The sequence below is a fragment of the Cavia porcellus genome, unplaced genomic scaffold (assembly GCF_034190915.1).
Source record: "Cavia porcellus strain 051 isolate PalLab524CR breed Dunkin Hartley unplaced genomic scaffold, mCavPor4.1 scaffold_20, whole genome shotgun sequence".
NCBI lineage: Eukaryota > Metazoa > Chordata > Mammalia > Rodentia > Caviidae > Cavia > Cavia porcellus.
The window spans coordinates 41,157,339-41,229,427 of record NW_026947503.1 but is presented as its reverse complement, the minus strand read 5'-3'; positions in this window follow the sequence as shown (position 1 = coordinate 41,229,427).

Here is a 72,089-nt window from a genome sequence, read left to right as displayed (position 1 = left end):
TATTTTCCTTCTGTATTTACAGATTAATTTTCTATCTCTTTAATAAATTTTCATTTAAATATGATCTTATCAAAACATTTTACCCTAATGTTAAAGTGAAAATCTAATAAATAATCTAAATTTCTTACTCTGTTGGCATAATAGTTGGTTTTAATTTACATTATTCTTCTTTTAGATTGTTTGTTATGCATCCTTTTGATAGTATTAATTTTCTATCCCTAGTTAAATCAACTCCAACTAACCACATACCTATTGTTTTCACTCTACTATTTTGAAAGTGCAGATCAAATTCTATATTACAGTCAATTCTATTTTGTTTTAGAAAATAAATATGCAATTTAATCTATGCTTTCAATGATCAATTTATTTTACTGATATTGATTGATATGTTTTATTTTAATATGCATGCAGCACATGAGATTTACCAAAAAATATTTCATGAAAGAATTAGGAAGGAAAGCCTCCTTCCTGTAATATTCAGTGATACTAAAAAGTGAAAGAACCTGAAAAATAGTGACCTGTTACAGATTATATATTTAAGCAGTGGGAAAGAGGAATAAATTTTTAAAAATAGCCTTAGGAATTCAAGAAAACAGTAGATTAAAAAGGCTAATATTTCAACTAGAAGGAGAAATGATAGATTATACAATAAATGATTTAGAAGATAATTATACATTTGGAGACAATAAAGTTAAGTCTAAACTCTGTTCCAAAAACATTATATTCTTTTTTATTTCTTTTATTTTAAAGAGAATAGACAAAACAAAACAAAATAGAACAGAACAAAGCAGATCAGAACAACACAGGATTTCAAAACAAGAGAACAGGAAATCAACAACAGCTACCATAATGCCTCTTGTTTCTTTCAAATAGTTGTCTGTATCTTCATGCACAATGAATTTAAACAAGACAAAATAGGATAAAACTAATGAAAATAAAAGAATGAAAACATTATAAGCCTTCAAGACCAGATAATAGGAAAATCAAAAATGGCTACCACAGTGTCTCTTATTCTCCTCAAAATGGCTGTCCATACTTTTACAGATATTGAAACTGAATAATACAAAACAGACTAAAACCAATCAAAACAAAGAATAAAAGCATTACTGGAATTCACAACAAGAGATAGGAAATCAGCAATAGCTACTATAATATCTCGTTTTCTTTAAAGTAGCTGTTCATACCATCACATGCAATAAAATCTATTCTTATAAATTCTTTAGGACAAGTTCTAGACATGTATAAGCCTACACATATACATGTATCCTTGCTGCATTAGAAGGGACCAAAACCAAAACAAATTACAAGAAAAACAAGAAACAAAGAGACAATAACAATGACAAAGGAACCAAAATAATGGCAATATAGGCCCTCAAAACAAGATTGTTTTGCATAACTAAGATTGTTATTTTGCATAGTTATCTTCAAAAGAGTTACTCAGATTGCCAGATATAAACATGCAAAATTGATCCAATAATATTATATTCTAGTGGCAAAGAAAAGCTGTTATTACTAAGGAAACAGAAGAAACCGAAAGAGGTAGAGCAGAGACTAGGATGTTGTGGTAGAAAATTTCATTATAATTTTGTCAAAATATTTTGAGAAGAAATATTGAAGAATTAGGATATTTAACAGAAGTCAACCTTAAAAAATTTAGGAAAATTCTCTCTCTCCGAGGATTCATTTCTATAAAGGCCCTGGGGTAGAAATGAGCGTGTCTGATGTGCACAAAAGCCAGTATTGCTGTAGCTCAGGAAAAATCTTGATGACAAGAAGTTGACATCAAATTAAAACAAGAAGCATTATTTTAGAATCATCAGCAAAATTCATTCAATGGCTCCTACACAGTTTGGGGACTGTGTAGCGAAACAACTGTCATAGATTCTTAACATTTTCATTACGGGGTTGGTAAAATTCTTTGGGAGAGCAACTGGTTGTGGCCATCAAAATGTGAAAATATGCGTCTCTTATCCAAGTATCCTTATTTTCACATTTTTCTACAGAAAAACTCACACAAATAAGCAACAACAACAGCAACATACCTAATATGTGCTATGCAAATACTAATTTGTATAGCAAAAGGGGGCAAACACGCTATGATATAGATTGTACAACGAAATTCAAATAATCAGAGAGATGTATATATGCATATTAGCCTAGAATTCTTACAATATACTTTGTTTCAAATCCTTTAAAATGATTTTTACAGTGTATTTTAAGTTGAAGAACATTACAAGAGGGTCAATTGTTATTAAAATATAGTTTATTTTGTGTTCTCTGGAGTGTTATATATTTAGTATGAATTTGTGGAACAAGGCAAATCTGGGAATTCAACACCAACATGTGCTATGATAGCGTACAACTTTTCTAATTTTCTTCTCAGATGCTAAAGTAGGTGACCAATTGCTGTGTATTTCCACTGTCAGTTTACTTCCTAACAACTGGGAATGTGTAGGAAGGATACATCCAGTTAGAGAAAGTCTCCATTGTACCCAGATTTTTTATTTAAATTTTTGTAACTGAATTTCATTATAATATTTGTCTAATTATAGTATTAGTATCAAAAAATAATACTTTAGCGAGAATGTAAACATCACCCCACCCCCAATCTCAGAAATGGGTTTCTCCATTCCTCTTTCTAGTAAATGAAAACTATTTTAAAAATTTTAGAAAAGTGGATCATTTATCTGTGTTTAAGAGTGCTTGTGCTTTAGTGATAAGAAAATCAGTGTTATTTTATGTGCTTTGAATTAACTTTTGGACCCTAGAATGTCATTTCTTTTAGTGGGTATTGGCAGTGAACATTCCGAATGGTAAGTAACTAGAGCACGGGAAACAAAACATTTTATTTAGAACATGAACTTTCAACTTCTCCGAATGTACAACTCTCATCCTTATTCTTGGATCATTTTCCTCAATTCAACAAATCGAAGTGTGGTGTGATCACATTATTCATATCAGATGATCTTCACTTCCTACCTTGCAACTGGTTTTACTGACCCATGCTAAAAGGGACAAAATTGGTAGCAATCTGTCCTTTGACACAATGTTAGCTTTAGCAAACAGAAGATGTCGCACCCTGGTACCAGACCCTGGTATCAACAGTTCAAATCTCAAATTTGCTGCTATTTCATTTTGAAAAGTCAAAGATACTTTCTTTTATATATTTATAAAACATTGACTTTTTGTAACATATTTTCCTCTGCTTCTTAGTATATCTATTGCAGGTTGTCAAATTTGTCTTCCAGTAATACTTTTTTCACACATTGTCATTCCCATATTTTTGTCCATAAATTTATAATCACTAAAATTTTCATCTTTTTCTCCTCTACTTAAATGAATCCTTCCTGTCTTTCAAGGTCCTTTTCCATGTCTCTTGTTAGAGGTAGCTGAGCTAGTTAGAAATATGATAGGCAGTCAGATGGCTAGGCCCTCAGAGAAGCTGGCACACAGGATAAGAAATCTGGTGACCTTGGAGGAGACACACTTTTCTTGCTGTGGGCCATATCTCTGGACAGAAGGCAAAACAAATGCAACCACACCCTTAAATATAATCCTTAGGGATTAAATCTGGATCACTTTGAGAAGCCTGGAGTCTTCATCTCAGTCCCCTATAGGAAGAGTCACTGATCTCTAAGAATGCCCATTTTCTACATGATTTGCCACCTTATTTGTTCTCAATTTAATCAGTTTTATCTGAGCTATTAATCTTATTGGTTGGCCATAGCTCCGTCCCACCTCATGCCCATCTGCTTTGTGAGTTCCTAGTTTTCCCCAGTTTTAGAGCCACCTTACCTCATAATTTTACTCTATAAAAATCCCAAGAAAATACAGAATCTTTGGCAACCCACTTGGGACCCCCTTCTGTCTCTCTCTCAGACGGAAGCTTGCTTTCTCTCAATGAATAGCTCTGCTCTTATCCTTCATTTTTCCTAAAACTCATTCTTTGATTTTAGAGAACACGAACTCATCCTGGACATATAGTAGGTTGGAGTGTCATTCCCCTATATCAAACTGATTACTTAGTTGATTACAGGAAATGGTGACTCCTCAAGTATGGATTTTCAATACTTGAGGAATATTTTCAAAATTGGTTTATGGATTCTGTAGATCCAATTTAGATATTTCTATTTGTTTATGTCTTTATTCCTTTTTGTTTATTAGTTCACCTTGCACCTACCTTGGAATAATTCTATAGGAGACATCTATTTATATTTGTGTCTTGTAACTTCTCATGAGTGAAAAACATAGTTCTTTTCTGCCCATCTCCGCCTATCAAGTGTGCTCACCAGGTAATTTCAATCATGCCATCCCTTACTTGACCACACTGTTACTATCATATTCCCTTGTGCTTGAAATATGCCTAGAAGCAGAATAGCTGGATCAAATGGGACCTTCAATCCCAGCTTTTTGAGAAATCGCCAGACTGACCTCCACAATGGTTACACCAGTCTACACTCCCACCAACAGTGCAGGAGAGTTTCTTTTTCCCCACAGCCTCTCCAGCATTTGTTGTTGGTAGTTTTCTTCATCCTGGTCATTCTTTCTGGATATCCCCTTGTTCTTAACCACACTTTGGCTGCACAGGTTAAGGACACATGTGAACCAGAAAGAATGGTGTTAGTTAAGAATCTGATTATATTATAAATCAAATAAAATTCTCTAATGTTACTTTTCATAAAAGACATGTCTCTCTAACTTACCTACTCATGATTAATTATACTCCTTCATTTTAATCTTATCTCCCCATCATTTCAACTGCATAAATTCTGGGTTTATATTTTTAGGTTAATTATTTTTATTCCAATGAGCCTTCTTTTCAATAATTATCTAATTAATGTAGACAGAGGTCATCTACAACTCACCTAGACAATTCTATCCAGATTACATTGCTTGAAAATCCTACCAACAACTTTATACTCTATATATATATATTTAAATTATTTTTCAGGTAAATATCAATCATTCATTCTTGGGCAATATTCATAGTTACTGAAATTTTCAGTATTTTCTGTTATAAGCAGGAACAATGCCAGGTGCAGTAGCACACGTCTGTAATTCCAGCAGTCAGGAGGTTGAGGCAGGAGGATCATTGTTCAAGACCAACCTGAGCTACAAAGTGAGCTCAAGGCCAGCCTGAACTGCATAGTGAGACCCTGTCTCAAAAAGACAAAAACAAAATATATAAATAATCAGGAACAAAAAGAATTACACTTTTGCCCTAGGAAGCTCAGAAATATTGCTTCAATTATCTCCTAAAGGTTCTTTATCCTTCAATAGAATCATCTAGATTTCTACCTATTTTCTGAAAGGAAAAGATGATGTAAATTTTTCTTTTATTATGATCAACTTATTTTATTCCTCATTATTAAATTGTACTCTAAATCTTGTAGGAGAAGCAAAAACTGATTATAAAGTCAAACTTGCTCTATAAACTAATTTGACTTTAGCTAACCAGCTATTTATCCACAATGTTAATTTTGAAATTCCATTAACTTAATATGACTCCAAGGGATTACTATCAAGGCAATATATGTTGATAGTAAAAACTGTAAGAGCTCATTTCAATAAATAAAATTTGTGGTATGATATTACATTACCATCAGCCTCAGATACATAATGGGAGAAAGGGTATAGAGAAGAAAGAGAAAGTAAAATTACAATTTTAAAAACCCCAACAAATTAACAGCAAGACATGTTGAAAAGTTTGTGTTATTAGGTATATACCGAAGCTATCACAAACACCGCAAACGTACTATGGAGACAATGTACTGTGAACAAGAGAGGTGAACTTTTTAGTTGCCATGGAGCAACTGACAAAAAAAAATTCTAAGAGAGGCAGGTAACAGAAAAGACTTTGTCATTAGGTACTTGGGCACCAGCTTGAAAAGTAGGTAGAACTAGCCAAATGCAGAGGAAGGCTTAAAATCCAAGGAAAAGGAAAATTAATTTCCTAAAAAGAGCTGTAGCCACTGTGACTAAAGGTAATAAGGAGAAATGTGATACTGAATCCAGCAGCAATGACTCAGATGTAATCAACTGAAAGGTGAAAGCAGCTCCTGCGTGGCTTTGATGGCCTGAAGAGTGGACTTTGCATTTGAGCTTGGGGACCCTTCTTTAGGAGTGGCACTAAAATACAAAATCTTTCGGAGGTAAAGAGAGTATAGGAAAAAAGGAAGGGGGTGGAGACTTAACAAAGGGTGGAGATTATGACTTAATAATCTTGAATTTTCTGAGAATGAAGTAGACAGAACAGGGAGCATCAGGTTTCTACTTTTGAATGAGAGAACTAGGGATTTTGCTTTACTGATTTCTTTCAGTCAGACTGTTTATCTTGACATTTTACAAACAGTGTTATTGTTTTCAGTGAGAATTAGAGGTTAAGATCTACTGCTAAGGAAGGCTTTCTTTTTTTTTTTCTTTCTTAATGTGTCTTTCAATCTATATATATGAAGGTAATTTTAAAGTTGCAAATAATTCTTTGAAATTTTAAGACAGAGTTAAGTCAATAATAACATGGAACCTAACATCTACGATGTTTACTGTGTATCAGCTAATATCATAAGCTCTTTTCTGGTAAATTCTTATGAAATTAACAAAAAAGTCTCTATGAAGCTTTTCAATATTCCAACTATGCAGAGTAAATTTGTATAAGATCTCTGAGGTAGGAAATGGCAGAATGAGGAAGGCAGTTTCATCTGGCGGCCTTAAAACCATGTAACTGTAAGGAAATGTGGCTATAAAGTAATAGTAAAGGAAATCTAAGACAAACAAACCTTAGCACACATGCACTCTACCAATCAGGGTCAATGACATAATAATTAGAATGCTATAGTCCTCAAAGATTGTTTGGACCACTGTATTGTTGGATGGAGTTATCATCACTTCATAAGAGAAACTGAGGCACAGTGAGACCATATGATAGAATATTCTAGACACACAGGGCTTAAACTTGAACTTTTTTCAGAATTTCAATATTTTTCCACTTTATTTAACATACACACAATTATCAGTGAGTAACATAAAAAATGTAAAATAGCCCCAAAGAGAAAATAGTCACCAGCAATCAAAACCCAGAGAAATGTCAAAATTAACAAATAGCACCTGCAGAACATGAATAAATTAGGTACTTATGATGCTTTATTATTTTAAATGATGGCACCACTAGCTGAGCTGGGAAGACTTCTTTTTTTTGTTCCTGGTTATTGTGTCTTTAAAAATATGAATTCCATCTTGACTGCCTCTTTAAAAAAGATTAATTCATAGCATTTCCCATTTAATTGCTTTATCTGTTTTGGTCCATTAGATTCTATTGGAGAATATAGCTTTTATGATAAATTAAATTCTAAGGTTTTATTTTGACATCTAAGTTAATTTTTAATTCTGGAAAAAAGTTCTGCCCTGCAGAATTTAGTTCTTTCAGAAGTGCAGAAGCAAATGCATTTTAAAGCGTTGTCTGTTTTCTGCAAAACAGGTACTGCACAGCCACCCCAAGTGAATGTATTCTTGTTTTGTTTTTTGTTTTTTATTTTCTGAAGCCTGAGCCACACTCATGAAAGACCTCTTCAAGGCTATCTGTGTATCAGCTTTGCCTACAATTTACAAAGACAAGTTTCATCAGAGAAAGATGCTCTGTTGGTGCACATCTGCCTACCAGGATGGAATTGAATTGCAATTCTGTCTTGAATAAAGCAAAGCATTTGAAATTTCCATATGGGGCAATCTTTATGAATTATTCTGGGTGTGACCAGTAAATTCTGAGTTCTCTTATGGCTTGTATCTGTGTGTTCTCTAAATTCCTCATGTGGTCATAGGTGGGGAGTTTCAAAATAAACTGGATTAGGGTGTGTGTGGATGTGGTGTGATGCCAGGATCAAAGGTGCTCGACCCTAGGTGTGGGTGGCCCTAGTCAAAAAGTTTACAGCCTGATGGAGTATAATTCCAGAGAGGAAAGGCAGGCCTGCTACTGTTTCTGCTGCTACTTGCTGCTTGCTGCCTTCTACCTGCCACACCATGAACTATTTCTCTTGTGTGATGCCCCTCTGCATGCTGCTTCCATTACTTTGGAATCATCTGACTAGACTGAAACCTCTATAAACTGAACCGAAATAAATCTCTCCTTTAACTTTGGGTGTCGGGTATTTTGTCTCACTAAAGAAAAGTAACTAATACAGTCTCTAAGAATTACGATAAAAATGGTAAAATAGGATTTAGAGTTTAGACAAATATAAATGGAGCAGGGATAGTGAAGACTGGAATGCTTCTAGATACAAGGTTAAGAAATAGTCCCTGATGCCTTTGCCCTCAAGCAATGGGGTGGTTGGCTAAAAAAAAATTGATTCAGTTCTTAAATTTATGTAATGGTACCACAGCTGTCCCATTTTATCATATGAGAGCTCAAAGATGAGTCAGAGAAGTCATCCCATCTGGCTCCCAGGACCTGCACCAGTACTGACCTTCCTCTCTCAACCTCTAAATTTGGAGCAGTGCTGAGGGGTGATCCTGAGAAACAGAATTTGTGGCTTTTCTTCACGAGAGACATTAGAAGTTTCAGGTGCGGGTGCCCAGAAGATGACAATCTAGTCTCTTTCTACCAGAGAAACAACAAAATAAGTCTTTATGTTATGGATTGATAACTCTTCCAAGACAGTTTAGGGAATCTTGTTACACTGAAAATGAACCTAACTTGTAAGAGTTACTTTTGAGACTTGTGCTAGATAGCTACTAACGTAGCAGTAACTATGAATAAGGTAATCTTTAGTCAGTCGTAAAATCAAACCACAGTCTGTTATAAAGTTGAACATTTTGAATTTGGCATAATTTTAGAAGAAATGCAAAGTAGTGTTTTTTTGGGATTATGTAACTTAAAGGTGACTCCAAGTCTTTTAAAATCTTTTTACTGGCAAGGGATTTAGCTCAGCGGCTCAAGCACCTGCCGGACATACTCGAGGTCATGCTGGATCTGATTTCTAAAGTTCAAATTGTGCTACTAGGGACATCACAGAGTGTAAAGATATTCTATGGTGGTTATTAGAAAAAGGAGTATGAATTGTCAGTATATGGTATAACAGGCATGCAAAACTTCAGCAAGTGTAAATGTTTACTAATGACATATTATCTGTGTTACAATTTCATGGAGTTTTGGGAGCTGGTCTTTTGTTATCTTTTTAAAATCTCTTTCACTACCTTCTCTGTTTCAGCACTATAAATACAACAGCCTTCTCAATGGTCCTAGAGGTTGCAAGGTACTTTTCTACTTCAAGATATATGCCGTGTCCTCTGCTAAGAGAGTTCATCTTCAAAACAAAACAGGCTGACACACATGTGTTCTTTCTCTCCTTTGTCCCTCTTACCACCTCGATTCAGTCTCAAATTGTGACATGATGCACACAGCATTTTATTTTTAAAGGATTTTCTGACTCATAAAACAAGCTTTATAAATATTTGATTAGTGAATTAATATTGGTTTTCAATTAACATAATGTTCAGGCAGAAAAAAATTTTTCATATGCTGCTGATAAAATTCTTACTCCTGGCCATACATGGTTGCATAGTGCTAAAAACCAGCGACAAATGAATAGTTAGATAGGGACTTCAACTACTCTGTCTCATGAACAATGCCCAAGAAATTCCAAGTCAATAATCTAACTTTACAACATAAGAAGAGAAGAACAAATAAAACCAAGCAAACCAGGAAACAGAGAACTTTAAAAGACTATATCATACACATGAAAAAGAGAACAAAAGACAATAGTTTAAATCACAAAACCAAAAGTAATTCACTGAAAACATCAATTTAGTTGACAAAATTTTAACTAAATGAACTAAGTACCAATGGAAAGAAGACATATTACTAATATCAAAATAAAGGATGCAAATCTTATGCAAATACAAAGGCTTATGAGAGTACTATAAACAATTAGAAGCCAAAAAAATGGATCATTTAAAAGAAATCAACAAATTCCTAGAAATGTAAGACACATATTAATTCTAAATCATGAAGACATAGAAAATGTGAATAGACCAATAACATGCAACGTGATTGAGTCATTAGTCAAAAAAATCTTAACTAAGAAAAGTCCAGGAACTAATGGTTTTATTGGTGATTTCTACTAAGCATTTTAAAAAGTAACCACCAACATAAACACTTCTCTTTTTTTTTACAAACTGAAAAGGAAATATTTCCTAAGTAATTCTACAAGACCAACAGTGTTATCATTTCAGTCACATAAAGTATAAGAAAACTGCAAAAAAATATTTATTATGAAAAGTGATACAAAAGTTTTGTTTAATAAAATTCTAGCAAGTTAACTGAGCAGAATATTAAAAGAATTAGACATCATTATCAAATGAGATTGATTCCTGGAATTCAAGGATAATTCAAAATTCAAAACCCTTTCTCTACTCACAGATGAAATTTTTAATATATAAAACCTCTGTAGATTGCACACACACACACATATATACATTAAAAGCTAGTATATTAATTCAGTCAAGTAATAAAAAGAAAGTCAACACACGAGCAACAGTTGTATTTTCATACAGCAACAATGAACAATGTGAAAAAATTAAAACAATTTCATCTTTACTTATATCTTAAAATTAAAATATTTAGGAATTAATCAATTAAGTAAAAGACTTACACAATCAAAACTATGAAACATTACCCAAAGAAACTGTATGAGACCTAAATAGGTGGAGACATAGCCCATATATATCAGTGACATTATTTAATATTGTTAAGAAGTCAGTAGTATCCAATGTGACCTACCCATTTGTTGTAAACCCTGATAGAATCTCAATGACACTTCCCGGAAATGGAAAAACTGATTCTAAAATTCACATAGACTATTAAGAGATTCCAAATAGCCAACACATTCTTTAAAAAAAAAGAATAAACCAGGAGGACTAACACTTCTTAACTCCAAAAACTATAAAGCTGAAACAATCAAAACCAAGGTTTTAACAAAAAGATAGGAGTAGAACAGGTAGCCTAGAGAAACATTCATATATATTCAAACAATTTTTGACAGAAAAGCCAAACATATTAAATAAATAAAGTACAGTCTTTGAAATACATGATACTGGGAAGATTAGATAACTACATACTTAGAACATTAACTCATACTACATATACAAAGGCCAAAAGATAAGACTCTATAAAATTTCTACAAGAAAAACACAGGCAAAACCTCAGTGATGCTACATTTGACAATGATGACAGCTATGACACAGAAGACACAAACAGCAGAAGAAAAAAGTAAAAAAATTAGACTGTGAAAACATTTAAAATTCATCAACAAAGAAACAATCTAATTCAACACTAGGAAAATTACTTAAATAGACATTACTTAAACAGACGTTATACCAAGCACAATATACAAGCAGCCAATATAGATATAAAAGATACTCAACATCATTAATCATTAGGAAAATAGAAATTAAAACTATAATGAAATATAACTGCACATGTATCAAAAAGGATACTATTAGAAAATCAATAAAGCAAATAGAAAATAACACTTGTTGCCAAAGTGTTAAAAGTATTAAGAGCCTTTATGCTTTACTGTTTGAAATGCAAAATGTCACAACCACTATAGAAAATAATATGACAGTTCCCCAGAAAACATACAGAATTATCATATGATTCAGAAATTCCACTTCTGCATATTTACTTAAAGGAATTAAAAGAAAAGTTTTCAAGGAGTTATTTATAAATGCATGGATATAGCAGCATTACTCACAATATGGGAAAGGTAGAGATAATTATACATCTACAGATGAAAGGATAAATATGATGTTCTATATTATATTTAGTAAAAATTTGTTGCCTTTAAAAAGGAAAGAAATTCTGACACATGCTACAACATAGATGAACCTTAAAATAAACCACTTACCCAAAGGCAAATAATTCATCAAATCACTTGCATGACTATATATTCTAGTCAAAATTATAAACACAGAGAGCAGAATGCTAGTTGCCAGGACTGAGGTGAAAGGGAAAAAGCAAGATTATTTTTTAATGGGTACTGATTTTCAATTTTACAAGATGTAAAGAGTTAGACAGATGTTGATTAAACTTATAAACCCTGTAAATGCATTTGATATTGAAGTATACACTTAAAATTGATAAAGATGGCAAATTTTATGTTATGTATAATGTCCCATAATTTATAAAAAGGACAACAAGAAAAGGAAAAGTAGAAATTTCCTATTACACTTGTAAAATCATCAAGGTTTTAGCTGCCTACCTGTGATTTCATTTGTACCTCGGTTCACGAATTTAATTCTTTCCATGTTTCTGACCACAAACCAAACTGGATGAGAACTGAATCAATTTCCCCATAAGGTCAATATTGAACCCACTGAATTTGATTTGGTTCCCATCCAATTCAGTTTCTGACTAAAATGTGTAAAGGATTAAGCTCATGACCCAAGGTACCATTGTAATGAAATTGCAATATTTTAGAAAAATTTGCATGATAATCATGAGGCTCAGTGAAAGAGAACAAGGATGCAGAAACAATTTCAAGAACCAGTCAATTGTCTGTTTTTTGACAAAGGGGCAGAAGCATATCTGATAGTATCCCATAATGTGTTGGTTACTCCTACAGAGGCAAAAATCACATTCTTCAAAATTCTAGCGGCATTCGTGATTGGAAAAAGACAGGGTTTTCGTGGAAATTAGATATTTACAAGAAACTATAATTCACCCTAAAGATGAAGCACATTATCCTCTAGGCAACGGGGACCATGAAATACATTTAAGTATTGGGGAGACTTCATCAGCTTTACATTTTAGAAAAGAAACACAGAACTATTTAGGCCAGAAGAAGAAACAAGTAGGACATATAGTAGGTAGCGTGGTATTGCTTAACTAAGAAGTTTTACTTTCTTTTTCTTCTCAAAGTGCTCAATCCAGAACACTGTAAGCAATAAAATCATTGAAAGTAATGAAAATTCAGGAAATACGAAACCATGCACAGAGTGGCATGACAGTCTTCAAGCAAGGAGCATTCTTAGGTGACGGAGCATGTAGATTGGTTTGTTGTAAGCAGAGCTACCCTTAGAACAGGGATGTGACTAGTTTAAACCATTTAGCTGTGATTAGAGTGGTGACATAAGGAAATTGTTTTCTTTCAGATACTCAGAAGAAGGGGGGCTATGAACACCGAAGCTATGCACCATGGATAACTAATACACAAAATGATGGTGGAAGAGTGTTGGAGGTAACATGTAAGAATTTAAAAACTTAATTTTCCTAAATCTCTTTTAAATTTTGCAATACATGGCCGAGAATAAGTAAAGCAAAATTTCATTCAAAACCTGCCTACTGTACCGTGCTAAATATAATAATTTTTGGTGTTAATTTTGCCAAAGAAATATCTAAATTTACTTATCAGTGGATTCATTGCCAAAAAGTATAGTGAGATATCTTTTTAACCAATAACGTATTAAATATTATTATATTATTTTCTGATAAATTAGAATAGTAAAGATGTTTATACAGTAGATGGAAAGACAAAAGTTAAACATATGGAAAAACAACTCGTATAAATAAACTGGAGATGTCTGATAAAGTGTGGAGTACAATGCAGAGGCACCGACATGACTGCTGAGAACTGTGAAGCTGTCATGGAAGAGAGGGGCTGCAAAAACAGAGGAATGGGGCAAAAGAATAATCAAAATAATTAAAATACATAACTGGGGTGAAAACAGGTGAATCAGATATGGTCCCAATTCCCAATTTACTGCTCTGCAGAGAAACTTTTAATCTCAGATTCTGGATCTTTTATATGTGACTAACAATGCTTATCTTATAGGACTAATATGAGTTCCTGAAATTGGGTTCACTATTTATTCAGATTTTTCCAACTACTCATCCACTTATCATTGAAATGAAATTTTAAAGTATTCATCACAAGGAATATCAAAATTATGAGATGTGTATTTTAAGTCATTTTAAGGTGAATTCAGATCATTTCAGCTTCCTAAAGGCACTGGGCTGTCTTCTCACCCTATCGGATTGCATGCTGCCTTATCAGGAAACATATTTCATTCAGTAATATGTCCACCTCTTGCACACAAATTGGAAGGACAGAAACCTACTCTCACTACTCCAAAAACAATACCATTACCTAGCGTTCTGGTCAAGAGTAAGTCCCATTCATTCCTCTCCACCTACTTTTCCTTCTAATAATTCTTGAGTGTGTTCTTGAGAAATCCACAGAGGTTAATGCCATGAAAGCTGAAATGATTGAAATAGGTATGGTACTGAATCTTCTGTTATAAATCATGAGTATTTAACTCAGTGAAAATTATTGACACATCATTGGCATGTCTACTGCTAATGCGTTTTCTTCTTCCATTTGAATAGTTCATTTTCTATATTTAAATTTTTATAAACATTTCCAACGATGGTTGTCTTATTTTTCAAAAAGTCTCTTCTATATGAGTTCCTGAATTAGGAAAAAAGCATTCATTTTTTATCTGTCTTTTGCACACTACTTCGTTCACTTACTAATTCATTCATTTTCTCTTTCTTTGCTACTTCAATCGCAGCCCTCCAGCCCTCATGCTGTATGCCCTACTTCTGTCCCTTTTGCTGATGTTGGTGTTGTTTCATTTTCTGTGGCAGTTTGATCTCTCTCTGGTCGTTCCCAGTCATTGTAGGAAGGATGACAGCTGAGCTGGGATTGAATCAAATTCTAGTGACAAGCCCTGTTCTCAGTTAGAAAAACTGCAAGTAGAGGCAGACAGATGCAGGAAGCAAGCAATGCCATCAGCTCTCTCATTAGCAAGGTGGCAGCCATTGCTGCACTCACAGCTAATTCTTTTAAATGGAAGTCAGGTTTTAAGATTCATTTAGCTTGATTTATTCAGAAGTGTTTAAGGTAGAGCTGAGTTTATTACTCAGATGTGTTGGAGGTCCTTACAGCATTGCATAATGTTCTATCAGTTGCAATGCCAAGTACACCCAGGTGACATGGGTATCTGGTGACAGAAGTAGGAGGTCCTTTTGGCAATGCAGAGATGAGGAGTGAAGGTTTGCTGTAGAAATTTGCTTCCGTAATACTCAGAGGGGGTTAAAGTTTATGAGGATTTTAAATCTTTCTTTTTGGCTTGAATTATCTATTTTTTTCTTTCATTTTGCCCATCCCTGTCTCCAAAGAAAGCAATAAGCCTGTCAAAGGAGGAATTAATTAAGCAAATCAATCAGTCAGTTTTATTAAGGAATTACAAAACCCAAGTGGAACATTAATTATTCAGATAATGGGACATCTCTGAGCCTTTCTTTTCAATTATTGATAAGCTGCTATCTATCATTCAGACTGCTTTCGTACTGATTTAGTTGTGAATGAAGCCAGGTCATTCAGCCAGAGCATATGCTGGTTATGAGCACTGTCAGGAGGCTGGTGTGAAGGAGGAGATTCTGCATCCACCTACTGTGAGTCAAGCAGTAAGCATCACAACAAAGACGGGGCCGCACATCCGACAGCTTGTCTCTCTGCATCTGACTAAAAAGGGACAGTGAAAGAATGGAGCTGGACACTTCTTTCCTGCTATCACATTTAGATGTCTTGTTGACCACATAACACTGACCATTAAAATGTACGTGATGGTGTACTCAGAAGGCTGAGGCTGGAGGATCCTGGGTTTTAGGCCAAACTACCCTACATAGCAAGACTTGCTCTGAAAATAATGAGGGAAACAGGCAAACAAACTATGAAACAACATGGCAATTGTAACAAAGTCATGCCCAAGTGCTCTTAAGTACACATATGGATACCTTAGTTTTTTTCTCCCTAATATCAGGGAGAAAAGCATTCTTCACCCTCACAATTGTATGTAGCATCATTGGTTTTAGTATTTCTTGGCATATTGATATGAATAGGTCTATACAGAAGAAGAATTTGAAGTTCTTTTCAACTTTCTTTTGATTTTGTCAGAAGTTCAATTATTATTCATTCATTCATCAAAGATTTATTGAGTAGCTGTGAGACACTAAATCCTGACCCAGAAAAGACTGCAACTTTAAGATAAATGTAATACTGTAATAAAGGCATAAATATTATATTTCATATATAGTATATATGGAGACACATACTATACATGCACACAATATCAATCAGAAGGAAGTTAAAGAGAACCAAATGTTTCAGTATGACACAGAAGAACATAGCAATAAGTGTAATAAACAGGTCATTTTTCCCTCATAAGTCACAGAGAAAAATGTGTAAGACCCACAAGGTCCATCAAAACCTCAAAGAAACACCTGTGGAATAAAGTGGATATGTGGCTGTCACCTGGGGAAAGGGATGTGGTGCTGAGTTTAGATGTTAGAAGGTTTGAGAATATTAGTGACTCTTTATGACACTAATGGTTTGGTTTAGGGCTCACTGGCCACAGAAAGATACATTTTTTAAACTTTATGTGCTCAAGCCAAGTCCTGAGACATTAACAATATATCTCAATACTTAGAAAATTCAGGAGTCAGCAGGAGTTTATTGGAGACTGTTAAACAACTTTGCAAAACTATATACTTTTAAGTTATATCTCCTTCCCTTGAATCTTACAGCACTTTATATTATTTATATACCACTTAGCATGTCCTGTGATATTCAAAGGTTTTAAGCATGATGTCATATTAAAAACTTCACAAGCCAACACCCAAAATATGAGCCATTAGAGAAGATGTTGACAAATTTAACTTCATAAATTAAAAATTATTTGCTTATTAAAATGAAAGGAACAATAAAAGGAAAATGTTGATAGAAAGTATTTTCAACCTGCGCATCAATATGAGTTGCATCTAAAGTATATGAGCAAGAGCTTTGAAGAAACACTTCACCAAAGAAGACATATAAATGACAAATAAGCATATGAAAAGAGGCTCAGTATTATTAATCATTAGGAAAATGCAAGTGAGAATCATAATGAGATACTATATATCTATTAAAATGGATACCATTTTATATCTAAAAAATGTGAAGATCATCCATAATTCCCATTCATCACTACTGGAAATGTAAAAAGCACAATTTCAGAAAACAACTTGAAAAGTTTCTTATAAACTGAAATCCACCCATACTTCCCTATATCCCAGCAATTTTACTCATAGGTTTTATTTATGTAGAAATTTTAACATAAATAGCCATAGGAGCTTTAATTATGGTTGACCAAAACTGAAAACAATCCAAATGTCCTTTGACAAATAAATAAATAAGACAATATGGTACATCCATTCAGTTGAATACTGCTAATTAATAAGGAGGATTGAGCTACTGACACACACAGTGAGATAGATGAAACTCAGGTGCTCATAAACATGAATGGCAAAAAATAATGGGATGTATACATATAATCAAATATCATTCACTTCTAAAAACAATGAATTATGTCAACTGCAGGAGAATGAATGGCACTTGAGGCCATAGTGCTAATCAAAATGAGCTGGACACATATAGTTCAATAATGCGTGGTTTCTCTTATTTGAGAAAATTGAAATATAAATAAGTGACTGGATTGAAGAAGGAGAAAGCATATAAAATAAGAAAGTAGACTTTTGAAGATGAGAAAGATGGTCAGAGTGATGGGGGAAGTAAGGACAGTTAATAACAGGTATCCAAACTCACCTGGGTATGTTATATGCATGTACCAACAGCCCAAAGCAAATATCACTATTCTCTATGGCAGATATATGACAATGAAAGAAAAGAATTTGCCCAGGCAGAATAATTTTGAAAGAATAAGGCCACACCATGGGAGACAAAGGAAAAAACAATCCAAAGAAAAGTGAGAAATGAAAGGGTTCTGATTTCTAGTTTGAGCACTTAGGCAGAGAATAAAGATAAATGGTTTTGGTTGCCATTGTCACTGTCACCATAGTGCCTCCAAGTAATTTTGTATTATCTGCCTATTAGCTTTGGAATTTTAATAATTGTCTCTAGACTTTTAAGTTAACTTTGCTGTTAAATATTGTTGTTGTAACAAAATAACTAAGGAATAAAACATAGGAGGAAAGGTTAATTTGACTCCTGATTTCAGAGGTTTCAGTATGATTCCATTGCTTTTAGTCCTGTGAGGAGGCAAAAGGATCACGGATGAAAGAGCATGGAAGAGGTAAGATGTTCAACTCATGACAGCCAAAGAGGAGAGAGAGAGAGAGAGAGAGAGAGAGAGAGAGAGAGAGAGAGAGAGAGACAGAGAGAGACAGAGAGAGACAGAGAGAGACAGAGACAGAGAGACAGAGACAGAGAGAGACAGAGATATCAGGATCACATTTCATGACTCATGCCCTTCAACTAGACTTTACCTCCAAAGTTCCCTTCACCTACCAATAATGTTATTAATCTATGAATCAATCAATGAATCAATCCACTTATTAAGTTAAAGTCCTTATGATTTAATCACCTTTAAAAAAAAGGTCCACATCTAAACAATGCTATATTGAGAACTGTTATGGTTTATATCTGAATATCCCCCCAAAGCCTCATGCAGTCATGGGGGTGGTCCACTGCTGGAATTATGAGTGTGAGTGATACACCAACCCTAGGCTGAACAGCCTGTATACAATATCAGGGACAGACAGACTCTTTTTCTCCGCATTGCTGCCTTTTTTGCTCTTGTTTTTGCTGTTTTCTACTGCCATGAACTAATCTGCTATGTGCCACTCTACAGTGAAGCTAGTTGATTATGGACTGAAACTTTCACAAACTGTGAGCTAAATAAACTCTTCCTTCCTTAAGTTGGGGCATCAGGTGTTTTGTCTCAGCAACAAGGGAAAAGTAACCAAAACATGAATCAGGACTTCAAAAACATGACCTTGGAGGACACATCACACCCAGACTTTACACTTATTACATTTAATGAGATTGATAATGTGGAAATTCAACAAGTTTGAGTTCAAACACAGGCTCTGCTGTTTCCTAGCACCGTGTCTTTCTTCATGATACTCAGTCTCTCCTTGTCTCAGTTTTCGTATCTATAACTGGTTGTTTTATTCTGTTCCTGAACTCGTGAAAAATTTTTGCAGAATTGGCTAATTTAAAAACCACAGAAATATACTGCTTATATTTTGGAGATTAGAAAGTCCAATATCAAGGTGCCAGCATGTTTGCCTATATATATATATATATATATAGATAGATAGATAGATAGATAGATATAGCTTCATTGTGACTTTTTGTGATGCTTTGATCTTTGTGTAAGTTTTGATTCCCGACAATTATTTTCCTAAATGTTTGATTCACTTTGCCCACCATGATTTTGTTGCATATTGAAGATATGGACAATTTTATATTCATATGTACCATATCGTTTAGCCTAGTATATGTAGTTAAAAGCATTTTAAATTGGAAAGGACATGGAAATTCAAGTTGGGATTCTTGTTTTAATCCTTGACTCACCTACCAGCTCTTTCTATGATCTTAGGCTCCAATAGCCACACAGAAGTTTGACACAGGCCTTTAGCTTTCAAGCAGTTCCTGTGGAGTACCTGGACTCATATCCAAGTAATTTTACCAACAATTTCATGGTATTTCCTGATTTATTTTCATAGAACTTTTAGGCCTTCTCATCATAGTTTGAAAACTGCCAAGAAACCATGGAATTGACTTAACAAAATTAATTTATTTTCCTATCATTTCATTTATTCTACAAATACTTTCAAAGACTAAGTGCCAAGCTTGGTAAGAAAGTTACCTGAAATGATAGTAGAGGTAGAAGACAGTAGTTTCCTTGCCGTAAGAAATGTCATAATTTCCAAGTTCTTCAAATGAAAACAAAGACTCTCCCCTACTGCTAAACACACACATGTATGTACACACACACATGTGCACATGTATGTGTACTCCACCATAACTGGCAGGCTTCAAACCATCTTCCATCTCTGCACTGCTTGATCATTAAAAGGGTGCCACTGCAGCATCACCAACGCCAGACCTCAGCTGCTCAGTCAGTCTCAATTTGTTTCAGCTGTATTATTTCTCCTACCAACCATTTCAGACCACATCTAAGCCGTCCCTCTGTTGTTACTCCATCTCATTTATTTTTTAGTATGTTCTCAACATTTTCTCCAGATTCTCATTAAGCACTGGGCTAATTAACCTCCTGTTTCTGAACAGGAAGGCTGTGCAGAGCTGCCTGGCCCTGCAGGAGGGCTCCCATTCAGTGGCAGGAGATCCGCACAATTTCATTCTGCTCACACACCTGCAGCAGCTCACAACTGGACCAGCACCTACTTAGAAAGGTTGTTTTTGGGGTTTTCTTGTAAAGTTGCTGCTCTTTGTACAAATGAGGATACATCATGGCACCAGCCTTTCTCACTCACTGACAATACTAGAAATTGAAATCTCTCAATCCATGGAAACCAAAGCTCTCTGATAACTCTGCAGACATATTTTCCATGCTGCAGACTCAGTAGGCACTTAGCAGCTTCTCTACAAGATGCTCTGGTTCATGACTAAGAGCAGCTGATGCAGCCAGCACCACAGACAGCTGTGCACAGAATCAAGAGCAAGGGATCAGAGCTGTCCTAGAAATCAGAAGTATCCAAATGGCACCTTATCTCCATGGCTTTTTCCTCCTTGTTTTCATATCAAAGTCAAAGCAGTTCAATCTCTTCTCCTAGTTTCTTAGCAGAACAATTATTTTGGATCACAGTTATTGAAACAAGTGCTCAGTTATGCTTCCTTTTATAGGAAGAAATGTAGTAAAATATTTCCATGTAGCTAAGGCAGGAATCTAATATCTGTCAACCTCTGTCTGAGTCTGTCATTAAGGTCATCAATGGGCCACTCTTTCATCTCTGTCTCCTGTAGGCAAACATTGTACAGCAATAGAATTATTCATTATTAGATGCTCTCTTAAGTTTCTGCCTTTGATTTAAATGACATCTATAAGTCACTTTATCGTTAACAAAACTCTTTCAAGCCCACCCTTGTATTTATTTCTAAACCAGATAAAAGTGTCACCGTCATCTGAAATTTAAAAGACTTTCCCAAAACCACCTTAGTGAAAAACAAGAAAACCCAAGGGGAAAATATGAGAGCAACTTCACCACCTAGGAGTGCCCAAGAAAGACTCCTAAGGTGCTGGGGTTAGCGATGCTGTTTACTCCCTCTCTGTGCAGTCCTCTCTTGCTCACCATCTCTCCTCTGTGTCCCTGTGCCCTATACATTGTCTCCCATCTGTGTGCCACTGCTCTTCCTGAGAGCGTGACACAGAAATGTTCAATCCGTTTCTGCATCTAGAAATTTTCTTAGTCTCCTCAGTTGGATAAACATCAAAACTATTTTTCAACTGGCTCCTGACAAATGGAGAGAAGGTAAACCTTGATTTTCATTTGGTTGAATTGACACTTGAAAGTGGTATGCATTGAAATTAATTTTATTTCTGTTTTACAAATTTTGCTCTTATTGTAAGTACAAAAATAAAGTTGTTATGATGATCAGAAGTATTTTTTGCTTGCTTTTCTAGTTTTTGTATTTCTCTTTTTTCTTTTCATTTTAAACAGAAAAAATAAAGCAAAATTTCAAAACATGATGATAGGAGAGTAACAATGCTTAACACATTGCATATTATTATCTTTAAGTTAATTTCACAGAGTACAAAATATAGGCATTTAATTGTCCAAACAATATTAGTACAAACTGTTCAGTGAACTAAGGGAAATTAGTAGTATAACTATCTTAACTATTATATATGTATACATATATTTTTAATGTATTTCAATATTATACATATTTTAATATATATAATATTTATATATGTATAATATGTATTTTAATATTATACATATTACATACGTATACACATTTACATATTACATATTATACATATTTACATATTTATATATGTATAATATGTATTTTAATATTATACATATTATAATGTATACATATATTTTTTTTTATTATCCCTTCCTTCTTTTCGTCTTTCCCTCATTCTACTTTCTCTATGTTTTGTTTCTTCTTCTTCTTTTTTTTGTGTGTGTGTTGGGAATCAAACTCAGGATTTTGTGCTTGCCATTTTGAGTCTTATTTACTCTTTCAGTTTCTCACACTAGGGAGACAATACAATGTCTGCACTTGTGTGTCTGTTTGATCTCACCTGTGAGTATAGTCTCAGATTGCTACCATTTACTTATGAAAGTCTTCAGTTTATGGCATTGGAGACTAAGAAAACAGTACAAAGAATCAATGAATCAAAGAGTTGGTTCTTTGTAGTCAAACTTGTAATGAAGAAAAGCAAGCACAAATCTCATTTCTCAAGTGGTCAGCCTCTTTTAAGAGTGCCAGGAGCAGAAAAAAGGAAATAAAGTTACATACCATGAAGCAGTGGAGTGGAGACTCAAGGTCAGTTTTCTGATTCTCTATCCCTCCTGTACGACTCTGTGGAGGTCACTAAATCAAACCTGACCTCACTCATCTTATGAGTCAATTGAGAAGAAGAGCTAACATGATTTCAGAATGTCCTTCCAGGAATGAAATTACAGTTTTACTTCATAAGGTAGAGAAAGACAGAAGAGAAAGTTATTTTTCCTATTTAACCAAAGTTCCCTCACTTTGTACTTTTTGATACTAACTAGACAGCTCCCCTCACCCTTTTCTTATACAACAGTATCTCACATAGTTGCAGCAACATCCCCTTTCCCTGAAGTTTCCTCCTGGCCAATTAATTTTTTCATCTGCGTACATGACTGTCCATTAAAATGTACCATGATGTTTTTAGTTGGATACTCTTTAGAGAAAGCATAATTATAATCTATGGACTGCTTTACTTCCTTTGTAACATTAATTTCCATTCAGGAGATTAGATTATTTTCCCCCCAGTGACATTAGGAGCACAGGTAAGTATCATCCATCTCTCTGGGCTGTGCAGTCTTTGACCTTCTGGGGTCCCAAAACCCTTTTACCCTGGATACTTTCTGCAGACCTTTGAGCAGGACTACAGGAGACAACAACTCTACTTATGTGTCAGTGTTGATATGATTTGCTTCTTAGGTATTTAGTTGCTAAAACAATGTGAATTTTTTTAATCTAATTACAGATGAATAATTAGAGTCCCACCTTGTCCAACCTTCCTGGATGACTAATGAGGAAGATATCATTTAACCTTATACCCAAATCCAGGCCTAGGCTCCAATCACTATACTACAGAGAGGAATGAGGTCATGATGAAACATTGAAACAAATTCAAAGACAGAGCAATAATCTCTGACTTTTTGTTAAGCTAAACAATCAAAAAGTTCCCAATGTTAGTCCAATTCTGTTTAAAAAGGGTTAATCAGACGATGTTTAGTAAAAAGGCAAACCAAAAGTGTTTTCAGGAATAAGATCAAAAGGAAGAAGCTCCAAAAAGCTTTGAGAAGATCAACCCTGTAGGCCTGAGCTCCCATCTGAACAGGGCGGAACACAGATATGGAGCAACCATATTGAACCATACTCTGGGCTTCATCCAGCCCTTCTGGCTCCTCCTTCTCAAGCCCATTTTACATTTCCTGACTTCTAACTGCTCAAGTGGCAAGTTCTAAGTACTCAAGTTGAAGCTCTCTTGTATTCATGGTCCCTCGCAACATATTGTGCATCCTGAGCAGAAATCAGTCTGATCTAGAATGAGACAAAACTTAGGAGTCTTATACCCCAGGCCAAGATAGCAGTAACCAATACCTCATGTTTTATTTTTTTGCTACTGAAAGACCAACTAAATTTTTGTCTTTTATTAAAATAAAACTATGTGTGAGAAAGTAAAATTAACTAAATTTTCAGTTATCAATATGCTGGTATGAATTTATTTGCCTGAACTCTCCTTGAAATAAGTGAGTGTGGTAGTAGAAAACTCAGCCCAGATACAATGTGATCTCAGATGCTCATCTCTCAGTGAGCTGCCCTCAGAAAACCAAAGTTCAGGATGAGGGGAAAATGACTGGAAGAAAAATAGATTGTGGGGCCAGCAAAGGCACTGCAATGTTAACTCTCTCAAGGATCTCTGAGCAGACACTCGGCTAATCACTGTCAGGATCCTGTCTCACTTGATCTTCACAAATACCCTGATGGTATTTTACTGTCCTCATCTCTATGTAACATGTGTTGGTAGAAACGTTCTCAGAATAGTTCATCAATTGGATGTCAAGTTGGTAAAGCAATAAATGATACAAAACTTTAAAATTTTCTCCAAAACTCTAGTTTTTTTATACCTATCAACTTGACTCTCTAAAATGAGCCCTGCAGGCATCTCAGAATGATATTTCAATAGGCTGCAAGCTACCAGAAGGTATTAGGTTCTACTAAGCAACCTATAAACATCTGCTGCAACAATACTCATGGCAGAAGGACCAGGAGTGTGTCATGAAGACAGAATAGCTGTTGATAAGGGTTGCGTCCTTTTCATTCCTCTTTATTCTAAGTGCACACTATCTCTCCACCCCAGCTATTCTCCAAAGTTTTTATAGCATCTCAAATATTTAGTCTCAAGTTTTTATGCTACTCTTCTTCCTTACTTCTTTCTTTTCCATATGTAATTTTTAAAGATTGTGTGCGTGTGTGTGTGTGTGTGTGTCTGTGTGTGTGTGTGTGTATTGTTCTGGGGACTGAACCCAGGTCCTTCCTTCTGAGCTACATCCCAGACCATTTTTACCTTTTATTTTGAGAAAGTGCCTTGTTAAGTTGCTAAACTTCCCAGGTTCGGTTGAAATTTGCAAGCCTCCTGCCTCAGGCTCCCAGAATAGTGAATTTATAGGTAAGCACCACCATGCCTGGCTTGCTTTCTTACTTCTAAATCCATGCAGAAGACCCATATCCATAACTGAGTGAACTTTTATTTTGTTTCTTTTGTTTTCTTTCTTTCTTTCAAATGTTTGTATTTTTGTTTGTTTTTGCTTTTTCTTTCAGAGCAGCTAGCCACTATTAGAATCATCTTGAAACTACATCTGGAGCTTTGGTCTGTCTCTAAGGGAGGGAGCACCTTATAATATCCAGACTGACTTCAAAGATTGAGCTTGAATATGATATTTAAACTTTTTTCAGTACAGTTACTTCAGTTCTAAAATAAAGGCAAAAGTAACATAATTTCTATAAAGAGACCAAAATATATACTGGAGGAAAGATGACCTCTTGACAAATAGTACAAGGAAAACTGGTTATCCACATGCAGAATGTTGAATCTAAATCTCTCACCAAGTGCAAAGTTAAAATCAAAATGGATAAGAAACAACCTGCTAGAAGATAGAGTAGGTAGAACTCTTGAAGTTATGTGTATAGGCAAGGGGTTTTCTGAACAAAACTTCAATTAGACTAGAAATGACATCAAGAATCAACAAATGGGCTTTTAAATTAAAAGATTACTGCAGAGCAAAGGAAAAAATAAACAATGATAAGACAACCTCCAGAATGGAAAAAAAATTGTCAGTTATTCCTCAGAGAATTATATCTACAATATGTGCAGAACACACAAAAATTAGATTCCTTAAAATAAAAGACCAAATAAAAATGGAATATGTATTTCTCAGAATGAGAAGTAAAAATGGTCAATAAATACATGAAAATGTTCATTTATCAGAAAAATGCAAATTAAAACAATACTGTGATTTCATCTTACTTTAGAAAGAATGGCGATCAAAGAAATTAAACAATGAATTCTGGCAAGGCTGTAGGGGAAAATGATTGCTGGGGATGTAAACTAGCACAACCATTATGAAAACAGTATGGAAATTCCTAAATTTCTAAAACTAAAAATTCCACTTGATTCAACTATTCTCCTTATAGATTTCTTTCAAAAAGTTATTGACATGTTACAGTGAGCCATTTACAACCTTGTTTAAAGCAACACAATTCATAATAGCTGAATTGAAAGTAACGTGTATGTCCATTAACACATGAGAGGATAAAGAAAATGTGATATTTGTACAGAACTGAGTACTCTTTTGCTACAGAAAAAGGATGATCTCGAATCATATATAAGAAAATAAAAGTTTCTTGACTCCATAAGTGAAATAAACACATACAATCCTAAATATTGTGTTTTCTTTTATACAAGAAACCCAAAATATAAATAAATCAAGAAGAAAATAAAATACAGATAGTAGAAGATAGGAAGATAGATCTTTTTTAAGTAGGAAAGGAACAAAGACATGAAGGACAGGGAGGATGAAGGAAGAAGGAACTTAAAAAGTGGATGCTTCATGCATATTTATCTACTGCCCACACTAAATGTATTTATTATATACAATAACATGTAGAAATAAAAATATGTGCAATAATATCAAATTCATAAAGTTGAGGATTAGACATAAAAATGCTTCATAGAGAGATTTCTATAGCATATAGAGATTTCTATGCTCAATTAACATCGGTGAGTAATATCATTCACACCTTCTCAACTTTCTTTCTTGTCATATGATTCTCTGTCTCTTAGAAAGAAGGAAAGACTTCTATTTTTAGAGTTTCATAAAGATATTCACAAGTCCCTTGTCCCAGTCTGTAATAATGTAAAATCAAATGAATAGATAAATAAAACCTGAAAGTCATATGAGCTGCCTGCCTGACATTTGTGGGAAGAAAAATCTCACCAATAATTCATAACGTCTTCAGCATTATGAAGAAAGGCAGAATTCTCCTCTCAGCTACAGGCCAAACTGAAGGGAGTCATAGTTACCAAATAGATAGACCAATTCAAAAAATAAGTCAAAGGAAACAATTCTGGACTCCATAAAGGCGTTTACTGAAATGATGTTAACTCAATCTGAAACATTAGATTACATTTAAACCTTGAGACACTAATCTCGATCAACTCAGCTAAGCTGTATTGACTAAGATATGAGTGAAACCATTAAATACACACTACTTTACACATTCACTATGCATACAATCAGGAAAGGAGAGTTTCAGTACAATTTCAGTGAAGATATTAATCTAGACAGTTACTTCCAATGTTATATATGTTATCTGACACATGTGTCCCTTGGGAATGAAGGCAATCTGATAATATCATTCCAGTAGGGTGTTAAGGGCATCATGCGTTAGTGCTACCAGAAGAAATTGCCTTTTAAATGAAAAGCCTGGACAGGTCAGTGGTTAATCAAAAGCAGTGAAGATTGATCAACTCTCAGGTATCGGTAGGTGAGTTATTTGAAGGTAAGTAAGTAGTTGACATCCATCAAATCACATCAGTCTAATGACTACTTGGATATGCATGAAAGTGTGTTAGAAGTCACTTGTTCACTTATGAAAATATTCTTTGGTGAGAACTTACCATTTGCCAGTTAAAAGTGATATAGCAATAAACAAGGCAAGATGGATAAAAATTCATCAATAAAAAATTATTGTCAGTACCAAGTGTAAGGCCAGTGTACAGTCAGGACCGGAAGGAACTTGAGGACTTAAAGAAAGTTTCCTGAAAGGTTTTCTACTAACTTTTAGTAGAAATTGTGGACAAAAGGTGTTTGTCAGGACAGGAAAAATCACTTTGAGAAAACAGACTAACACAGGAAAAGGCCCTAAGATAAGTCAAGTGTGCCATGCATAAAACATTAAGAGGAGGTCAGTATGAATAGGACACAGAGGGTTTGCTTTTGAGGTAGGACACACAGACAAAGCCTTTGAGTTCAATTGAAAGTATGGCCAGTGGCAGCCACAAGAATATTTAAACCAAAGGCTGTTTCTGATTATACACGTTCCTTTAGAAAGAGACCTCTAGCTTCAGTGAGATGAGTAGCATGTGAAGGAAGAGGAGAGTAAGTGAGGAGCCACCTGCAAGCTGTAACAGGGGGCAATAGTTCAGAGCAGAACCGGACAGGAAGATTTTATTTTATTTTTATTTTTTATTTTAAAGAGGGTAAGGCTAAACATAACAAAACAGATCATAAGGAAACAATTTTAGGAAGCAAGGATTTCAAAGCAAGTCCACTGGAGATCTTCACTATGTATCATATTGTCTCTAGTTTTCTTCCAAATAGTTGTCCCCATCTTCACACACAGTGAATTCATACTGAACATTATAGTACTAATCTAATCAGAACAGGATGATGGAGGCTTTTTAGGTCTTCAGACCTGACATTAGGGAAGTCAACAATGGCTGCCATAATGTCTCTCATTCTCTTTGAGGTAGCTGGACAGGAGGATTTTAGAGATAACTCCAATGCAAGAATTCTTCATATGCTGCATTAAAGAGAAAAAGAAAGAAAAAAGAACACATTGTATTTGATTCTGTGCAGAATAAAAAGGTGAAGATGTTAGGAATAGCCTTGGTTCTCTGACTTACTCAAAAGACACGATAGCAAGGGGAAAAAACTCCATTTTACTAATGAATTTAGATGCAAAGATCCTAAACAAAATATTACCCATGTGCATGTGTGTGTGTGTGTGTGTGTGTGTGTGTACAAGATGGTAGACGATGTAAGACAATACACCCACATTCGTTTCCCTCAAATTTAAGCAACTTGACTTTGTTTTGGAGAACATAACTCATGAAATCAAAGCAAAGGGACTTATGGAATAGAAAAGAATATTCAAACTCTCATTAATGCAAATTATATGAGATTGTATACAAAAATTTAGAAAAACTCTGAATACATTTTAGAATCATGGTATAGTTTAGAAAGTAGACAAGATAAACCAAAATAAAAAGCAGTTGAATTTCATACTCTAGAACATGTACCTATAAAAAAAGATAAGATCTTAAATAAACATCATGTAACTAGGAAAGTAATAACAAAGGCAAGTACAACTTATATTGAAGAAGTTATAACAGTATATTTATTTATAGTCATTAAACTTGACCCATCCCTATGGAGATATACTGTGTTCAAACAAGGAAAAACTAATACTGTAAAAATAAATTTTATCTTATTTATCTATAAATTGAGTAAACAGAAGCTTAAAATATATATGGAGGGGCCACAAGTTACAAAGATTCTCTTGAGCACGAATGAGAGGACCCTGGTCTTCTTGCTTGGCAAATCGTATTACACAGATTTCTAAATCAAGTCCAAAATGTACTGGCATGGGCAGAAACCAATTTTAAAAACAAATGGAACACCAATCTCCAAACTAATTCATGCACATATGAAAAAAGTGGCTGGGCATATCAGTGGACAGGTGTCGTAATATTTGTCAAATGAAATCATAAAAATTTGCAAACATGTGCAAAAAATTGAATATGTATTCCCCACATGATATTACACACAAAAAATCAGTTTCTGATTAATGTATGTTTGAAAGTATACTCAGATATATAAGGGTATAGTTCAGTGCCAGAAAACTTGTCTAACAAATATAAGGGCAAGATTATTTGATTCTGCAACAACTTCACACAAACACATATGTGCACACACACATGCATGCACAAACACACACAAATAATACAAGCACATTCTGAAGAAACTTATGCATTATAGGATAAACTGTTGCAATGGAAATTATAAAAGGTTTACTACAGAATGATAAAACATGATGAAACCAAGTTTGGGAGCTACAGGTAACATAAGCTGATGCTAAGTTTAGTATTATAGAAAATAATTTGGAGAAAAGAAAAAAAGATTGAAAATAATTTCAGTGTTCAAATAAGTAGCCATAGGAAAAAAATCTCTATATGTTAAAAGATAAAGGTAGGTAAATAATAAAATAAAACAAAAATAGTAGGCAAAAATTAATGAAACTGAAGGTAATTTCAAAAGAAATCTTTAGCAAGTCTTATAAAAAGAAAAAAATAAGAAAGAAAATGTGAATGGGGACATATGAGTAAAATATTAAATTAAGAAGAGAATAAAATACAGATATAACAAATACTTAAAGAATAAAAATTAAATACATTACACAATTATATACTATCTAATTAAGATAAAATATATGATGTCTTAAAATATTATTTAAATTATCAAAGCATCTTTAAAAAAGTATTAATAGGTACATCATAAATTTCTTCTCTTTCAAAAGAAAACTAGTCACAGATAAATCTATAGTCAAGTTTTCCAGACTCTTGAATTCACAAATAATTCCGATATTCAACTGAATTTTATTAGACTAGGAAATGTGTAAGTCTGAAAGGTCATGTTTTTATAGTAGACCTCAGTTCTTAAACTAGTAAGAGAAAATATTTTTAAAAATTCAAGCCAAATGTATTGATGAACATATTGCCTGAATTTCCTGAAACCAGTTGGCAAACCAATTTCAGGATCATGTTCATGCACTCCTTTCCCCAGGAATGCAATGGTTATTTAAATGAGAAAACTTACTAACATAATCCTAATGTATTTCAGCATACTGACAATTTAAAAAGATATGAAAAATATGAATTTTATAAAAGCATACACTTTTCCTATCGGTAAAGTGTATGCTGTGTAGTTCTCTATTGCAGCAGTATGACATAGATCTCATTGGGATGAATCAAGTTGTGAGCGAGGATGTATTCCTTTTGGAAGATTCAGGGGGAGTCTAATTCCTTAGATTTTTTTCTTTGTAGAGGGTGCTCTCATTCCTTGATTTCTTCTTCTAGCCTCAAAGCTAAGCTTGGCTGATCACTCTACATCCTCCTCACACTCAATCACTTCTTTGTTTCTCCCTTAATCTGCTGAGGACCTTTGTGATTTCATTGGCCCCCATCTTGATAATCCAATATAATGTTCCTCTTTTAGGGTCAATTTAAGGTTAGCCATCTTAATTTCACTTGTAACATTAATTATCTTTTGCCATGAATAGTACAATACTCACAGGAATTGGATATTAGGCTGGGAACATCTTTGACTGTTTTTATTCTGTCTACCACAGTACATATGACCGAACTAGCTCAAACATCTCATTTAGGTAGAATAGCACAGTGTTTACCTTTCTGTGACTACCTTACTTCATTTACTATAATGTCTTCAAAGTTCACCCTCTTGCGTTTGTATTAGATGTGCATGAGAGTCAGTTTTTGTCCCAACTGTGAATAAACAACGTACCATCAAAAAGGTTGTAAATAAAAGTTTTTGATGATATCAGAAGTATAAGAAACAGTGGTCAAGAATGGTATGGAAACACAAGAATAACATCAGCGTCCTAAATTCGTCTACTTTTCTGCCCCACAATCCTTGCAAAATTGACTGATCCTCCTATGAGCATCGTGTCTTCATTCCAGGGAGGAAGAAACAAGTGGAAGAGGGTAGGGCTATACCACTATCAGGAGGAAAAAGGTTTTCCCAGAGATGTGTAGTTTGTAATATCATTATCCAGAACTTGTTTTTAGCTTCAATGAGGTTTTAGAAAAGAAACTTTAAAAAAATCATCTGGACACATTGCTGCCCTGTACAAAGTCTGAGGCTGATTTGAAGAGAGGTAGTAAATACAGTGTAGATAACCAGCAATACCAGTAACAGGATAGTATCATTATACTTAATGGTGATACCATAGAAATTCAAAATTTTAAAAAAGAGCTGTTCATCATCATGGCTTTTATGTACTTTATTGGCGTTTCCAATCTGTTCAACAATAACAAAAGAACAGTAGGTATAGAAAAAGAAAATAAGAGAAAACCACAGAAGATGAAATTATTGGGAGTGGTACACTACAACTTCAATTTTCCAAAGGTTTTGAAGTACATATAAAATAACCAGTCATAAGCATTCCTTAAGCAATTGAATGTGTGGTCATACATTTCAGAGGGTAAGAATGGAGATTTGAATTTTAGAAAAGAAATGAAAACTCTTCATGGCTGAATATAATTGCCAAGTGATGGAGCACAAAGTTGAGAAAGTGGAGGAGGACTTTAAATTGACCACTGAAGAATTATAATTATGTATGAAACTAAAAAAGAATGTCTACAGAAATAGAAGAAAATGAAAAATGTTGATGTTGGCAAAAGAGGATTTTAAAGAAAGAAGCTGAAAGCATTTGATTCACTGAGAAGTCAGGAAAAAGAATGAAAAATGCTATGCTATGACGGAGTTAGTGACCAGGGTATACAGTGTTTCAAATCATGGGACTTCTGATACAAGCATGAGCAGAGGGACCTCGGGAACTTGAGGAATCACCATAGCCAAGATCTGGAAATAATCTAAATGTCTGTAGACAGATAAATAGTTTTAAAAGACTCAATCCATACAATTAAATGCTATTCAGATTTGTTAAAGGAAGAAATCCTGCTCACACACGAACTTTCAGAACCTTGTCCTATTTGAAATAAGCCAGGTACAGAAAGATGAAACTGCACTGTCCCATATACATGAGTATCTAAAGTAGTTAAATGTACAGAGTCAAAGAATGGAGTGGTAGGTGCCAGCACCTGGGTGATAGGAAAATGGAAAGTTACTACTAAATAACAGACATACAATTTCAGTCAACCAAGATGAATATACTCTATTGATCTTCTGTACAATATTGTACCAATAGTCAACAAACATATAACACTTAAAATTGTGCTGAGTACAGGTCTCATGAAGTGTTCTTACTAAAATAAAATAATATTAATTAGAAATAAATAAGATCAAGTAACATGAATTTTCTTTAAATTTTTGAAGATATAGAGATAAAGAGGATAGGATAGAGTATGGATGCAAAGAGTTGAGACTCTTAATTCTATCTATGAAAGATCAGTGCTTATGAACTGATAACTGGAAATATCCTGTAAAAAGATCTGACCCAATTGTATGGTGATTTGAGGAACTCTGGAAGATCATTATATAAAATAACAACCCTGGTTATGCTCATACCACCTTTTTTTGAAGGCCTTTATTGTCAATGTTCTGGGCTCTTTGCTATTGTTGTTTATATGTCTTTTTCATTTCGTGTTTTTCTAGGAATTTGTTTTGTTTTGTCTTGTTTTGATTTGTTTTTCCCTCTAATACAGAAAGGATAGGTATATATGTAGAGACTCATGCATGCATAGAACTTCTAAACAGTTTATGAGAATCGATTATATAATGCACAATGAAATGAACAGCTACTTTGAAGAAAAAGACACTAAGATGGCTGAGGATTTTCCTCAGTGGCATAAGTGCCTGCCTTGCAAATGCAAAGTCATGAGTTCAATCCCTGGTACCAAAAAAAAAAAAAAAAAAAAAAAAAGAGAGAGAGACACTAAGATATCCAGTGCTGATTCGTAGTGTCATGATGTGAAATCCAGCAATACTATTATTCTTTGTTCAGAGTGATTTTAATCTGTTTTGTTTTAAGTTCAACATATGTGAAAGTATGGGCAGCTATGTTGAAGAGAATGAGAGACATTATGGCAGCCATAGCTGACTTCCCTATTGTCTGGTCTTGAAGACCTAAAATGCCTTCATCATCCTGTTCTGATCATCTTTATTTTGTTTTGTATAAATTCATTGTATGAGAAGATATGGACAACTATTTGGAAGAAAACAAGAGACAATGTGATAGACAGTGAAGATCTCTGGTTGTCTTGCTTTGAAATCTGTGTCTCTCTTACATTGTTTTCTTATCATCTGTTTTTTTTTCTGTTTAATTTTACCCTCTTTAAAATAAAATTAAAAAATAAAAATAATGCTCTATTGTCAAATTGATATACATGCTTTCTAGACTTTTTCTTAGCTAATATTTTTATAATTTTCAATTATACGAAGTCTATTGTAATTTTTTTAAGACATTCACTCAGACATAGACTATAAAAGTTTAAAATGTTTAGAATTACCAACAATGTTGAGTTTCAATTAAATGGAGTAAAGTTAAATAAAGTAAAAGTAGTTTTAATGAATTTAAATAAATCTGATCCAAGATCCAACAAAGGGAAATATGGTCAAACATGAAGTGCCCAAAGTATCTAGAAGGAAATGAGCATCACAAGACAAAGAATGATTTTCATTTTTTAAGGAATCATGAAGAGAAAAAGAAAGAATATAGGGAGAAAGAAAAACAAATGAGTTTCCATGTGATAGCCTAAATTTTCTCTGTGAAACAAAGGAGGAAATCATATGCTAAGATTTGGAAGGGAAGACAGGGAGAGCTTGAAGATGTGAAAATGAAATAAGTCTAAAACAGTCATTGAAAAAGTTGACAAGAATTTGACCACATAAACAAAGAATTATCAGATACTAACATTATCAAGATTTGACTGAGGTTGGCAATAATATATTTAGGGTGGAATCATAGTGTTACGTGATTTTTTCAGGGAAATATGCTATTTCCAAGAAATAGTTTCATAGAAGTTTTGAGTTTGTCCCAGTTAAAAGAAATTATGGCCAACGGGGTAAAAACAACATTTGTGTAAGGTTTAACTATAATAATAGATCAAGCTAAGCTGAATACAAAAGTGGATACAAGCAAAATAAAAGCTCATGGACACTAATATAAATAGATGACAAATAGTAGACCTGATTATTTTTATGTAGTTCTTTCAACAAAATAAATAAATAAACTTGAATATAGGAATATGAGGCTAAAGAGTAGTAAATTTGGTGATTTTTTAAAGTAAAGTTATTTCATGTTCAAGACAAGCAGCTAGAAATAATATTTATTACAGAGCTGGAAACTATGAAATAAAACTGATTATAAACACTGTGGCAGAAAAAAGACTGAAAGGTGAAAGCAAGACCGTGAAAAGAGTAAGGACAACAGGGTATAGTTTTCAGTGGATATTAGAGCAAGGTCATCTTATTCTTTGCATATTGACCAATGGCAAGACTGAGCATTAAGGTAATGCCCAAATCCAGAGCCCCTGCTGCAGCACAGCATAGGACATTCTACTATATTCACAGTGTTCCACAAATCACCAAATAACATTCCCGCTTGGATGACTTGATGCATCTCAATGAAATCAGCAGCGTTCACAGAAAAAGTCAGAGAACACCAACAATGTTAAATGAGAATAGAACCACATAACAAAAGGCTCTAAATTTGGCTCCAAAGCTTGTCTTTGTCATTTGAGGAGTCTGGGCACAGTGGTTTCCTTCTTTCTCCCTACCTCCAGACGTGGAAACACTTGACTTGGTTACTTGGATTAGGCTCTGTAGACCTTCCTTTTCTCACCTTCCACAAGCCTAGAAGACCTCAGTGTTCCATACTCTACCATCTGCTGCGCTCAGAGACAACAAATGATGACAAGCCATTGGATTCTCATTCTGCTTGGGTCTTGCTGGTGCCTGGTGACTAATCAGTCAAAACAATGTATGCACAGGCACATGTGGTTAGAGGTAAGACAGAGCACTGTCACGTCCTGGAAACCAAGTCTTAACTCAGGTTATCAGACTTTAGTCTAAAGAAACGATTCGTGGTATGAATTTCAAGTGTTCTGTGTGGTAGTGTTGAGAAACCTATTTCAGAAAGACTATTAAATATCTTAAGTTCATTCTTTCATTTACCTGACATCTGAGTCAATTATATTCCAGACACTTCCCTACATTTTGGCCATAAGAATGGCTAAACCAGTGCCCCACACTTCAAATAATTTATACTCTGAAAATAAAGTGTTTACATGTTTATTTAAACAAAAATATAAGGTAATAGATACCATGACAGAAATCTGTGAATACACAAAAGAGGCATAAAAAAGAAAGTAGTAATCCCAATTCCTTTATTTCTTCTGGGAATTTGTTCCAATAATGACCTCTTCTATTTCTTTTATGTTCCTTCTCTACTGGTCCTTTCTACTCATCCTATAATGCATTTTGCTTATACTGAAAAACTGAGAGGGGGCCTGGGATTTAGCTCAGCGGCATAAGCACCTGCCTTGTAAGCAGGAGGTCATGAGTTCGATCCCCAGTACCGATAAAAAAAAATTTTTTTTAAATAAAAAAAGAAAAACTGAAGCAAAATAAATCCTATCATTAACATAAACATTCTTCCATTTCTCTATTTTTCTTTTGGTATTCCTGACTGACATCTTCTTACATAAAGTTGCATATTGCAGTCACTTCAGGCGGCTTTAAAAAATAAAGATGCCTGGTCCCTAATCCTCATGAAGATTCTGATTTAATTGATTTGGAAGTGAACATGAGGATTTGTTATTTATTAGTACATGTTTTCAGTACATAATGATTACAAGCATCATAGGGAGTTTGTAACTGAGGTACAACATTAATTCTTTTTTTCTCTCCTTCTACTCTCTGTGCCCTCCAACTCTCCTTCCCTCCGCGCTTTCCAAACCTCTATTTTCATTTTTTCTCAACTTTTAAAAAAATCTATTTTCCTTTCCTTCCCTCATCCTTCCCAACCCCTTGTTCTTCTCATTTGAAAAATATCTCCTTGCTTCCTAATATCTAACCTGCCTGTCTATCTACCTAATATCTATCCTCATTTGTACCCTTGAGTTTCTCATATAAAGAAACTGCAATATTTAATTTATCCATCTAATTTATTTCACTTGATGTTATAGTCTTGAGTTGCATTTACTTACCTAAAAATGTCACAAGTTTACTCTTTCTGGATTTTTTGAGTCATCTCAAGTGTATTCAATTTTTAACCAATAATGAAATGCTCTGTTTCAAAGGATAGCAAGACAGTGTATTCTGTATACAGAATGACATATTAAGCACTCAATAAGTGGTAGCTATTATTTTATTAATCAATGACCATCAGTGTGCTTTTTGTGCTTAGATATCACAATACATTTAACAAAAGCCTGGGTAGACAGATTTCCCTGGCTGAATCGAAAATGGCTTAGTAATTACTGGCTGCTCCAAATCTGTTTCATACTCAAAATGTTGACAGCTAAAAAGACAAGACTTCTGGCATTCAGTTCCTCCATCTATAAAATGGGGGAAATCAATTTTTCTGAAATCACTGGATTGGTGAGGGGAGTAATTAATTCACCTTTGTAACATGCTCTGCAGAGGGGGAAAGAACTACAAAAGTTAAGGACCATAACCTCCTGGAAGCAGAGAAGTTTATAACCAGATTAGTCAGTGAAACCTGCAGTTTGAAATCTAGCCCTTGCTTCCAACCTGTAGATATAGACTGTTACTAAACTCACGGACTTACATTAAGTCCCTGGTAAAATCACTACAGAGTAGTTACTGTTGAAAACGTCCATGACATTTGCTCTTTATCATCCAAGTTTTGCATATTCCCAGAATGATACTTTTCATATTTTCTCCAAGGAAAGTGAGTAGTGAATTGAGAAGTAGGAAAAAGGGAGCCCCACCCCCTGAAGCTATTAGTTGGATGATGTTTCTTAATAGTTAGATTGGGTCTTTACCTATTTTCCCAGAGTACTCCCTAGTGGCTGCTTTCTAACCCCCACATTAGTAATATTTAATGTTTCCTAATTTTGCATTGATCTCTAAAGTCTTCATAAGGACAGTGAAATACAAAGGATGGCACCTGGCATTTGCACAGAGTGAAGCAAGAGAACATTAGAAACGAGAAAGCCGAGCAGGAGTCTGCTTCCTTTCTTTTGGCAAAAAACCTGCTATAGAAACTAATGTAGATGAGGGGGCACTGAGCCATATATAAGTGAGTAATTATCTACTGTTACAGGCCTGATTATCTCTCCAAATGTTTGCTAAAATTCTGTTGGGCAACCATCTGGACCTAGAGATTTACCCGTGGATAAAGATTGGATCGTTGTTTTATCTTGAGATAGGAAAATTTCTTTCTCTAATTCTTTTCTGTCATCTTCTGTTAAATAATTTAACTGAACATCTCTTAGATAGCTCTCTGTGAGTCCTCAGAGTAAGTGGATTCTGTGTGATATACTCATATAAAATATTCTTTGAAAGTTTTTTTTTTCCTTTCTCCCCCAGCAGAGAATCCAAGGACAGTTTGCCATCTGTTGTAAGAATTTCATTAATGCACCTATTTTCTCTACTTCTTTGCAAGAGCGGTCAGTCCAAGTAATTTGTAGCCTTCTCCTATTATGGGCAGGATTTGCTGCCCAGAAACCTCACCCTGTCACCACTAAGTCCCTGCTCACTCATTATGGCTTTCTCTCAGGTGGCTTTGTTATCTCGGAACAACAAAGCCTGTGTCCCAAAGCCTGGCTGGGTATCAATAATTTAACAACATGTCATAGGCAACAGTGAACCATGCTGGTAGGGTTGAAATATTCCTAGGGCTCACCATCTATTATGCTTGGCTTTCTTAGTGTGTAGTGAATGGAGTACAGGTGGGCCCAGCATTTTCCCAATTCAGAAACTTACACGATAAGATAATGGCACAGGGGAAAGGTGATTTGCATTACAAAAGGGTTCCATGCTATTCCAGAGCGTTGTTTGGGATGTTCTTTAAATTAAGAGCTCTTCTACAGTATTTAAAGGTTTATAAGTTTAATTCATTTAGTCCCTCCAGGAAAACACTCCCAAAGAAGAACTGCCTTATTCAGACATTGTGACCCTCTTTCAGACTTGACTAGTCAAAATTCTGTTCAAAATATTTGAAACATAACAGCAAAGAAACAGAATTTTTCCTTCATATTTTCTCCCAGTTCAGACTTCATCTCAAGCAGGTGCACTCAATATGAAGCTCCGAGTCAAATCTATCTGATCTGACCCGACTGACCCCAAGAACTGACTTTCTCATGTAATAACATGAACTGATTCGTCTCCACAGAGGAAACCTGTCCAGAAAAATGTCCAGAAACCCAAAGTGTTAGTAGATAGTGTAAAATATCCTGTTCCACTGATTGCATTTGGGAGATGGGGAATGGTTTTACAGTAAAGACCCACAGCACACAACTAGATAGGTACAGGTCCTCCCTGGCTGCCCTCCCCAACATGGTGCCCCGTTTCCACCTCCAGTCTCCTTCCTACTGAAACTGCCCTCATGTCGTTCTACTAAATTATAGAAAGAATTCTGTCCTGCTTAATCCAGCTTCTACCTCCCTCCCGCTTGATCATCTCTCTGCTCTAAGAAGAAAGAGCCCTCCAATTATCAGAAACCTCTTTTTTATACCACATACCTTTTCTTTCTTTTTAAACAAATAGATTTTCTAAAATCTGATTTAGACTGCACTGGCTTTGTTAGGGAAATTTACTCCCTTTGAAACTGGGATGATCTGAAATATCAAATAGAAATGCCCTAAGTTTGAAACATGACATAGAGTTAATCAATATAAAAATGCAGAACAGTTTGAACAGGGAACAAATAGGATATGTCCATAAAAATTATAGGATCATTGCAAAGAATTATTTCTTACATTTTTCTGAATCAGCAGTGCCATTTGGCTTAAAACAAGGGAGAGTAAATGCGGGCTCCAATTCCCGTCTCACAATGGATGAGTGTTGGCTCTCTGATCATAAGGGTTATCACCCCTAAAGCAGTGTCATTCGCTGATGGATTGTTTTTAAAAGGGTTTGGAACTTAACTGAACCATGTGAGGGGTCAAGGCCCAGATGTCAGGTTTAAAAGAACCTGTGCTAGAGTTGTAGCTCAGTGTTAGAGATCTTGCCTAGCACAAGACCCTGGACTCAATCTCCAGCATTCAAAACAAAACAAAACAAAACAAGACAAGACAAATCAAAACAACTGCTTTTGTTCCTTGGATTTATCTGGAACTTCCCTCGGTCACTATCATTTTGGTCCAGGGCCACCTTGCTGTCAGGTAGAACAGTTTTCTTACTGTCCTCTTTTTCCTTTTCCCTTCTTAGGTCTCTTGGATGCTCTCGCCCCAGAAATCTGCTGAAGATATTTCATCCTTCTCATTAATATTTCTGCTCAAAAAGACCCATGGTTCCTTGTTTTACAGAATCAGTTAAAATAAGAGAGATGCCATATGTATTATCCAAATCAGGACATAACTGAGTACACAAAAAGGCACTTTGAATATTTAGGTCAAGACCATATACATAAATGGAGAATGGAGAATGCCTCAGGTAAACAGAAGTAAATGGTCCCCTTAGATAAAAGCTCTTTATTTTTTTTTCTGTAATTTTATGCACACAATTACATCCAATTCTACATATCAATCTAACCTTATTCTAAATTTTGGAATACTACTGTTGCTACAAAAAATAACAGTAATGAGAAATACAGCGCTAGCAATTACTCATTTTTTTTCCATATAGCAAGCCCTGTATCTCACTAACACTGTTTTTGTTTTACTGTTCACAATTTTCTTGTGCAATCAGCACATCATTATTGTCATTTTAGAAATGTGGAAGCTGCCACAAAGCAAGACATTTAAATACTTGGCCAAAGTTGCTCAACTAAAAAGCACAGAACTAAAATTTAATCGCAGGATTGTTTGATTCAGGCCTTACTATGGATTTGGCCAAAATCATCACATTTCATTTCTGAGATACATGAAAAATATTCAGAATTCTGAGTGATGGAATATGATCCTATTGTGAGTATTGCCTCAGCTGTATTGCTGAGTAGCATCTGCGAAAGCCATTATTAATATTACCCTGCTTCTTCCAAATTCTGCCTCTTTGCTTATGATGTTATCTCTAAATTTATCAACTTCCTAGTTCTCCATGTCTATCCATAGCAGATCCATCTGGCAAAGCCCAGCTCAATTTCACAGCTTCTGTGAAACCCCAGCTCGATATTCAATTGACATCAATCCCTCTGATCTGTATCTCTCTAGCCTAATTATCCAAAGTGTACTATACCAATTAGCACTAGATTGTAAGTTTTCTTTTCAGTTCACTCGTTGTTTCCTGTTTATTCTACCCTGTCAACCTTGGCACAAACCCATCAAAGACAGACAACTCTTAAACATAATGTAACTTGATATTTGTTCTCATTAATATGATCTGAGTTTTTGCTTGAGTAAATGTAGAAAACAAGAGATTAATTCATCCACAATTCCATATCCAAAATTATTCCTTAGAATAATTCAAAATTTTAATATTGTTTTATGATTTAAAAATAGGAAGGAAGAGGAAGTAATCTACATTGTATACAGGTACAAGTTCCCTATGATGAATGTGATCGTTAAGTATATCTAAATCATAGCATTAAACTCAATAAAAATTAAAGCAAATAATAATAGGAAGAAAGCCTAAAGATGGAGGGGAAGAAAAGAGAATATGTTATGTAGCTGTCCCAACACCCTAGGAGGAATGCAGTCATAATGGGCTGTACACATGGATTAGCACAAATTCAAAAAATCAGAAATGAGACATTTTTGTAGCATTATCAAGTGATTCTTAAATCAAGACTTATTTTAAATGAAGGGGGACAGAGTGGAACGGTGGTGTTCAGGTAGATACTATTGTCTTATAAGTAAATATTTCCAGCTGGTAAAGTGGTCTCAACCTGTGGAGGGGAAAAGTAACCTTTCATACATCGCTCGCACCATGATAGGAAACACACATTATCCTGCCACCTGGACAAGAAAAGGCAGGAGCAGTGGCAGCTGCTTCATTGTTTCATGCTCAGGAAAAGCTGGTTTGAGGAGACTAAGGAGAAAGCCAGCCCCAGAAAGTGGTTTTGATTGTACTGCCCTAGCTGTGAGGCGTTGAAATTCTCTAGGCAGCTAAAGGATGTGCTTGCCATCAACTTTGCTCTGGTTCCACTGTTTTTTTTAACTATTAAATGTTTGTGACTTCTCTTGAGAGGGCATAGTTTAATAGGTACTGGATCCACTACTTCCTAAACATCTTCAGAAGGTCATGAGGGGAAATGACCAGAGAAATGTAATTGGAGACACTCAAGAATACCACCAATGCAGGATATTATGGTGACTAACAGACAAAAAGATTCCTACATTGGTAAAAATCTTGCGATCTATTTGATAAGCACTTCTCTGAGTTACTCTTTAGGGCCAACTCAGTGAGAAACTTAAAAATATAGCCAAGTTAATTTTTCCATTCCCCTTGCCTTAAAATCTTGGGACATTTACAATATCTAAGTTTTTATGTTCTTTGTGAGTCTTTCTCTAGCTCTCTGTCACTTTTCATAATAATCAAGTGGTAAAAAACACATAGATATACAATAAACACTTTTATTGGTTACTACTTTGATCCTCAGAAATTGTACCTTGAGTTTATTGTTTTTTTTTATTTTTATTAGTACACAATTGCAGTACATAATGATTATGCTCTTTGGTACATGTACATAACACATTTCAATTCTTTTATTCCTCTTCCTTTCATCCCCTTTTATTTTTTCAGAATCCAATTTATTTCCCTATCTTATAAGATTTTATAAAGTTAATTATCACATATGCAGATTAAAAATTAAAGAACATATGAACCATGAAGGACAATTCTAATAAGTCAAGGTATACTTTGAGTTATATTGCACTGGATTATAATACCTTTTTTCTCTCTTTTTTCCTACTATCTTTTATGCTACTTTCATCATGACTTTAGAGAGTCAAAGGAACCATCCTGAAGTTGTTGACAAATTTTCCCAGAGACACACTGTTAGATCAATAACAGAACTGGTGTATAAAGCCAGCCTGGTTCACCTGAGTCATGTGTCGCTGCAGCCACATCACAAAGTATGCCCATTCGTTCATGCGGTTATCTTGATAGGAAGATTTTTAGAAATTAGTTGACTCTGAAATTACTACAAGCATAACTGAGCCCTCTCCCAAGATTGTTTACATTAACAATCACTGAAGAAACTCAGAATAAAACACCACGTTTGTCTAGTGGAATATTATTTCTGTGGTAGGTGCGACTTTTTCTGTTTGTGAGAAGCCAAGTTTCTTAATTAGCCTGAGAATTATTCTAGAACAATTTTAACCTCTGTTTTTCACAGAAGTAAAGTGGTAGGAACTCTCTATAGCTGCTCAAAAACTCAAGAGATTGAATTTACTCTATCTCTGTATTTGCATTCAAATCCTGATTTTATGAGTTCATTGTATGGCTTTATTTCACACAGACACCAACCACTCCTTTAATTTGATAAGTAAAAGAGTACGGCCCAAGACACACGCTTCTCTTCATATAATCTCTGACTAATTCTAACCCAGTTAGCCATCCTCTTTTTAAATTTACTACAGTGAAGTAACTCATAGATCCTAGCTAAGTCTTACATGTTCTTATTATATGTTTGTGCATTATTTTATCTCAAAATATGAAATAGGAAATTCTTTAAGGTGATAATATATAAATCCCCATCTGTGAGTGACTGGCATATACAATATGTTTAAATACAGAGACACACATGCCCACACAATATTTACATCTTATTTAACCTTAAAAATACTTTTGCTTTCGAAAAACCTGAGTTTTTTGTTAGTTCAGTTAAAGTGTATATGCTTAGTACAATTAAAATATTAACTAGACAATCCTGTTTGTAATGAGAAACAGCAGATGTTGGAGGGAGTGTCTCAGGTGTATCCTCTTCCATAAAACAAGCTGTCTATGTAAGCAGAGAAGTTCCTTGGGGGTGGGGGGCTAATTCTGTCAGCAAATTACTCAGAGTTACTCAACAGATTTAAGGACTGTAGACCAAGGAAAGTGACTGTCCTCCCATGGGCCACCATCACCTGTGAGACCAGCGGAGCTTGTCTCATTAGCATTGCACGTGTCATTCTACTCAGAAGGCATCCGTCGGAATGGTGCAACTGAGTATCCTGATGGCTAGACTGGTTCTTTAGGTTATAATGGGTTCTTCCAGCTAAAATTGATTCATTTAGGCAAACAGAAAAATGATTATTTAAACTTTATATGGGTACAATATTTCAATTCTTATAAATTTACTGCCTATTTTTTGATATAAAATGATACTGAAGATCATTTTATGCCAGTTACAAGTTCTTGTTCATATAGGAATGTGTTCATTTGTGATCTAGGGTAACACAGCCATTAGTAATCTCTGGAAAACTGAGCTACTACACCTGCTAACTTTACCTGTTTTCATATCTATTTATGAACCCAAGTATGATATTCTGGATTTCTTTCATCACTAGAAAGCACTTAAAGAAGAGGAAAGGTTTATAACTAGACTTTTAAGGCAAGTTTTACAGTAAAAATAGATGAAAGAAAGAGAGGTGTAATTTTGCCCTGTTAGTATGAAAATTCTCATCTAAGAACTATCAATAACATAACTAAATGTGTCGGCATTTTAAAATTTATGAAAAAAATAAAATATGCAACTCGGTACCTTTCTTTATGCTTCCTGAAGTATTTCCAACCATTATTGTTTTGCATATATATATATATATGTATATGTGTATATATATATATATATATATATATATATATATATAATTTTAAATTCAGGGAAGAAATAAGCATATCTTCCTACATACTGAATGATTATTTTATAATATTTCAGTGATGGTGGATCTTCCAAAATAATCATCTCTCCTATCCATGTGTTCTGCATCCTAGGTTTGAACAAACTGTGAATAGAAATTCCTAGCCAAATAATTGTGTCTGTATACACAAAAGTATTTCCTTCTCATAATTTCCTAAACAATACAATATGTGAGATATGTACAATATATGAGCTAACCTATATAAGTTAGCACTGATGCAAAGCCTTTGGGGAGATCTTCATAGGTTATATTAAATAATTTTTTATAAAGGATTTGAGAATCTATGAGTTTTGGTATCTACAAATAGCCTGGGAGCCTAAGCTCCACTGGAACTATGGGATGACTAAAATCTGCTGTGTATTCACTTATGGCAAAAAGTAAAAAACCAGATACTTTCTAATTATTAAAAATGGTATTGGACCAGCAAATCCTTATGGGGAGAAAAGCATTTATATAGAATATACAGAGTCTGCCCAGTAATGTGCACAGACTTCAGGGAAAGAAAAATAATATGAAGTTTTTTCAATGGATGGTATTACCCTCCTACGGGGTACCTTGAGGATGTGGTATAGCACAGAGAACCCACTACACTGTTGGCCTTTAGAGAAGAAATTGAAAGTGTATGTGCAACGATCTCAATAATCAAGGTTACTCAAACATAGGTGTGCAGTACTAGCAAATATCTGAAAGCCAGTGGTCACCACTTTGAGCACCTGTTGTAATTGCAGAGGCCAAAGGTAACTTGAATTACTCTCACGATGTCACAATAAATTTAGCATTACAGTTTTTCTTTTCCTGAAGTATATATACATTTTTGGGTGAACTCTGTGTTTTATGGAGCTTCTATTTCTTTCTAACCTCAAACACTTTATTATTTTTTGCAAGTGATTGGAAAAAGAAATGACTATTCTTTTTATGCCAGTGTTTCTTTCCTCTCACTCCCTACTCTGCCACTGACCTTATATTTAATGTCAGAGAGAAAAAAGAGAAACAAGGAAGAACAGCAATTCTCACTTCCGTCCTTCAAAACTCACCGTGTCCCTGCATTCCCATCTTAAAATGATTTTCTTCTGTTTTAGTGAATGAATCTGTCCTACTTACATTGAAAACTAAGCATTTTTCTTCCAGAATGTACCCTAAAATCTCTAAGATACTCAAAAATCTCTGTCGCTACAGTGTTACTTTTCTCTTGCTGCCACTTCTCAGTCATTCTGCGCCACTTGTCATCCCCAGTCCGTATAATGGATGAAACATCACTGGAGTTGACATGTTCTACCTTCCCCATTGTCTTCATACAAGCCTCTATTGCCTGTTGTAGGAAAACTCCTAAGAAGAGTAAACATTTCAATCACACTTTTCTATTTCCCGATTCCAGTTCAGTTTGGAAGACATTCCAAGCAAGCTTTACCCCACCACTTCACTCTCCTAAGGCACTGCTCTGGTAAAGTCCCCCAGACCTCCAAATCGCTGAACCTATCATTCAGTTCTCAGTTCTAATCTTTCTAATCTCTGGAACCGTCTTTTGTAGAGCTAATCACTCCCTCCTCTGACACACCTTCTTCACTTGATCTTAGGGAAACCTTGTCTTCAGGTTTACCTCCGGCCCCACTCACTGCCTGCTCTCCCAGTTCCACTGGCTGGTTTGTTCATCATCTTCCCAATCTAGGATTAGGTCCTTTTCCTCCTTGTCCTCTCCTTTTCTTCCTCTCTCTTCTTTTCCCTTTTGTTCTCTACAATCACTGTCTGCCTTGCACTGTCCATCTAGTTCTTGGCTTTAAGCACCAATTCTTCATGAAAACGTTCACACTCACATGTCCAGTGCAGGCCTTTTCCTTCCATTCTGGATCTAAGTGGTTAAAAAATATCAAGCTAAACATAGTAGAATACAAAACCCCTGAGTCCTGCTTTTGCTGTTTTACACTGTCTAAATCTGTCGTAAGCAGCCCCAGAATCCATGACGGTCATTCTTGATTGACACCCTTATGTCGCATCACAGTTCCTAAATATATTTTGTAATTATTTGTTGCTTTTCTTCTTTCTAGCCCATCGCCCTAATTAGATCATGATGTTTCTTCTAGTTCATTCACCACTGTATCCCTGAAGAAGAAATAATACCTGTCACCCGAGAGTACATACTAGCTTTTTAAAAATGAATTAGTTAATGCAGTTCCTTCTCATCTCTGAACAGTTTTATTTCACCAATTGTAATTTAACATCATTCTGCTTATAATTTCTTAGGAATATTCACTTTCAGTGTACAACACTTCCGAAGTCAAATCTTTTCTGGAATCCTCAGGCAAAGATTTTTATACAGGATCCTACACATGGTACTTATGACTGAGAAGTTTGTTTATTTGTCTGTTAGATTTTTGCTTTGGAGGATTTTCTACTAAACTGAATTTCTAAAAGGAACTATAATGAGAAAAAATATAAAAAGGGAGAATTTTCCTTCTTTCTTGTTACTTATATACTAATTTATTTAATAGTCATAATAGCATGATACTGTCATTACAGTCTTCAGTTTATAAAGTAGGGAAACCAATTCTTGAAAAACAAGTAAAGAGTTTTTCAAATAAAATATTAACAAAGAAAACTTTCACATCTTAATTTGTCTCTAATTCTTTCCATGGTTCCATTGTTTATTTCAACATGTATTCAATAAATAAGTGGATAATGAGTAAGTGAACTTTTTTAGGCTACAATTAGGGTTCTTTTGTTTTTGTTTTTTGCTGTTTATTTCTTCTCTTCAATATTAAAAATGGGAAATGTACTGATAACAGAAAAAAGTTTTATTTTGCTTGCACTTTTAGCAAGAATTCCTAATTCACATCTGTGGAAATTCCTTCATCTGTTGATCAATTTCTTTTTCTTCAGATGATGAGACACATTGCTAATTTTCAAAGTGAATCAGGGTGATAACTCCATCTGTATGGAATATAGCAGAGTTCTTTTTTAAAAATTATTATGTTCTTTAACATACCTTGGAGCCGACAAAGTAACTTCCTAAGTTTGAGATATTTAAAGAGTAATTCCCAATGGCATGAATCTTTTCCTTCAAAAAGCATATTTTGAACCAATTTATTGGAAATAGGAGATTATATTTCTTCTTCACAAGAGTTAAAAGCATATTAGTGATAAAATCATGTGTGTATGCCACAACTTATTGGAAAAAAATAGAACTGCTTTGAAAGTGAAAAAAGTCAGATACATGATGTGTAAAATTTATAAAAAGAGCTGGGCAGGGTGGTGTATGCCTATAATCCCAGCACTTGGGAGGCTGAGGTAGGAGGATCACCGTGAGTCCGAGGCCAGCCTGGGTTCCATAGTGAGTCTAAGGCCAGCCTGAACTGTATAGTGCAACCTTATCTTAAATGAAAGACAAAAAAATTATAAAAGGTAAACTGCCCATTTAAAGCATGTAAGGAGAGCATACATAATTGACATACCATCCTAATATTCTGCTACATAAATATTTTCAATCAAATTTTCATCACTCGTGTTTTATGAAAATGTCTGGCCACTCTGTCTCTCCATATTTCTATTGGATTTTCCTTGGTCCATCCAGTTATTCTTAAATTTTCTTGGTGATCCATTCTAATTCTAATTCTTTTCATTTACAATCATCATGTGAAGGTCATGTACACAGAGCAACTCCCCATGAACAATGCCATCATTATGTACTACAAATAAGTACTAATAAAAAGTTTTTAAAAATCATTTGTGTTATCCTAACAAATTTGGACTTTCTGCAATAGAAAGATTGAAATTATTTGGGAACAGATGTTACTTGCTAGTGAAAGTACATCACAGTTCTCTCTTCTGTAAGTTTTGAATCATTTTGGGAAAAAGATACAGGGATCAAGAAGATGAACCAATGTGTACTTTATACATGATAAAAATTGGGCCAGAAAATGTGGCTCTGATGGATGAACATAATCAGGTTTTTTAGTATTTTCCTTTCTACTCAAGACGGCCCACGCTAGGAAGAATTTGTGTCTTCAGGATTCCACTACTTGCTATTACTGACCCTCACAATGTCTTATTTATTCATTCACCTATACACCATGTATTTATTGAGCACCTACTCTGTGCGAGATTCCAGGTGGTACAGTGAAGCAAATAATATAATTCCACTTCATGTTTCTCCCTGCAAGATAGCAGAAGCTGCTGAGATGATTCCAAACATCAGTTTGATCTTAAAAATGACAAAGAAGAAGGTCTGAGGCAAAGGGACTTTTGCAAGTTTCATCAATCATCAAATCATCGCCTTCCTCTTCAAGGCGAACGTGAACAGGAGGATGTGGAAGAAACAGCTGGCAAGTTCTTAACATGCTACTCATTTCAGGGAGTCTGTCTTGTCTTCACGAGGGTGGAAGAGTAGGTAAGCTTTGTGATTTGGGCAGAGCGTTCCTCTGGCAGAATGAAGGAAAATATAGGGAAGAATGTTTTGATAGATGTTTAAAAAATCTTCTAAAATGTATTTGGGCACATCGTCTTTATTCTGGGTGAACAATGACTACAACATGAAGTAACTTCTGTCTAAAATTTAGTGTCATGATAAAGATTCATAAAAACAGCATCTGTCCCCAATTTCCTTTGCATGATTGCCGCTGTGATAGAGTAGAAATTTTTCTAGGATTGTTAGAGAATGAGAATATATTATTATATTAACAGGCCACATCTTTACATTGCAATCACTTAAAAATATGACAGGGACAGTGAACAGAATTTACAGTGAGATTGTTAGCAGTGCTTAATTCCTTCCACGCTTTACGATTTTTTATTGAAAATTAGTGTAACTGCCAGAGACCCTGCAATTTTACTTATTCACAATAGATGCAGTTGTTTTTTTATGGCATCGCTCTTGTGTATCTTAAATTATAAAAGTATTTTTAGTAACTTTCTAAATCACTACTACAGCTTGGTATCATGTTTATAAAACATAAAAAAAAATTTACTATATATAAATACTTTTTATTTTGGGTAAAGTTTTTAAAATAATTGACTGAACTATTTAAAATTCACAGTAAAATAGCAGAAAATACTATCAAGTCCCCACCACTTCTTTTAATTCTCAAATTATTTATTAATATAAATTTAATTTAATTTAATTGATAAATCAATATTGGTAAACTGTTACTTAGTCCATAGATAACATAAAAGTCTACTCTTTTACACTGCACATTCAGTGGGTTTTGACCAATGTATAATGTAATGTATCCACCATATTAATAGCATAAATACCTTTTAACTACCTTTAATGGTCCCTTTGCTCCATGTTTGTCTTTTTTCCCTCTAAAAACTGGCAACGACGGATCTGTTTTCTGTGTCTGTAGTTTTGCCTTTTCCTCAGTGTCATAAAGTCATCATTCTGTGGTATGTAGCATTTTCATTGATTTCTTTCAATTAGCAATGTGCATTTGTTTCTTCTATGTCTTCTCATGGGTTTGGTAGGTCATTTCTTTTCAATATTTCATAGTACAAATATCTACAGGTTTTAGTTCATTTACCTATGGATATACACCAGAGTTGCTTCCCAGTTTCAAAAATTATAAATTATGTATCAGTGTGCAAGTTTTGTCTAGATTTCTTTCAACTTTTTCAAGAAAATGCATGTACTTTTCAAATTCACAATTCTCATCTTACAAGTAAAGAAACTGAGGCACAAGGAGTTTCAATCCCACATGAGTTGTTATGAAAACACAAGGCGGTAGAGCCCTGTTTTCTGGACGCTGAGCCCTGTGTACTCTCTTTTACAGCTGCCTTCACAACTCTGGTCATTAGTCTGTGGCTGGGACTGTGATGGTGTCATGTCAGTGGGGCTGGAGCAACAAATTTAATGGCACAGCTGGGATAACTTAAAAGCCTGCCCTTGGCTGGGTCATAAGGGGAGGTTAATACAATGGTGTCATTACAGTCTTTCGCCCGCCTCCCGAAAGCACAGCATAGTTCAAGAGAATCAAAAAGGTTCCACTGGGGGTTGACTCAGGTCTGAATGAGCAGCCAAGGTCAGAATGGAAATGTGGAACAGACAGGGAACTGTTGAGTCCAATGCAAAGTTCAAAACTATTCAGTGAATCCCGCATGACTCAAAGTCTATCTTTGCCTGCCAATTAAAGAAAGGCACATTCCTCGTTTAGAGTTTAAATCAAGGCAGCATACTACTTCTTGGACTAAAGACTTGATGATTGAATGTAACTTGTTTCTAAATCAGTCCTTTTCAAAGTAATGTGTTTGAAACAAAGATGCATTATCTGCTCGAACTATTTTTTTCTAAAACGTCTCTTTGCTACTAAATATGACATTTCAAGGTCCCATCACACAAACCTTGCAACCCCCTACTGTGCACTATACCTTTAATTTCATAATATATGCAGTTTTAAATTCAACATTTATTTTTAACACCTATATTTTAATGAAACATGAAATATAAAATGGAACTCTAGTCTGCCTTGTATGAGCATGAAGAAAAATCCTAATTACCTGTTTCAAAAGTGTGAAGCGCTTTCTAATTTTCCACCAGCCAGTTTCCTTAGACAGCACTCAGTATTATAACTATTTATGCCAATTGTGCTATTTCATGCATAAAATTACCGCATTATTGTTGGAATAGATGCCAGAGAGATATCTAAGCAGGGTGCAATCACTTCACTTTCTATCAAATTGGGCTCCTGAAAGGTATCATAAATTTTATTAGAAGGCAAGGGGCTAATGGCAGCCAATCAGTGTTAATGCTGACAAAATTGCTGTATTTTACATTACAAAAACTAGATGATATTTTTGTCAGAGGACCACCTTTTGTTTTATTAAAAATGCATCATGAAAACTATATTGTAATCACACAAGATGCTTAGGAAAGCTGCCTGCCTTCTTCAGAATGCGGGGATGACACCCCTCTCAGGGTGTCCTGGTAGCGGTTGTGAGGCAGGCTTTGCTCTTCACCACCTGATTAACGGTGGCATAAAATGAAGCAATGCAAACTGCATACCCCTCTCTATGGGCACCGTAATTCAATTGCATGAAGCTTTACTCTCCCAGGACCCACTCTTTGGGAAACAAATATTAATGTTCCACTGTCCTCAGGCCCTTTATTGTGCTATAAAAAAATTGTTTTCGATTAACCTGCCAATTGAATCTGGAGAGCTGGGTGGTTTTTAAGACTCCCTTGCTTCTTCCTGAGGCACCACAGTAAAGAGTGGCAGATTATGAGGATACTGGAAAAGGCAGAAGAAAGTTTTGTGCGGAGTTCTGGTCTTGTGAAATGATACTGAGTTGTATTTTAGCATAAGGAACAATATGTTTTGGGAGGAGAAAGCTGACATGTGTGATCCTGGGCAAAGCATTTAGTCACCCCAGGATCTGAGTGTCCTTTGTTTCTCAAAGAATGGTGTAAATTGCAAGATCTCTAAGGCTCTACGGCACCTTCCAGCTCTAAAAGTCCAATATATTTTATGTACTAGACACACACATGCACACACACACACACACACACACACACACACAGTGAGATGGAGAAATAATTTCTCTTTGCTTTTGTCCTCATTCGCCCCTCTTTATGTGAACTGGTATCGAAGAGAAATACTATTGTTAGCAGAACTGAAAAACGGGTGAGTTGGGTTTCTTGTCCTTTTGTTGCTAGTTTCTTTTTATTTTAAAGAAAAGAAGAAGAAAAATAGAAACAAAATAAAACTGAGTTTCAAATCAGTCTAATAGGAAAGTAATAATAAGCAGTACATTGTGCACTGTTATCTTGATAATAGTTTTTCAGCATACTAGATATAGCCATGAAATAATATCCAGGCAATATTAGCACAAATCTTTCTTTTCAATGAACTAAAACACTATTTTAACTATCTTGTGTATGCGTGTATATGCACACATGTTTTTTTCTTTTTTGGCTTTTTCTCTTTATTCCTTTCCATTTTCCCTAATTAGTTTATCTATTTTTTTTCTTTAAGAGTTTCTTCTCAATTCATAATATCTACTGTATGTTTTCAATCTTATTTACCTGTTCAGCTCCTCACATGAGTGAAACAACGTGATGTTTACACCTATGGGCCTGATTTATTTCCCTTATGAGTATGGTCTCAAGTTGCATCTATTTACCTGTAAAAGTCTTGATGTTGATGTTTTATTCTGGGAGAAAGTTTTAGGATAGTGTAGCTCTCTGTGTAAACAACAACTACAGACAATAAAAATAACAAGTTACTTAATACTGTCTCAAACAGGCAGAAAAGTGGCACAAATAAGTTTGATATTTTCTAAATTTGAACATCCATATGAAGAATAAGGTAGAGCTAAATGTATTTCTTGTATACAGCGTACTGATAGATCTTGTCTCTTGATCCCACTTTCATTCTTTTGTTTTGATTGATTTTATTCTGTTTTCTTTTGTTTGATTTTATTATATCTGATAATAGGGATAGCTATTTTGAAGAAAACAAAAGACATTATGATAGCTATTGTTGATTTCCTACTATCTGCTTTTGAAGTCCTGTATCACTTTCAGTGTTCTATTCTAATTAGGTTTATTCCATTTGATTTTGTTTGATTTTATTATCTTTAAAATAAAATTTTAAAAAGGCTAAGGTAGACTTGTGTGTTGTTGTACATAACTAGTTAGAAACACAAGGGAAAAGACTAATTTTCCACTTTTTTGTATAATCTTATTGCTCAGCACTAAGCAGTCATTCAAAAGTTACTTTGGAACTTTGGTTGTTGTTAAGTGTTTCAGTGCAAGGACCCACTGATGAGCACAAGAAGTCTAAGGAAGTTGTTCTCCAGAAGAAGTGAATTTGTTGCTGTTCTTAATGTAGAGTTGAGTCCAGGGTCATGTACATGCTAAGTCAGCCTGTGCTCTACTACTGAGTTACACTTGCTCTTTATTTAAAAGTAAGGTGTGTACATTAGATGCATTAGATACCAGGAAGGCATGTGTATAAAACTACATCTCCAATTTCTGTTCCCATTTGACTGTCACCATAAAACCAGTTTCAAAGCTGCATATTGTCTACTTCATTTTAGATTAACAGTGATATCTACTCATAGAACTAGTCATGGGCAATTTAGTTCCTTGATGTTACGTCCCACTGGTTGGACTTGAATGACTAAATGTAGTATTACAAGTATTCCTTAAGCCTTGGGTATGTACCTTAACAAAATGTATATGTTTATGCAAGTAAATATATATATGTTTATATAAAACAAATTATACATATTGTATACAATAACAAATTAACATGTTTCTGTAGCTTGTGACTATGCTTTTGTACTAATCAGAAAGGGCTGCCATACATGGTTGACTGTGGTACCCAAGGTTAAGGCAAGCTGGTGAATAGGGACTCACTACACTGTGCACACTGTGTCTGAAACAGTCATCAACAGGTGCTACCACTTCATTGTTTGGAAGACATAATCTATTCTCCTAGCCGTGCAGCCCATAGGGAAGACATGTTTTCCAGTTCATAAGAAGGGGACATAAACACACATGGTATTAAAAACAAATAACTTTTAAAATTCAATAAGAATTCCTTAATGCTGAATCTCAGTTAATCTTTAATTCAATCAGTTTCTATATAGCAACAGCAACTGCAATCTGAAAACTTTCACATCTTTTGAAAACAGATTCTTCAGATCCTGTATCCCACTGCTAACAAAGGAAACAGTACCATATTTCCATTCTCCAGCAAAGCAATTATTATTTGAATTTATTGAAGTAAGGATGTAGTTTGGAAGAAACTCACACAGCAAAGCTCAGAAATTAATGAAACTCTGAGTTAAGAGAACAATAGGAATCCAGGCATGTACTCACCAGCTAGCAGACTGGCACACAGTTCTCATTATATACATGTGGTTGTCCCATTCTCAGGAGATATTTTAAGGACCTAAGGAATTGTTCCATTAGGACGTCTTTAATTATTCCCACAGTTACTGTCACCTTTACACCCAGCCTCAGTAGTTTAAAAATAGTGCACAAATGATCGAAATGCATTAATTACAGCTGAGGTATTATATTATTCAACCAGAGTACAAGCATAATTCAAGGTTATGAATTCCTAACTATGGGTATGGCTGAATCGTCTCGTCTCTAAGGACCTACAGTGAGTTGCTTAATACGTTCTGTGATGCATCTTTTAAAATGAGCTAGGTATTGTTTGGGGCAATTCTAAGAGCTTAGGGCATGTTTGAAGCTACATATTGTTATTTATACGATTTTTATGCATTCACTCAAAATAGGCAGGTAATGAAAGTAAAACGTCTATAACTACTGTATTCACCTTGCAAGTGACATGTACTTAAGTCAGAAATATAGCCTGCTCCTAAGCTTGGCCACAGTCTCTCATATTATTGTCTAACTCATCTACTCCTAAAATGATCATCCTGTATCCAAGTCCTAGGCTAACTTCTGTTACAATAAACCTATTTGAAATTTAATACTTATTTTTAAGCCACATCAGAATTTATCTGAGGTCAAAACAGAAATTTTCAAATGTCAAGTAATCAAGTAGACTTGGCCTTTCAGTTGTTTAAAATATAGTCGGGAGATTGAAATTAACCCCATTGGAATCTAAACAACATAGAACATTAGACAAAGAATTCAGCTGTAGAGTTGTCAGAAGCTGACACATGACTGAGAGAAAATAAGTGAATCTATGATAACTGGTAGAAGTGAAAGAAAGTGGGAAGTTGGAAGAATAAATAAGAGCCAAAATGTACAATATGTATTGTAAAATATAAAGGAATGAGAAACTGGGATAGAGGAAAGGAGAAAAGAAGAGAGGGAAAAGCAAAATATAATATATATGTGTATATATATATATATATATATAGTAATTAAGATATTTATATTGCCGATTTCTTTTAGTTCACTGAAAAGTTTGTACTAATATTGTTTGGGCAATTAAATGCCTATATCTTGTGCTTTGAGTAGCTAATTTAAAGAGAACAATATGCAATGTATTACATTGTTCATCTCCTATTATCTTGTTTTTAAAATTTAATTTTTTCATTAAAATTACATTTAATTAAGTGAAAGAAAAAAGTCTTACTCTGGGCTATCATCACTTGGTGAAATGGAGATGCCCTGGTTCCCAGTTGGAAGTACATATCCTCAGTAATGTCTCACTTGATCAGCATCTAAACATGTATCTTTTCACCAAATAAAATAACTGGTCAGATCATATTATAGGTCATTTAACTTTTTTATAGTCACCCTACAGAGAATTCACCTGTGGACCAGGTGATACCCTGATTCAAGTTGTGAATAAGACATGAGGCCAAGTGAAAAGATATGTTTTTGTTTGTTTTTAATTTTTAAAATTTTTGATGAATGTATGTTCCTGTACATAGAATTAACACTCATCATAGAGAGTTGGTACATGTACATAACACATAGCTAAGTGTGAAGAATCAGTAAGGGCCTTAATTTCTATTTCTTGGTGGTAGTTGTTTCTGATAATATTTTAAGTTTAAGATTTGAAGGCTCAATATCAAATATTTGAATCTCTTCAAAGTAGAAGGTTAAGAGAAAAGAAAAGAAAATATATTACAAGTAAATAAAATGATAGAACTGTGGTAAATTTAGTTATTTCTACAAAGACAGGGATTTTTTTATTGGTACTGGGGATTGAACTCACAACCACACACTTGCAAGGCAGGCACTTATGCCACTGAGTTAAATCCCCAGCCCCAAGAAAAGGAATTTTTTTAAAAAAGCTTTAGTGAAAAATAATCATATGCTGAAAGTGGATTTTCAGATGCAGTACAGAAACATGGACAGATTATGTTCATGTGGATGATGACACACCTGGTATCTTATAGTCTGTGGCTAGTATTTCTATAAAATTATTTTGTGATCACATGAAACCTCATTCATAAAAATAACATAATATTTGAATCCTCAATGGGCCAAAACTATCCCGATTCCCTTTACGCACTGATTACATGACACCTTAGAAACATTCTCATAGCTGGTATGCCTTAATATCCTGATTGATTTATAACCTTGAAATCTATTTACATCCATTTATATCTTTTATACAAAATCAGGTATTCTGAGTTGTAACTGATGTTGAATCTATGAAGTTGAAAGCAGAAGAGTTTAGGTCACAGAAACCTTTTTGGAGACACAATGCAATGCGAGAGATCAGCAAAGCAATAAAAGGGTCTGAATATCCCTTCTCTATATATGAAATTCAGTTAAAAATATAACACCGAGATTTTTTAATAAAGGGATAGAAGTTTTCAGCTTTTGTCCTTGAAGAGTCTAGTGTCAGTTGGATCTTTACAATACAGACTTTGCGGGAAGGGTTGTGGAGGATATGGAAAAGAAGCATTAATAAATCTCTAAAATTTGACAAGTGACAGATCTTTCCTGGTTAACTGGCTATGCAAAGATTTTAGTAAATTTTATGTCATTCCAAATTTTTCTTATTCATAAGAATTTCATCATACTAACTGACACAAAAGAGGCAATCCTCTGTTTGCTTGGCACTGCATTTTAAAATGTACAGTCAGAGTACATGATGTATTCGTGTTCCCCAAAACAAAGTTGTATAGTCCACTGTAAATTAGGAAAGAGGCCGTGCAGAATTACTTTCTGAATAGAAGAATACTGAATATTATTGATAAAAACAATAGCACACATACATAAGAGCTGTTTCTAGTTACAGTACTTAAAGTTGAGCAGTACATGAATTGCTGTAATTACTTAGCCCCCTTTTCCTCTCTTTCTTTCTGGAACTTCACTTCTCTCTGTGGGACACTTTCATCGCTCTCTCCCTCTCTTCCACCGTTCTTTATGATCTGCCTTCTTTTTTTCCTTCATGGTCCCACATTCCTAACTCAGGAACCACTTCTTCCTCAGAATTTACATATCTTCATGATTTTCTTATCTCAGGAGGAGAAAACGACTTAGCATACTTTTTTCTGACCTACTTGTACAAAACTCCAGATAAAACCAAGACAATCAAGGGAATGTGAGGAAAAATTTGCACTAAAGTAGAATAACTAGATCAGATATTAGAAAAAAATGCTCAAACTGTAGAGTTACTTTAAAGAATTACTGTCAGTGTAGCAGAGAATAAAGGAACTGGTTTTAAGCAATTTTGACCAATGAGGGAAGCTGAGTGCTTCTAAACACACACAACTGGGGCTGGGGATTTAGCTCAGCGGCATAAGCGCCTGCCTTGCAAGTGTGTGATCATGAGTTCGATCGCTGGTACCGATAAAGAAAAAGAAAAATAAATAAATAAATAAATAAAAACACACAATTATCTCATAGGTTGCATTGTCAGCTCTAAGACTGAGTGGCTGGCTTGAATTCTGCCTCTAATGTATCGGTGCTGTGTTCTAAACCTACTTATTTATCTCCTGTAACATTTGTTCATTAGCAAGACAAACAGGAAATAACAATATGGTATCTGAACTAAGATAATATACATAAGGTGGTAAATATTTAGCAGTTTCTGGTATTTACTATATGCTCAAACATGCTAGTCATTATCAGCAAAGCTACAGATTTTCTTACTTTTATTGGTTATAACAATAATCATTTCTTGATTAAAAATTAATTTCCTTAAAAGCAATTACCCATTTAAAGTTCTATTTTCTTTACTTGCATAAAAGTTTACCCAGTTTTTGCTTTAACTTTATTTGCATAAAATGTGTTTAGGTACAAAGTTTAATAAGCCATAGTATCTCAAAATTCTTAAGAAGAAAACAGTACTTAACCTCACGTATTCAGACTTAAATTCTCATTTCTAGAAGTAATTATAGTTTCATTTTGTGTTTTTATATTTTCCTGAAATTTTGCCCTTCCTGTTCCTAGATAACTTGCTCACTCTATTTTTTCCAGTTTCTGCTATTATCTTTTGAATTCATGCTAAAGAAGATGAGACTTTGGCTCCTTTCATCACTAGCCCACAGTTTTAGAGAGGATTCAAACTTCCACACACTTCCCTCATCATGACATCAAAAGTCCTAGTGAATAGTCAGTGCTTGTATAATATACCTCAACACACAGTTACAGATGAGGTCCTTTAGCATTTGAGTAAACTGTTTTTCTTGCAGAGATTTAAGCATACGCAAGAGTTAATATTTGAATGATAATCTTCAATTGCTTAATGTTCAGTGCACCTTTTGGTAAACCATGTGAAATTTTTCAACAGCAGTTGAACCCTTCTGTTACTGTGTTTAAACATATGAAGTGCTCTATGGGCTCCATTTTGTAATTTGACACAGCACTCCCAAGGCTGCCTCTCATCCTGATCTAGTTGGAGCTGATTGCTGCTTGGGTCTTTCATAAAAGTGTTACGTTAATATTTCTGTTCAGTGTGAGTCATGGGAATTCTATTTATTTCTGTCTTGTATTGGATCTTTTATGTCTTTTGGTGTTGTTTTGTTTCTTCTCTTAATTGATGTCAACTATAATTTTCATGAACATATTTATACAATAAGTTTTTGGAAAAAAACCAAAATTTCAGGTTTTATTGTGTAATTTTTCATGTCTGAAAGTGTTTTAGGGATTAACCAACTCTTTTTTATCTTTAACTTTCAAAATGACTGCTTAGCAGCCTGATGCCATTCTGATTCTTGGTCCGTTATATATAAAAAGTCTTTTACTTCCGATGTCTAAAGCTTCAGAACTTGTCTTATTTTTGACTTGGGCATCTTTTTATCTACTGTAATGAGGTCTCCTTGGACCTATTCAACCCAAAGTTAAATTATATCTTTGATAATTCCTTCCATCTTCTCTTTTCTCTCTTTATGGAACGCCAATTAGCTTAAATCTTCTAGACTGACTTAAAATGTTTTTCAGACACAAAAAAACTGAAAGAATTTATCACCACCAAGTTTTATTATAAGGAATTTTACAGAATCTTCTCAAGGGTGAAGGAAAATATCAAACAGAAGTACAAATTTATCCACTAAGTTAAATAACATCAATTAAGGTGCATGGGAGAGTATCAGTATGAAAGCTTCTTCTCTTTACTTAAATATCTTTAGAATATGGTTTACTATTTAAATAAAAATAATAATAGAAAGTAACATAAAAACTAGGTTCTTGCACAAATACAAAAACTAAAAGATTTTTAACACAAAGTAAAATATGTGACCTTGCACAAAACTTGAAGGGAGAAAAAGAGAATTGCTTTATCATTTTCTTGTACTATACATGAGTCAATACAATAGCACTTAGAGTAAGATTCTGATCAGTTAAAGTATTTATTATGAATTCCAACAAAAATAGGCAAAAAGATCATAAATGATACACTAACAATGATAATAAAATGAATTATAATAAAAATAATTCATGCAAATAAAACAGATAAAGAGTGAAAAGGGGGGAAAGAATAAGACAAATAAAAAACAAAGGTAAATTAGAGATCAATTATACCATTATATATAAATGTTCTGAACTTCTCAATTACCAATCAGAAATTGTGATAGATTTTTTTAAAGACCTATGTATATACCCTCAACAAATTCATTCTTAATAAAAGATAAAAAATAAGTTTAAAAATGGAAAAAGATATACTATACTAACACGAATCAAAATAAATCTAAAGTGGCTTTATTAATATCAAGAAAAATGCATATGAGAATAAAACTATTTATATAGCTTTGAAGAAAAATCAATAATTAAAAAGCCATATCATCAAAAGATATAGAAATTCTAATTTGTCTGTACCTAAGAACAGAGCTTCAAAATTCATGAAGAAGAAACTGGTACAATTGCAAGGAGAAATACAGTAATCTGCACATAGTCAAAATTTCAATACTTTCATGTTGTAATTGGACAAAAATTTTGCAAGTATATAGAAGGCTGAGGAAGAACCAGTGTACTCAGCAAAATGACATTTAGAGTACATTCTTTTAAATAAAAGATTAAATGTGAGCTTCAAATGTCTATGAAGCATTTACTAAACTGTAAAATATTCTGGGCTACAGAACAAGTTTAAATGAATTGTGAAAGAATTTACTATGAAGTGAAATGAAATTTTAAAAATAATATTTTCAAGAAAATCTTTTGAAACATTTGAGGCTGAACAATATACTTTTAAATAGTCCGTGTTTCAGAAAAAAAAATGAAATTAGAAAGTATTTTGAATGGAATAAAAAGGAAAATTAATGAGAATTTTTGGGATGCTACTAAAGCTATGCCAAGATGAAAATTTAGAGCACTGAATGCCTACATGAGAAAGGAGAAAAATCTCAGAACACTAATCTCATCCCTTTACCTTATGAGACTTGGAAAATGAATAGAAAATGAAATGCAGATTAGAATAAAGGTTATAATAAACATAAAAGTGAAAAGTAGTTAAATAGAACAGTAGAGAAATAAATAAGAAGTCATATTTTAACTTTAAAGTCAATAAAAGCATTTAACTTCCTCCCCAAATCATCAGGAAAAATATTATAACTATAAATGTTAGGAATGAGAAAAGTAATTTCAGAGGAGTTTCTACTCACAGAAACATGGCAGATTACGTGGGGACAGTAGTACAGATACAAAAACACTGGAATTTTGATATCATAGGTATATTGATAAAACAATTTTAGCAAATAAAATCAATCTCTCCATGTATATTTGCATTTCCATTTATCTTTTAATTCTTCTATCTTTTCTGTTAGCACAAATCTCTCTAGAAATAGCTTTCCAAGTTCCTTTTATCTATTTCTTCTCTATTTTGGTTTCTGCCTTTTATTTTAAAATTTTCTTCAAATTTTGTGTCTCTGACTATCTAGCAGAAACGGACATTGAGAAATGATAAGTTTGGATTTAGACTGTCCTGGACTCTGCTTCTTTTTGGAGAATAGGTGCTAACGTGCAGAAGGCAACATTTCAATCTTACATCTGGAACATGTGGGAATAACTGCTATTGCTGTAGAAAAATACAGAGAAAAATATTGATGTTATTGTTCACAACAAGATAGTACTTTCTTGGAATATGTTACAAATGAGGTCATGGGATAAAGTATAGCATTTTAATTTTTCAAAGTAATTCCATAGAGTTTTACAAAAATTTGTTACTGCTGCATACTAAAGGTATAGTAAATCATATATTAATGTTTATCATTTCAATACTTTCAAAACAATCATCTTAGGGATACAGTTCTTAATCGTATGGTCAGATGGTTAGAAAAACTTTTGTAGCATTTTCACTTGAACCTAAAAGTTCTCATGCATATTTTCAATGTTCTAAGAAAGGAGTGTTTTGAAGAAATAGGTAAAAGAAGAATTAGTTTGACATGGAACATCATTGAGCTGAGTACATAATTGTGACGTCAACACAGGCATCCTTCATAAATAGTAGGATTTGAACATTACCTGTGAAAACAGTTTCAAATGGGAAATTACAAATGCTCTTTGAATGCTGACAGTCTTATTAGAATAAATGTATTTACTACAAAAATGACTACTTTGAAAGACAGCTCTCATTGGGATGCAAAATTTAGGTGTATTGCCATGGAGAGAGTAATTAGGAGGCCCAATTTATTTCTTTACAGACATACTTTAGGGAAGTATACCAGGTTAGGTCAAAAAGTTGCCCCATTACCCACCTGCAAACACCTATTAATGCTGGGTTGCCTCCAGAGAATGCAGGCTGATGACAGCAGAAGGCAAGAAGGCTCTTGCTTTGATAAATACCCTAAGGGTCTGCAAAATGGCAGTGCTGGGAGGCATGTGCCAAATCATGTTTGGCTTTGGCCCCATAACGTGTGAGTCTGTCAAAGACTCATCACATCAATTGGTGGAAAATGGATTACTGTCATTCTTCAAGGCACGGCACATCATTCCCCATTGATTGGCATGCCAAATCCTTCACAAAGTAATGAGTCAGGGACGATTCAAATCATCATCCAACTGTCAGCTTGATTGCATAGCCCTCTATCAATGGGATTAAACTGGTGTGGCATCCAAAATGTAATGAAACGCATTACTTCACTTGAAAAGTTGACAGGAAGACAGGAATGCTGGACCCAGGAGGCCTAGGCATACAAGAAAAAAAAAAAAGAGTGGGGGGAGTGAATTGATGGATGATATGAATATACGTTTTATGCCTCACAGGAGATGCTATGATTAAAAGGAATTACATTCCTCTTCAAAGAGAATTAAACCTGAAAGTGACATTGTGGAAATCATCTGACCTCGTCTTTAGCATAAAGAAAGAAACTGAAGTAAAGGAAGGAAAGTAAGTTACTAACGCTAGTTAACATGACCAAAACATGAGTAAAATACAAATCATATTCTTGTAGGGCAAAGAAACCTAATTTTCAATACTGATTTTACGTTTGTTAACTATGTCATCATGGGCAAGTCATTCAGCCGCTACCTCCTCTTCTGACAAATGGGGATAGTTATAAGATATATATCACATATATCAATTTTCATATGTATATGTAATATCTTATTGGATCATAGCTCATGTATATCAGATTAAGAAAGCAAGCTTATATTTATATAGTTATTTTATAATAACTATAACGTAGTTGCTTTGTTCCTTATCAAAACCCAAGAAAATTAGAGTTTGCTAAGAAAATTATGCTTTTGTGTGGCTTAGTTTGTATGCAATGTACCCACAAATATGCAAAGATGCCTATTGGAAAGAATCAAAAGTAATTTTTATTTTTCTCATGCCTTGGTGACCCTCAGAATTTTATCTCAGAAAATAGCCATATTTTGCACATTCAAAACTCGCATACATTATTAGTATATGAGTTAGTTAATACAGTTTAGAACAGGAACAAATCCTGAAGAGATCATATATCTGGTAAATGGCTAGGATTTTGTTAGTATGTCTCCAGAACCATGAACCTGAAAGTCCTTGTGGTGAAATGTTCCATGTGTCAACAGCAGACAGCATTTTTTCCAGGGTTTTCTCAGCAACCACCCGGAGACCACGTTCGGGAACCTGTACACTGCTATTTTGTTTTATGGTCCAATAGGTTATGTTGCAAGAATCTTGCCTTGCATATAAGTAGTTAATTTATTATACAAAACTTGCCTGTAAGTTGCTCCAAAACATTTATTAAAACACATTAAGCTGACTAAAAGTATATTACTTTGGATTTTAGAAAATCCTTCAGTTCAGTGGACAGGAGTGTGGAAGCTCTATTAGTTAAAAATCATTTAACAACCTAGAAAATCAAATTTTTGCACTGTTATTGGAACTAGAAAGAAGAGGCACCATATTATAATCTAAAAATATTCTTGTAGTTGGGCATCAGGACCGGGGCTGAAAACGTGAATTTAAGTGAACTACTTAAGTATGTGTTCCACTGTTAGAAGTTTCACCATATTTTCTAACAGATACTGTAGATGTGGATGCTATGCAAAGTTTTGGTAATCATTGCCTTAGAGTTGTATTTATAATTCAGAGTTCATCCAAAGAAGACAAAGAAACCTATCAAAGAAGTTCAGAAAATCTTACAAGCTGTGTCCTCTTTTGCTCTAGTTCTTACAAACACATTAAAGGCCTTAAGCAATCTTGTGATAAAGAAACCAGTTGAACTTTATTCTCTGCAGCATTTCAATTGCTTCTTTGAGAAAGGAAGTTCTTTCTTTTGTAACGTCCACCATGGTGACTAGAATAGGACTTGGCATGTAAGAAGAGTTCAAGAAACACATCTTGTAAGAATGTCAGGAATAGAGTTCCCAGTGTATTAATGTCTTAAGTTTGTTCTACAGAAAAAGCTGATCTGACAGTTACATATTGTGCTGTGGTAGATACTAAGGAAAGAATGGAAAATGAGTGACATAGGCATTGGCTGCTGAAGAGCTTAGACTTTGTGGGTCAAGGTAGAAATATTCCTAAATAACAAAAGGGGAAGCAGTATCACACATATTGAGAGCGCTGCCTGAAACAGAAGTGGGTTCCGGTTTTGACATTGTCACTTACTAACTGGATGATCTTAGCCAAGTTATTTAATCTAACAGTTTAAACATCTGACTTGAAAATGGAGTTAAAATTATCATCTATGTCACATGAAAATTATTTTATATGATGTGTAGAAAGAAAGAGAAACATACCTTGTTTCTATTCCTAATACCAAACAATGGAGAAAGAGTCATCACTCAAGTGTTTAAGTGAATTAATGATGACATAGTTAATTACATATTTATGATTTTTACCTAGCATAGTACCTCTCGTGGGGTAGCTGCCTAAGAAAGTATTTTCAAATAAATAAATGCATCAGAATATGCAACACTTTCATCTTTTAATACATAATTTCAATACTTTGTTTTACAATTGTAGTCACACAAATTTGTTAAGCTACTGATCGCAGTATTCTCTGGTGGTATTTGAAAAGCTCATATTCACAGACTCTAAAGGCAAGATAGACTGTATCTGAGGACATTCGACACTCACTCCTATTCCAGGGCAATAACCATCAACATAAGAGACAAAACAGTTCTTGCAAATAGCAAGATTTACTGCCTAGAATGTCTCTGTTGCAACTTAGCATGGCTGCTCATTTTGGGGGGCTTTTGCCTTAGATGTATCTTCCGACTTCCTGCACCGCCCCCTGAATTAAGGACCCCAAAAATACAGACAGTCTAGAGAAGTCCATCTTAGCTCTTAGAGAGTTCTGACTTTCCTGGACTCTCCAAAAATCCATACTGAATTTTGTCTTGTTTAATAATTTTCTGGCTCATCTATAAGTTTGAGAGTTTGGCCAGCTCCCAAATCAAATTAATATTTATAAAAATATACCCATTTCTATAAGCTCTTGTGTTGACTTTGCAATATGTCATCTTATCCAGGCTGACCTATATTCAGCATGATTCTCTTCCTTGTACATTTTCGGTTAGAGTTTGCCAAGTGGGGAAAACTTTTGCGTACTTGTAGTATGAAGACTTCCTTTGTTCATTTAATTTCTAGCTCCACTCTTACTGTTGAATAACTGACAGACTTGCAGTTGCTGCATATTCCTCTGAATTCTCTTTCAATTACTCTTGTTTCTGAGTCGGTGTGTGTTTAGAGCCCTGATCAGGAATATCGATTGATCTTAAATCCAGGAAATCACATGAGTTTCAGTCCATCCCTGTGGGTTCACCATCAACTTGTATATAATTATTTTCTGAATATGCTGTGTTTTCCCTTTTATAAACAGAATATAAGGACACTTCTTTTATTCTTATGAGTATGACTGGACCTTAGAGCACTTCTTCCCAGTATTGTTTCTCAACTAAAAGGACAGCAAAGCAGTGTGATGCTCAGCCAGAGATGTGGCTTCTGTCCTTACTTTCAACGTACAAGTCCTTGGGACAAAAATGAATCTGTCCTTCTGTAAGTGTCAGATTTGGCTTTATTCAGTGGACGATGGCCATACTTCTCCTGGTTATTTTATGTAACTTGTAGAGATGGAAGGCAGGACTCCTTGAAAAAATACACAGATCAATAGTACTTACAAACATGAAGCTATATCTGAAGCATTGCTATTATCATTTTCAATCTAATCTATCATTTATTAAGAATTTATTTTACATCACCAATATTCAGAGAGTACACTTTTTGTTTTATCATTTTCTCCCTACAGAAGAGGTTTTATTGTTCCTCTTAGGAGAAAATAAGTTAGAACTTAGATAACTACCCCAGTTTATGATCGGCCCCATCAAACAAGACTGCCCAAGTACCTGAGCATACTTTTAAACGATGTAAAACGCATTGATAAATTGGACAGACATTTTTGTCTGCAATGCTATGCTTTAGGAAGCTGTTTGTAAAAACATTTAATTAAATTTAAAATGATGTAATACAGAGAAAATTACTACATATCACATGAGAGTCAATTCAACTCTAGGCAAAGGAAATTGCCAAGTTCCTGGGTTGACATCAAAGATGTTTCAGACCTAGGAGAGGTTGCTATGATTGACAGTGCTTCACAGAACGCTCCCTGAGGCACCAACTGTCTATCAATCAAAAACTTTCAGTTGATAGCTAAGAACATCTATTTAATTTCAAGCAGTATTATTTTAATCAGGGAAATGTGAAATTAACATTTAAATATGATAAATAGTATATGTGTATTAAAGCAATTGATATGTCATTAAAAGTTTTTCTAAAATTTTCTTTGAAATGTAGTAAAAGTTCAACAGAATAAGCCACAACAAAGCCAGTCGAGATTGACATTGGTACAGAACTTCACAGCAGGATACTGGGGTAGTAGTAACAGGTACTACAGTATATCTCATTATCTTCACAATAGTTGTCCAGTCAATCAGGTATAGCAAAATCAAACCAATAACAGAACATTATAAAAACAATTGAAGGAGAATATTGAATAGAGCATATTGAATAGAGCAAAATAAAATATAACAGTGAAAATAACCTTTGCCTTCAAACCGAAGATAGAAGGAAATACCCCATATATACTATATTGCATATGGTCATCCTCCCAAGAGATGCTCAGAACTCTGTTCAGAACTCTGTCCCCAGTTGTTGACAGGGAGCGGGGTGGGGAGAATGTTTTGATTCTCAGCCCCAGCTTAGTAGGCTCACTGGAACAGCTGACTGATTCTTCCCCCGGCCCACGCCAGGGGTACTTACCAAGAGGGCAGGCAAATTGCATTCTTGTACAGCTGCGTAAGTCCCAACATGCTAAAAAATCTTTTTTGTCTTTAAAAGTTAATAATGACATTAAGATTTTTTTGCTCTGGTTTTAGAAATTAATACACCATTTGGTCAAAACTGTTTCAAAAATACTTAGAATCAGTATGTATAGGAGAATTACACTTCTGTACATTTATGTACAGAAGAAACTGTACATAAATGTCTATTCTATGTGAATGGTTATGTGTAATGTGTATATACATTCAAAAAATGTGTTTTGTGTCATGTGTTTATGTGTTTACCTGGAAAAGCTTTGCAAATATGGATTTCAATGTCCATTGTAAGATAAGGCTGAGGAAATTTGATACATGTATTTAAGCTGTTTTTAATTTCAGATCTTGCAAATCAGAGGTAAGCATACAGGTAGATAAAACTTTCTACGTATTCCCTAAAAGGAAATGAACAAAGTAGCTAATTGCAAGCAGGTAAGCATGATAAAAGATCTACTGCATGTCAGAACTTAAAGTTTTAGATTTTAGAAAATATAAGTTATCTAAAATGTCAGTAAGCTTCACAAATGGTGAATTTGAAGAAAGAACAAGAATCTTTGATGATAGGAAGAAAAGGACATCAAAAGGAGTAAGCTGAAACCATTAATTTTTTAAAGTATTTGAATGGCTACATTTTATTTCCATAGTAAAATGAAATGGCAATTCTGGAATAACTAGTACATAAAATACTGAAAAGTAATTGCAGTTACCAGAACAATGAATCTGTAGTCTATAAATATAACTAAATGACTTGAATTGGAAGCCTACATAACAAGAGAAACCAAAATAAGGTGGTATGCAAAAAATAAAAAGAAAGAAAGAAAAAGAAAAGAGGAAGAAAAAACATTAAGTTTATTTAAAAATCTACAACATATTATATACAGCACATTTAGTCTTCTACGTAATTCCTTAGAGTTCATAGATTAATGGAAAAAGGTAGAAGAAAGCATTTAAATATACAGGAAATTGGATCCATTTTAGAAAAAGAAATCTAGGGTAAGATGGAAAAAAATTGATTCCAAAATACAAATAATATGTTTTGTAAATGTTTCTAATAAAGAAGTAAGTTTTAGTAGGAGTGTTTGGCTTTCGGTAAGTATGTACATGTTCTAAATTACCCAACATTGGTCATTGTGGTTATAAATAACAGGACAGACCCAAGTTAAATTGTAGTAGCATAAACAATGAAGCAATTATCAAGGAGCTAATTACTAAAGACAGATGAATGGAAAGCTCACATCCTGATCTACGACTGAATTCTCAGAATCAAGAAACATGTCTGGGAATATGCTGCCTGCATTGTGAAAATTTTAAACTTGCTCTTTTCCTCTCTTTTATAATGCAATACCTTTTCTTCTCTATGGGGGAATTTCCTTTGATTGTGTACAAGCATTGCCTCTTACCAAACCAAAATGGGATATATTTTAGGTCTTGAAAGCATAGAGCCAGTCCTGAGTCAGGTTTCTTCTGAAAACAAGCTTTCCACTTGAGTGTCTGAATTCTAATTCAAGGTAAGATTAGTTGTGGAAAGCAATATAGCCCATAGTGCTAGTCTGAGACCTGATGAGAAAATAAAATATCAATTCCCATTTCACTTTTTCTGCTTATCCCTCTTTATTTCCGGCCTCTTTCTAAACTCCTACAGCTTTGCCCTCCAAAACTGGTCAGCAGTTTTCTCATGTCAGAAAAAATATAGTGCAATATTCTTTGAAATAATCATGGCCAAACTCTCAAGTAAAATTTAAGGTTTTTTTGTAATTATAAAATACAGTTGTCCTGGTGCAAGTATGGCACGCATCACCAGCAGAAACCTGAGTTTTAACAGGAGAACTAGGTGTCTACATCCTCCATGGAATCTTCATATTTGAACTGAGTCACAAAACCCCTGGTTCTTCAGTGAGGCCTCTGCTCTCCCAGGCACAGTGTACAACAGAAGTGCAGAGCGTCCTTGCTGCCATGGTGCAAGAGAAAGGTGCAGTGACCGTGACCAAGCCCCAGACTTCAATGTGCCAACCTATTTTTACACTGAATCATAAGGCACTGGTAGGAGGCATCAATTAAATGCATAGAACTTCTGTCAAACTCAGTGCTTCCACGCTGGAATCTGCCTGAGTCTTCTGAGGCTTTCCAACTTCCCCCTCTGTAGCTTGTCTTTTGATGTATCTCACACTTTTCCTTCTAGTGATAGAAGTATATCAGAATAACTGTTTTCAAGCTAAGTGGTATGGGTAATAATGGCTTAATAAACCATACCTTGATAATAATCTCAAGACCAATACAAGAAAAAAAAAGAAATAATATATTAGTTTTGTTTTCTGATAACATTTTAGAATAGAGACAAGTGCAAACCACATCATGTAGTCAGACACTTATTTCACTTGTGCTTAAAGCTGGGCCAAGTTTCATATTCACAAATAATTGGAGTATACTGTTCAAAGTCACTTTGTATGTTTACAGCTCTCAAAAAAGTCTCCCTTTCCTTTGCCTGATGGATAAGAAATGGCCTGCTACATTTTTCTTAACTAAGGGTCTCACACATTGGCAATTTTGTCAACCTAGATGTAAACACCACTGCCACGTCCGAATCATAATAAATTTTGTTTACTGTAGTTAGACATTGGGTTTGCTTACATTTTAGTTAAAACAGCTGAAGATTTATCCTTCTGTCAGAGCTGCTGGAAAATTGAGAGTCTTGTGCAAGTTGTAAGCTTTCTGCTTAATCTTCTGGAAACTTTTCCAATTTTCCTTTAATAACACCAGGAGTCCAGTGGTGTGCCACTTATGGATGGAGGGGGAGGAGTTTTTCATCCCTAGTCTTACTCCTTACTCAGCTGACAGGCTTCGCAAAAATGAAATGCAGTAATGTACATTAGCACTAACTTATAAACCAGGCTGTCACCATCAGGTGAAATTGATCACAAATTACTGATTACTGAATCAAGAAAGTCATCAGTTATATTGTACTTGATTACTTTCTCATAAGAAGAATATATTACTGAATGTGGTGAGATTACTCATGCATAAGAATGTAAAAGTGACACCCCAGCAACCCACACTCAGGAGGGAAGGAGAATTGTGCTGAGGAAGGAGAATATAAGTTCTATATAAAAACTGTTTTAAACTGGTTATTATATTATAGCCAAGGCTGTGATATGGACTTGAATAATTCTCGACTGTTTTCTGGGTTTAATGCATGCTAATCACAGTCTTCTTCCTAGGAAAACCCTGGGAAGGTTTTGAACCCTAAGAAGCTGATGATCTCTGTCATCAGCTACCCTTCCTGATAGGAAAAGCTCTGATACTCATAAAATTTGGCTAATATAACTAATACAAGTCTTACAAAGACAAGTTAAGATACAAAACATGATTTTCTTGATAGTTCGTTTTTTCCCTTGACACCCTGTTTGAGTTTTTTGTTTGTTTGTTTGTTTGTCTAGTGTCTCCTGTGTTGTACTGTAAAACCCACTGGCAATTCTGATTCTAAAGAGTCCTTCTTTCAGTAGAAGTCCATTGCCAGGCTGGGAGTGCTTACACAAATCCTAAGCAAAAAGTGAGAGAGATAGCAGAATTCACACATGTCTAAGCAGCTCACCAAGAATATGGAGTTTAAGCATTCTTTTAGGATAAAGAGAGCAGTTATCTCTATATAAGCAGCTGTATCATTGCCAGACAGAGAGCAGCTGATCAAAATTTCCATTCTGGAAAAAAACAAAAGGTGAGCATATAGACAATAAAATAAGGTGAGCATTTCCTATATTTATACCTATGTTCTATTCAAATCATGATTTTCCAAATTGAGAGTTTAGACAGTCTCTGGGATAAGCATCCAAGCAGAAAAAAAAAAAGATATCAAAGGAAAAATAGGAACATCTTCCTGGATTTTGTTGATTTTAAACTGAATGGGTATACTCATAGTCTAAAATTGTTTAGACCAATCTTTTTTTTTTTTTCAAGTTCAGAAAGCATATGCTTTCCTGTTCAGGAAGTGACTTCAAGTATTTTCCTTTTGTGCTCTGTGTCATTCAGTCACATCATCTTTACCAGACTATCAACCCAGGTACCTTTATGTGAACACAGTTTTCTCTACTGAGATATGATATTATACTAAGAGCACTCACACTGCTCCTACTCTTAGAACTGCAATTGATATTTAGTTCTTTGGCTTCACCTGAACTCACCAACATCTGGAAACTGCATGGAGGGGAGAGCATTGAGAAACCTGTCTTCCTTAGTGTGAGCTTTGATGCTTCCATAATTATTTTATTTTTTATTTTAAAGAGAAAAATTAAGAAACAAGAAAAAAATAAACAATAAAAGCAAAACAACAACAGTAACAAAAACAATAACTACATAGATTTTCAAACCAATATGATAGAAACTTAACAATGGTTGACATACTGAAAGCTATTATCTTTGAAATACTCAGGCTACCAGATACAGGAATAAACCAAGCAGTAAGATAGACCACAACACTGGATTTCAAAAACAAGACAGAAGAAATTCCCCACAGTGCACACTGCCATGCTCCACGAAGATGCCCAGACAATCAACCCCAGACCTGCAAAGTCAATCAGACAATACAAGCATCTAGCTATTCATTTCAGCTCAGTTGCTAGTACCTCACCCTGAGTTCCTCTGAATCAACCAGTTGCTTATGGTAGAGAGGTGGGAAGCTCTTCTGGTTTCCCAGCCTGCAACTCGGCTAGCTCACAGAAAGATATGGTTTATCTTCTTGCTGAATCTATTCCCATTCCCCATGATGAACCCTGATTCACGTTTCAATAATTATTAATCAAAATATTGACAATTTTTGTTCAGATTCCATCAGTTCCTCCCAGAAAACATAACTTTATCCTCAGCATTCCTAATTGATGGTCAAATTTCCTTTATCAAATATATGGACTCAAATCACAAATGTTCCTAGTCAAATAAACTTGCAGCCCATGATATTGATCAAATTTTATTGTTTTGAATATGAATACCACTGTAAGCAAGCTGAAGCTATCATTCAGTTCCTGGATGTGGATATATTTGACAGGTCAGTTTTTCCTATACACTGCAGGGCTAGCATTATATTCTTACAAATAATCATGCTGTACTCTATCCTCACTTAAGAAACAACATCCAGAACACCTCGTAATTTAGTAACATTAATATTAGTGATATTTTGAGGAAATGTCTTTCCTCAAAAAGGAAACAATTTTACTTCAGATCATTTGTCGTATGTTATATAATATATAGATATATGCAAAAAATAAATCATAACATTGATGCTTATCTAATTGTTAACAGAGTATTTTAAAAGAAAAGTCATAGTATTTTGGATATTGAGTCATTTCCTTGTAATTCATTATAATTGTGTTCTGGATACGCTCATGGAAAAAGACTTTAG